Source organism: Vitis vinifera, chromosome 13, assembly GCF_030704535.1.
Source record: "Vitis vinifera cultivar Pinot Noir 40024 chromosome 13, ASM3070453v1".
Taxonomy (NCBI): Eukaryota; Viridiplantae; Streptophyta; class Magnoliopsida; order Vitales; family Vitaceae; genus Vitis; species Vitis vinifera.
The window spans coordinates 22,791,952-22,864,040 of record NC_081817.1 but is presented as its reverse complement, the minus strand read 5'-3'; the positions used below and the strand labels follow the sequence as shown (position 1 = coordinate 22,864,040).

Below are 72,089 nucleotides of genomic sequence, written 5' to 3'. Positions count from 1 at the left end.
AAGCATGTTCTACATTGGTAAAGCATGAATTTATATTAAAGCCTCAAATTTTTAATAAGCTTGTAATCCTTTTGTGCAGTTTTACCTAGCATATCTGATATTCGTTGTGAGGTTCCCGAACTTAGAGGAGATAACTTTAAGATATGGAAGGAGAGAATTCTTCTTCAATTAGGGTGCATGGACATAGATTATGCTATAAGGAAAGATGAACCGCATAAGATCACTGATACCAGCACACCTGAACAAATTTTATTGTACGAACGCTGGGAGAAATCTAATCGCCTTAGCGTGATGTACATAAAGACAAAAATTAGTGCTGGTATACGTGGTTCGATCGAGCAACATGAGAACGTTCGTGAATTGCTAAAGGCTATTGACGAGCAATTCGTCACTTTAGATAAAGCCTTGGCAAGCACCCTAATTATGAAGTTCACATCCTTGAAGCTCACCGCTATAAGAGGTGTGCGTGAACATATCATGGAGATGAGGGACATTGTGGCTCAATTGAAGAAACTCGAGGTAGAAATGTCTGAATCTTTCTTGGTGCACTTTATCCTTAACATTCTTCCACCTCAGTATGGACCTTTCAAAATCTCTTACAACACACATAAGGATAAGTGGTCTATCAATGAATTGATGACCATGTGTGTTCAAGAGGAAGGAAGGTTATTGATGGAACAAGGAGAAAGTGTCATGCTGGTGACGCAAAGGAAAGGAAAGAAAGGAAAATCTCAAGCTAGTCAGAAAGGAAAGCAACAAATTCCTCCCAAATCTGACATTAAGAAAGACGAAAAGTGTTTTTTCTGTAAAAAGAAAAGACACGTGAAGAAGAAATGTTTGAAATTTCAGAATTGGCTTGAGAAGAAAGGTAACCCTACCTCATTTGTTTGCTATGAATCTAATATGGTTAATGTAAACACCAACACATGGTGGATTGATTCTGGATCTACAATCCACATTTCAAATTCCTTGCAGGGTATGCAAAACCTAAGGAAACCAGTGACAAGTGAGCAATTCATCTTATCCGGAAACAAGATGGGCTCGCATGTGGAAGCAATAGGGACATGTTATTTAACTTTATATGGTGGTTTTATTTTGGAATTGCAAAGGACCTTTTATGTACCAAGTTTCTCACGAAACTTGATTTCAGTTTCTAGACTTGTACCGTTTGGATATTCCTTTCATTTTTTAGAAACATCTTTCAGTTTGATTTATAAATCTGAATGTGTTGGGAATGGTATCTTGTCCGATGGTCTTTATTGTATATTCTTACAAAATGATACCGCTCATAATTCATTACATGTCCAAACTGGCATTAAGAGATGTGTTGTAAAATAGGATTCCTCTACATTGTGGCACCGGAGATTAGGTCATATCTCCATAGATAGAATCAAAAGATTGGTGAATGATGGGGTACTTAGTAATCTAGATTTTACTGACTTTGAGACTTGTGTGGACTGCATTAAGGGTAAGCAGACCAATAAGTCAAAAAGAGGTGCTACTAGGAGTTCCACCATACTAGAGATCATACATACTGATATATGTAGTCTTGACATGGACTCTCATGGTCAGAAATACTTCATCTCTTTCATAGATGATTTCTCATGATACATGTATCTCTACATACTTCATAATAAAAATGAAGCTTTAGATGCCTTTAAAGTCTTCAAGGCAGAAGTAGAGAAACAATATGGTAAACAAATTAAGATTGTGAGATCAGATAGAGGTGGAGAATATTATGGTAGATACTTGGAAGATGGACAATCACCTGGGCCATTTGCGAAGTTTCTTCAAGAGCATGGGATTGTTGGCTAATACACCATGTCTGGTTCTTTAGACCAAAATGGTGTAGCAGAAAGAAGAAACTGAACTTTATTGGACATGGTGAGGAGTATGCTTAGCAGCTCAAAACTTCCTAAATTCTTGTGGACTGAAGCACTTAAGACAGTTGTGTATATATTAAACCGAGTTCCAACCAAGGCTGTCCCAAAGACGCCATTTGAGTTATTGAAAGGTTGGAAACCGAGTTTGCGACATATGCACGTTTGGGGATGCTTGTCTGAAGTGAGAATTTATAATCCACAGGAGAAGAAACTGGACCTAAGGACTATTAGTGGGTATTTCATTGGATATGCTGAAAATTCTAAGGGGTACAGATTTTACTGTCCATCTCACAGCATTAGGATTGTGGAATCAAGAAATGCTAAATTTCTTGAATATGACATGGTCAGTGGGAGCGATCAATTTAGAAACATAGTTTCTGATATTGATCATACAGAGTCTCAACCTTCCACTTCAAGCGATAGATTGTTTATTGTTCATAACACCCCTCAAGTACAAACGGGTGTTGAACGAACAATCGATGAAGTTCAACCAGTCATTGAAGTTCCACAAGTTGTTGACAACATTCCAGTAGACCAAGTTGATTAGGAGTTGCCTAACACTTCTGAACAACAAGTTGAACCTCATACTTCCTCGGAAGATATTGGTGCAACCTTAAGAAGGTCTGCTCGAACTAAGAGGTCAGCAATTCCTAGTGATTATGTAGTGTATCTACAAGAATCTGACTATAATATAGGAGCCGAAAATGATCCCGAATCATTTTCACAAGCCATGAGTTGTAAAGAATCAGAATTATGGTACAATGCCATGAAGGATGAGATGAGTTCCATGAAGTGCAACGATGTTTGGGACCTTGTTGAGTTGCCTAATGGTGTAAAAACCATTGGTTGTAAATGGGTTTTTAAGACAAAGAAAGACTCATTAGGCAACATTGAGAGATACAAGGCCAAACTTGTTGCAAAGGGGTTCACTCAGAAAGAAGGAATCGATTACACGGAAACCTTTTCTCATGTATCTAAGAAAGATTCCTTGCGCATTATATTGGCATTAGTAGCCCACTTTGATTTAGAATTGCAACAAATGGATGTGAAAACAACATTTCTTAATGGAGAGCTAGAGGAGGAGGTTTACATGAAACAACCTGAAGGATTCCCCTCTAGTGATGGTGAGCTATTGGTTTGTAAGCTTAAGAAATCCATATACGGTTTGAAGCAAGCATCCCGCCAATGGTATTTAAAATTCCATAACATAATTTCTTCATTTGGTTTTGTTGAAAATGTTATGGATCAATGCATATACCTTAAGGTCAGTGGGAGTAAAGTTTGTTTTCTTGTTTTATACGTGGATGACATCTTACTTGCAACCAATGATAAGGGTTTACTTCATGAGGTAAAACAATTCCTCTCTAAAAATTTTGACATGAAGGATATGGGTGAGGCATCTTATGTCATTGGCATTAAGATCCATAGAGACAGATTTAAAGGTATCTTAGGTTTGTCTCAAGAAACCTATATCAATAAAGTTTTAGAGAGATTTTGGATGAAGAATTGTTCACCTAGTGTTTCTCCTATAGTGAAGGGTGATAGGTTCAATCTGAACCAATGCCCGAAAAACGATCTTGAGAGGGAACAAATGAAAAACATTCCATATGCTTCTGCAGTCGGAAGTTTGATGTATGCTCAGGTCTGCACAAGGCCTGACATTGCATTTGCTGTTGGAATGTTAGGACGATATCAGAGTAACCCAGGTATAGACCACTGGAAAGCTGCAAAGAAAGTGATGAGATATTTTCAAGGAACCAAAGATTACAAGCTTATGTACAGACGAACAAGCAATTTAGAGGTAGTTGGCTACTCAGATTCAGACTTTGCTAGCTGTGTTGATTCACGTAAATCAACATCTGGATACATTTTTATATTGGCCGGTGGAGATATATCTTGGAGGAGCGTTAAGCAGACCATGACTGCTACTTCTACTATGGAAGCTGAGTTCATATCTTGTTTTGAGGCTACTTCACATGGTGTATGGCTTAAGAGTTTCATTTCCGGGCTTAGAGTTATGGATTCAATATCTAGGCCATTGAGTATGTATTGCAACAATTCAGCTGCAGTCTTTATGGCAAAGAACAATAAAAGTGGAAGTCGAAGCAAGCACATCGACATTAAGTATCTAGCCATAAGAGAACGTGTTAAAGAAAAGAAAGTGGTTATTGAGCACATTAGCACTGAATTGATGATTGTTGATCCTTTGACTAAGGGCATGCCACCGTTGAAATTCAAGGATCATGTAATGAACATGGGACTTAGTTCCCTTATGTAGTTTTATTGTACAAACTCTTATTATGATGTTTTCTCATATTGATGTGCACCTTTATTTAATTTTGAGAAAATTCAACTTCATTGGACCAAGAATGAACATAGGGTTTATTCATTAAGTAATATTGTCACATAAAGTTAAATGTTAAGAAATGAATACAATGTAATACATGGAAAATAACACTCATTATATAGAGGACTTATCGCCATGATTCATGTATTTGTTACTTAATGTGGAAAAATGATGATCTAAGATAGGACATGAGGTTAAAAGTGTGGACCAAGTGGGAGAATGTTATCAAATAACCGACGTTCACCACCCACGTTCCGCTGCCCTGAAGTGGTCCAACACTTGGCCACGTCCTTCATCATGTAGCTGCTGTTAAGGAGCACGTTTCTATCAACTGCTCATCGTGTGGCATATAAGAGAAACGTGGCTTTGATGGGAAGCCACGTTTTCTTTGTATTATATATCGGTCTTGGTCCCGAGCTCCTCTCTCATGCTGTTGAAAATCTTCAGAAACTACACCATCCATAAGGAGAGATAGAGTTTTGGAAACCAAAGACTTGCAACCTAACAATGGCTGGAGGTAAGTATGGCATAAGTTACATATGAATGGATTGTTTATATGCATTATGAATTGCTTACACTTTGTACCCAAAGCCCAATATATTAGGATTCTAATTATACCAATTTAAAGTAAACACTTAATAAGCAAATTATATGATTATTAACTATGAAGAATATAACAGATAAATAAGTAACAATATAACCATAAAGAACATTTGCATATAAATAAAGAGAATAGGGAAGAGAGAAATACGAACTCTAATTATAATGATTCAACCAAATCCGACCTACATTCTTTATCTTTTAGCTTCAATCTCAAGTTTGAGGTTCCATTATACTAAAGCTTTTAAACCAAGCCTTCAAGCTTTACACTTAGATTAACTGGCTCCGATGGACATTTATAATTTTTCTCAAGAGATGCCTCACTCTTGAAGTTCCCAAGTGATACCTCTCACTTGGCAAACCCTAACTGATACACCTTACTTAGATTTTAAACATTCAAGTTTAAGAACTCTAAGGAATATATTAAGGGTGTCCAAAAATAATATAATCAACAAAAACAACTTAATGAACAATTAGCAATTGATAGGATATCAATAATAAACAAGATGCATACATGTATAATCATTTAATTACAATGCATCAATATGTAAGATTGCTAAAACAAATATAAGCAACTTAATAAGCAATTAGCAATTGATAAGATACCTTACATGAGAATATACAAGATGAAATCATTTTTCCTCTTTTCCTCCTTTCTTATTTGAAAACATATTCCAAATAAAAATTTGTTCAATCTTACAACATTTTTCAATTTAAAGCATGATTTGATAAAAAATTTAAGGAAATGAAAGATTCTTCTTTTAAAGCATATCACTATTTTCCAACAATATAACATTATTAAAACCTACAAGCACATGATTATTTTATTTCACCTAAGTTTTTCATAAATGGCGATTTCTTCTTAATCCAAACCTTGGATTAATAATTATTTCAATTTTATCAAAATCATTTCCTTTGTATGACCATAATTAAAAACATTTTCAATTTTGCTTTATGAAATATTTCAAATCAATAGGATAAAATAACAAGAATAATTGAAGCATTTCTTAGATAAAACCAAAAGTTTATACATTTCTTATACTGATTTGATCATTTGATGATGATTGACATTACCTTTATTCCTTCAGAAGATTATTTGTTTGCTTGCTCTCTTTGTTGTGGAGTTTTCTTTAACTTCATTTGACTTTTAATACTCCTCCCTTACCTTGTCGTTAAGCTAAATTCCATCAATGTGCTTCTTTCAATTTTTAGCTCATCTGCATTTTTCACATATTCTCAATCAAGAGACTTAAATTGATAAAATATCACAAATATCTCTAGATATTGTTCAAGTCATTTGAAACCAAGAGATGCTTCTTCAAATTTTTTGAAAACTTTCCTTTTTTATAAAGCATTTGTTTTAACCACTGATTTTTTTATAACAATCAATAAGTCGCTTAAATGATCTATAAAAATTTGAAAATTTTTTATGATGCAGCTACATGATGATTCAAAAATTGCTTTAAGAACTTTATGAATTAGACTCACAATTAAGAGACTATTTCTCTTAATGAAGATATGTTTTTACCAAAGTTACCAATGCTAATGATCTACCTTTTCTTTTACATTGTCTCCCCATTGAATGCATTTTTCTTTCATCTTGGTTGGATTCATTGATCGTGATTCTATGTTGTCCAAAATACTAAGTCTTTTAATGTAACAACTTTGTCTAAGAAAAACTAGAGAATGAGTCAATATGACTTTTGTAGTACTCTGGTTATCGTCCTCAATGACTAACCTAGGTGATTGTCCACATTACTAAGTGATCGTCGAGGTGACCGTCCACATCCCTTCCAATAGCCAAAAATGATAATATAATGCAAGTGATCATCCACATCCCTTCCACTAGCCAAAAACCCACATCATAGGGCAAGTGGTTGTCTACATGGACATCCACATGTGCTCTACTTGAAATAAATGCAAGTTTGAGTGAGTTTTGGGCTACAACCATTCACCAACAAATTCTTTAAAACCTAAGAACATGTTTTCAAAGTTTAAGTGCATCTTGGTTAAGTCGAGAATTCCTTTTAAGAAAACTTCAAAGATTTTCATGAAAAAAACCTGATATTCAAGGTAGTCTCTTAAGCTAGGTAGGTCCAGGTAGGTCTTTTCATCTTTAAAAAGATTTTCATCCAAATTATAAAAGTGAAAAACTAATTAAAAAATTATGGATGAATGTTTTGATGCTTTAAAAAATATATAATCCTAACTTACTACACTCATTATCTTACATAAAATATTCTAATGATAAACTTGATAAACTTTCTTTTATTCTTCTTGAATTCTTTGTTTGCTTCATGCATCTTCTTCTTAATGATTCCTAAGAGACCTTTTTGTGTTTCACACTTAAATATAATCATTAGATTCAAATCTTTTTTTTTTTTTATCATTAAAATTGAGATTAATCAAGCTTTGGTCTAACACATGCAATACATCTATTGCCTATTTCTACGCTCTTCTTATGACTTTAACATTTTTTATAGTTGCCTTTCTGAACTCTCACTTTAAATTTTATCTAAAGCTATATATTTACAAAATTTCATGGGCTAACCCTAAAAAATAATTTTCTTAATCCTAGTCAAACTCAAAAACAATAATTTACCCAAATATAAACTATAAAAATATTGATTTTTCGTAAAAATATTATTCAATTTCTTTCTCATGTTAATCATATCCTTGACATAAAAAATCGTTAAAGATATAAGATACACATATATCTTATGGTCATAAATTTCTTCTTCTTCTTTTTTTTTTTTTTCAAATTTCTTTTATGTTAATCACTTTGTGAAGCAAATAATAATTAAAATAATGATAATTTTTTTGGTTCAAAAAAGGAAAAAATTTTAAAAGTTATACCCATAATATACTCAAAATAAATATCAACATATAGTATAATTTTGGCAACATGCCTTAGATATATAACTTATATACATTATTTAACACTATTTTTAATATTTTTAATTATTAATAATTCGAAATGAAAATAATGTATGAAAAAATCAGTTTTAAAAAGATTTTCAAATAATATTAATGTAAGAGATATTTCATTTTTTAATACTAAATATTAGAATGTAATATATTTTTATTTTAAAAAAAAATATATCTAACATTAAGATGAGATATAATTTCTACAGCTAGAGTAGTCTTAACACTTAGACCCAAAGCCTCTTCCAAAAGTTCTACTGCACTTTAAAGTCTCAACATGCTAAATGCTTTAAAAATGAATTTTATTTCTCTTATATGATTTTCCATTTACTTAAATAATAAATTCTTAAACTAAAGCTTAAATCATTTAAGGAATATTTCAACTCTTCGCAATATTAGAATCATTTATTTGAGAAACGATATAGGATTAATCAAACAAAAAAATCCAAATTATATTATGATTTTGTGTGATTTGGAAGTTGATCATGTTTCTTTAATCGTATTTGATTACCTATTGATATGCATATAATTCTTTAAATTCAATGTTATTGTATTTTATAAATTAAATATCGCCCTTGGAAGAAGTACTATGCTTGCTAAACCAGGTACGCCTTCTTTCCTTACCTTTTTGTGTGCATTAGCATGTATGCTTATTTCCTGTTATTGGTTAGCTTTGTTTTGTTTGATCTCTATGTTGATGTCCTTGCCTATTGATCTTGGGTAGAATGCATATTGTGTATGTTATGATGTTATTACTTATGAACTAATTTTTTTTTTGTTCTATGGAAGCACTTAACAAGCTATAAAGGTAGGTTCTTCACTTTCTATGATTATTGCTTATTGGGTGTGCATGTTTTGATATATACTTTGACCCATGATATCCATTGCTTTACTAGTTAACCTCCACAAATACCTCAACTTACTTAGTAAATACCAAGCTTTTAGGGCTTAGAAGGCTGCTACGGTTCTTTGTCGTACATTCCCAATAAGTAACCTGACTCTTGAACCCAACTTAGTTTTCACAGACCTATATTTTCTTTCAAGAGTCATATTTAGGGTTTTCTTTTATTTATTTTATTTTCCCTTAAAAAATAAAACAAAAAATTAAGTGACAACTCCAATATTTATAAAATTAATTTTTAACAAAACAAAAGCGAGTCTCGCCATCGAGTGGAACGCATGTGAAAATGCGGGATCACAATCATTCTCTTAAAAATAAAATTCAAGAACTTGAAATGCAAGAAAAAATTTTAAATATTGAAAATGCTAAAATTTCTCTTGAAAAAGAAGAATGAAGTTTTGGAAAAGAAGAATGATTGGTTGATGTCCTTTCTTTCTATTTTTTTCTTGTGAACAAAAATCTTTTGAAATGATACTAGCTAGTAAAAAATGCATTTTTGACAAGAATCCACAAATGCAAACTCTTCCAATGCTTGCAATTTTCATGGAAGATGAGACATTAATAGTACTTGTCCACTTAGAGATGGTCCTCAAAAGGTTTTAATTTCAAAAACCAAAAATATTTGGATTGAAAAGTCTAAGGTCACTAACCCTTAAGGGTCTAAAAAGATATGGATACCTAAATCTACTTAAGTTGTGCTTGTAGGATTCAAAGAAAGACAAGTGATTTTTGAATAGTGGATGTTGAAGACACATGATTGGAGATGAATTTAGGTTTACATTCCTCACAAGGAAGAAATGAGATATGTGACTTTTGGAGATAATGCCAAAGGAAGGATCATTGGACAAGGAAATATTGGTAATAGCACCCCTTCTTTTATTGAAAATATGTTACTAGTTGATGGTTTAAAATATAATCTTTTGAGTATTAGTCAACTATGTGACAAGGATTTTAAAGTGATTTTGTAAGCATCTTATTACATCATTAAAGATATTCAAAATGATAAAATCATTTTTACAGGCCATAGAAATGATAATATTTACATAATTAATATTTCAAAATATGATGGTCATGATAAATGTTTTTCAAGCATACATGATCAAAGTTAGTTGTGGCATAAGAGGTTGAGACATTATAACATGGACCTCATTTCAGAACTCAACAAATATGAACTTGTTAAAGGTCTTCTCAAAATAAATTTTTAAAAATATAAAGTTTGTAAAATATGTCATGTGGAAAAACAAATAAAAAAACTATTTTAAAAACAAAAATTTCATTTCCACAACTAAACCACTTGAATTATTGCACATAAATTTATTTGGTCTCTCTAGTACACCAAGTCTTAGAGGAAAATCTTATGTTTATGTCATTGTGGATGACTTCTCTAGATACACATGAGTCTTATTTTGAAGTAAAAAAGTAATAATAAACTTTTCCAGAATTTTTAAAGTTTTGCAAAAAGGTTTAAAATGAAAATTTTTTGTAATCACTTCTATAAGAAGTGACCATGGGAGAGAATTTGAAAACATTGATTTTGAAACTCATTGCAATGAGCATGAAATTGACCAAATTTTTTAGCTTCTAGAACTCCTCAACAAAATAAGGTAGTTGAAAGGAAAAATGAACTTTACATGGTTAGTTCACTAATATGTTAAAATCAAGATAAATTTTAAGCGTTGATGCAAAATTCAATTGGACAATCAAGTTATTCATCAAAGGATCAAAAGAGTGCAAAATCAAGTGTGCATGAAGTCGTTTTAAGCTTAAGAACCCTATGTAAGGTGAATACTTGGATGTGCTGAGGTCTTTTAATCTTTTCATTCATATTTCATTTATACTCGTTTTGAGCCTTAAAAGATCATATTTTCTAAATTTGAGTTTTTATCCAAAACTTTAGACAAAAACCTCTCAAACTTGATTTTTAAAAGTACATAAAGATGTTGTCTAAGTATTAGAAAGAATTATGTTTTAAAAAGAAAGATTTTTAAACCAAAATTGTCCAACCAATTAAGAGTAGGCTTAATCGGTTGGGAACCAATTGAATCGGTTCCTCTTTCTTAGTTAAAGACCAGTTAAGTGTGCACAAAACTATTCTCTCTTATCTAGTAGGGGAGTCTTCTTGGATAAGGACAACCTTCTCCTGATCAAAGGTGCCCATTTCCTGGTCAAGGTCTAAATATTTCACTTGCATATTCATTTAGTGCACCCTTGTTGTTCATCCTAACTTCATGTATTTGCTCATTAGTTGTGCTAAAATTGAATCATCTTGAACTCTCATTTATTAAAGTAAGATTGAGTGTTAACTTTCAAGTTTAAAGATAAAACTTGAAAGATTGCTTATAATGTCCATTGAAGCCAAAGAATCCAATTGTAAGTACTTGGGAGCTTGGTTAAAGCTTCAAATTATTGGAACCCTCACTCGAGAGAAGCTTCAACAAAGTGGATGTAGGTGGAATTAGCTAAACCACTATAAATCAACATTTTCAATCTCTCTATCCCTTATCTCTTTATTTTTATTATTGTTTCATTGTTGCTTGAGAATAGTTTTCCAAAAAGTTTTTAAAACTCAATTCACCCCCTTTTGGGTGTTTTTATTAAATTAATTAGTCTTGTTTCATAGGTTAATTACATGTGAATCTTCTTAGGCTTTTCTAAATATTATGCACAACGGAATATATGCATTTTAAAACAATACTAGGATTCAAATTTTCATATTAGTGTGCTTAACTTAGATTTGGACATTCCTAAATCTATTCCATTCAAAGAAGATAAACTTGAAGAAGAAGATAAACTTGAAGTATATGAAGGTTTCATACACCCAAGATTTTCTACCTAATGGCTCTAACTTGATCTTGACACACAAATGGTGGAGAGGATTTGGATGGTGGAGGCTATGACTCTTTCTACTCTCTAGATGGTGTAAGAAAACTAACTTGAAACCTTAACTTTTAAAAGGGTACTTATAAGGTTTCTTAATTGGGCTTAAGTGACTTGATCCCACCAAAGGGCTTGGGTCACTTAGTCTAGCTTAAAATGAGTTTTAATTTATTAATTAACCCCACATGATCATCTAATTAATCAATTAGCCCAATCTAGAGACTTTGTTCACTAACTTAAGTGTAATCTTACGTAATTACCCAAAATACCTTGAAGAGATTGTTGATCTGAACATGAAGGCAGTTGATGACGAAGGAGAGATAATTGGTTGACTAAGTATCGGAAGTGCAAGTCTGGATGTTTATACAATGTGTTTGGCCATATTATCCTCCATATTCATCTAATCATGATTACTTGTAACTTAACCAATTGAGAAAATAGAATTAAAGTTACCAAAAACAGGTTATGATAAGGGGAATGATGACAAAGAGGCAATGACAGTAGATGAATTGAATGAGAACATGGATGCTAATGAGGCACTAGTAGAGGAACCAAAAACCATAGGTGCGCTATTGCTACTAGCAACCAAAGCTAAGGATCCTCCAAAAGAAAACCTAGTTGATTTTGAACCAAATATAGGAGATTTAGTGGTTTGCCAATTGGAACTAAATAAGTTAGAATTGTTGGCAAGAGCATTAAAGAAGAAAATGCTTGTAGTTGATGTTGAGGCTGATACAACAGATGAAGATGCAATTTCTAGTTTTTTCAATTAATTTCCAACCTTCTGTATGTTGTTAGTATCACCTTGAGATGATTTTGTTATTTTTAGGATAGTTTTTGTTGCACTAGTAGAAACCAAGGCAAAACTGCAAAAGTACATGGAAGAAAAGTTAAAATTAGTTCTCATAACAAAAAAAAAAAAAAAAGAAGTTAAATTAGTAAAATTCAAAGTTAAAATTAGTCAAATTTCTCTCATTACATCATACTAAATACGTCTACAAAAATTAGATTACATTAGTATTGAAACCATTTTGGAATATTTGATCCATTTATCAAATTTGAAAAGATTAATTGTAAATAAAAAATGGACATAATAACAATTGTAAGTTTTTACGACAATCAAAGAGTATTCACTTCCCTAAGGTGAATATGTTCACAACCGTAGGATCATTAAGCAGACTAGATTGCAATGTCCTACCAGGGAAGATAGTCATACTCCTTTCATCTGGACTTCGACGAATAAGAAGAATTACAAAGAGTTGAAGAAGACCCTATGTCATACTACAATGTCTTAGTCACAACCTTTTTATCACTTTCACATTTCTGATTTTGAAATTTTATTTCCCTTTCTTTGCTTGTATCAAATGATGACTTCAAGCCTATGCAAAGCAATGAAGGAATGTTTAATGAATTAGAGAAAGCCGTAGGAACTCAAATTAAAGCCTTAGTGCTATACTTGGTTCCCAGAAAATACTAAGGAAAAAAATGTTAAGGAAAATGGTTTTCTCATGATTGGTTTTACTATGAAAATATATGAAAGAAAATCAAGTATAATTAAAATTAATTATAAATTTATTCATTTTTAAATTATTTAATCTTTATAGAATGAAGGAAAATAAGTAAAATGAACTTGAAGAAATATAGAAAAAATAATTTATTAACTTTAAATCTATTTTTTATTTTCCTTCATTTTTTATTTCCTTCTAGTTTTCCTCTCTATTTTTTTTCCTTGTATTTTTTCTCAAATTTTCCAACAACCAAATACAGCTTAAATAATGCACAATGCATAGTGTTGTTAGTCTAAAGATTAAAAACCAATTTATGCATATTGATGGCAAATTTCCAATTAATAAGAATAAATGACTATACATGCGAAATTCCACACAAAAAGATACAAAAATGAAAACAAATCAAAGACCCATTTATTGTAATTTGAAAAATCTCCAAATTGCAAGATCAGATGATCCCACAAATCCCTAATTGGCACAAATTCAACCCTAGGTGAACAAATGTGAAGAATAGAAGCAAATTCCAATGGCCAGATTTCTCGTATGAAATAAGGGGAAAATGTGTCTTTAGATGGCTAGTGGTAATTAGGAATAATGTTTGTTTTGGATACATTATTAGTGTATTCAGCACTGTTTTCAGAACTAGATTAGTTATTGAATGAGAAGTTATAAGTTGCGGTTTAATGGTTGAACCCGTTGTTGACTTGTAAACATTAATATGACATCATAAATATATAATTTATATATTATTCAAATTAAAGATAATTATAAAAATTTAAAATTATATATAAATATTTTTTTTTTTGAAAACTTAAAATATTTCCTTATTTTATCTTTAATATTGTTACATTAAATTATGATAAGAATATATTAATATATTTGTTTTATTAGACAATATAATTATATTATTTAATTGTTAATAAGATGTATGAAATTTAAAAAAATGAAATAAAATTTTATTATTTGTTGTAAAATAAAATATAAGAAAAGATGAAAGAATAACAGTAATGCTCAAAAAGAAAACTCAATGAATATTTCATCAGAGGTCTCCCCACTTGGAAGGAGTCACAAAAGAGATTTCCACCAATCTAGATTATCATCTACAAATTCACATAATCTCATAAGCTCTCATGTTTTATAATATTATTTAATTTATTTATATTTTATATTTTTTTATTAGTATTTTATGGACCCGCGTTTTTCATGTGCGTCCTCACTCAAATGACGAGACTTATTTTTTATTTATTTGTGAAGAATTGATTTTTTTAAAAGACTTGGAGTCACCACTTATTTTTGTTTTATTTAAAAAAAACAAAAAAAGAAAGAAAAATCTTTGTGACTCCTTATTTGAAAAAAACATGTCTGCAGAAAACTGAATCTGGATCCAGAGGTCAGGTTACCTACTCCTTTAAACTCGAATGGTCTCTACCAAACGAATTAAGGGAATTATGGCAATTACTTAATTAATCATAAATACCAAAATTAAAGGAACAAAACAATATACACAAAGATGATGACAAAATAAAATTATAAGAATATACAAAATATATGACAATAGAATTATGTAAATTGATTTATTGAACTAATTAAAAAAAATTTGAAAAAAATAGTTTTTCGAAAATTTCAAAGGATTTTATTAAAAACAATTTTGAATGAGTGATTTCAGTTTATTTATTTACAAAATATTTTCCTCAAGTGATTTGATTCAATTTCATTTGTATTTAATTTTCAAAAAAAGTTATTAACACTTATTGTATCAAAAAAATTTATTACAAAATTTCAATTTGGCAATAAAAATTATTTTTACTTGTTTTTACAAAAAATGAATGAATTTTTACAATTTTATTTACAAAAATATTTCAATTTGTTGTCATTTAAAAAAAATGACTTATACATTTATTAAAAAAAAATATAACTTTATTTGGAAAAGAATTTTTAATTAAAAATTAATTTTTGGGACAACTTTATTTACAAAACAATTTTTCGACAATTATTATTAAACAAAGAAATTTTTGGACAATTATTATTAAAAACAATTTTTCAAATTCTATTAAAAACAATTTTTTCGGATTTTTCGAAAAGTATTTTTCTGAAGTTTTATTAATAAAAAAACTTTCTTTTATTAAGAATAATATTTTAAAATTATTATTTTATTAAAACATATTTATTGAATTATTCCTTTAATTTAAATAAAAATTTTAATTTATTCAATGTTCAATTCTGTACACAACAAGTAAATATATACAAATAAATATTTACAGAAACCAATGAAAATAAAACGTGTACTCAAATAAGCTTACAACAAATTCAATGACTTCTTACGGCTTTTTCGAGTCTCACTTTATTTCATAAAATTTCGTACTCTACGTGTTATAAATTTATACTTAACAAAATTGCATAGGACCCATGCAAAAACAAATATAACTCAAAGTGTAAATATCCAAAGATGTATAAAATTTCAAACAAATATTCAAACCCAAATTCAAATTTCAAATCAGTCCAATAAATTTCGCCAATTAAAATGAGCTCAAATTACTATAGGTCTTAGCCCAAAATATCCAAATTAACAACCAAAATACAAACACAATCAACCAAACTTAAAATTGGATAAATTAAAATAAATTCTACTAGGCCTAAATTTAATATCCCATAATCTAAGGCTAATTTAATATACACTACAATTGTCTCATGTCCAAATTAAATAGTTCAAATAGGTCAAGTTCATATCAAATATTCAAGTCATCCAACAAATTTCACTCACATTATGGGCCCAAAATTCATATCAATTAACAAGTCCACATTAATAATACACATGGCCAAATGAAAAAATGTCTCAAGCCTAATCCAATAAACCCAAATAAATAATCAATAAGTAATAGACCCAAGTCCAAATAAAATAAACAATATGTAATTGACATAATCCAAATATTCCAAATTAATCACCAAATGTAATATAACCACAAACCCAAATTCTATATAATTCACCAAAGTCTCAAATTTCATATTAATTCATCAATCCAAATCTCATAAACAATTATTATTGAAATTAAAGAAAATTAGATTACATTAAATTTTTAAAAAAAAACACACAAAATAAACTTACACATTTTTCGGATACCTTGGAAGGAGGGGCAGTGTGTTTTGGGAAGATGTGTGTTGAGATGAAAAAATAAATAAAAATAAAAATAAAAGAAATAAAATAAAAATATATCATAACAAGTAGGAGAGAGTGGTAAGGTGAGAGATAGGTGGAAGTGGGGTGGTCATCAGAAATGGTGCCGGCGTCACATCGCCGACAATGGTGACAGTCACGATCGAAGAAGGGGAGTCGTGTGAGTGTAGAGGATGTCTCTGGAAGTGGCAGTGTGTGGGCAAGAAGAAGGGAAATGGAAGAAGAATGAAGAAAGAAGCTAAAATGGGGGCCAGTTGTGTGTGGGTGTTGGGAGTGGAGTATGTGGGAAGGAAGTGCCAACAGAGAAGGAGCAAAAAAATAATAGAGAAAAATGGGGGTTGACCACCTTGGAACGAGGAGAGAAGAAATAAAAATAATAATAATAAAGAAATAAAGGAGGTGGGGGTATGGGTAGAGATACAGGGCTAGGTGAAGGTAAGCGGAGGAGAGAGGAAAGAGAATATATATAATATAATAATAAAAATAAAATTAAGACAAATTTTAAAATTTATACCTTTATTTTGAACAAATGCTAAACATTTAAGATATTATAAGTGATTAATATAACCAAATATCAAACTATGCTTAACATTTTGAACACCTAGAGAAAATTATGTTTTGGGGTTTTCTAAATCAAATAATTGGCAAAATAATATAAAGATGTGATATTTCACCTTCAAATCCTCTTTTTCTTTTTTTTTTCTTTCTTTTCTCCTATTTTTTATTTATTATTATTTTCTAAATCAAATAATTGGCAATATAAAAATAGTTCACCTTCAAACCCTCTTTTCCTTTTTTTCTTTTTTTTCTCCTATTTTTTATTTATTTTATTATTATTATTCACTTTATTATTTATAATTTTAAAATTAAGATATTCAAATAAATATAATTTATTTAATAATAAGTAATTATTTATGAGAATATATCAAATAATAATACTAATCTTAAATAATATTAAAAATACTAATATTTACAACACCAATAGTATGATTGTGACCTAAAAAGTTCAAAATAATAATAATAATAATAATAGTAATAATAATAAAGAAAAAAAAGGAAAAAGATAAAAAATAAAAAGATAGTATTTTTATTATTTTACTTATTATAGACTTTCATCTGATTTATTTATTTCTAAATCGAAACCTACTATTATTTGCTACTTATTGACCATACTTCTCAATATTTATCCTGGCCAATTGGCAACCACGTATAGACTTTCTGATATATGAACAAATCCTCATGTTAATTATACTGCTTTCCACACCTTACTATTGGGGCTGGCGACTTAATTTTTAGGGAAAAAGAACCAAAAAAAAAAACAAAAATGTGGACCCACAGGTTTGATAACAAAATCACACCTAGGGTAGCCGACAGATTGTCGTTTAAAGGGAGAATTGTGTTTTGGGCCCAGCTGGGCCCAAAAATTAACAAATGGTCCATCTATGTAACAAAATTAAGCCCAACACCCAGTCAAAGTCTCAAAATTGATAAGAAGGCTATACAATTTATAATATGCCGAAAATGCCCTTTGGCTGGCTAATGAAAAAAAAAAAAAACAAAATCCACGTTGGATAGGCGTTTTCACATTCCTGAGTGTTTGCCTGGTTCCCGCCCAAAGAATGCCCTAATCCTCTCTTCATCTGGAGTTTGCCGACCATCCGATTAAAAACAAAATCGACGTTGGATTTCCAGTTCGTTTTCCCCAAAATTGAGAGGCGTTTTCACATTCCTGAGTGTTCCCTCGTTTCCGCCCAAAGAATGCCCTAATCCTATCTTCATGTGGAGTTTCCCGGCCATCCGATTTTAGGTGTAGACGGTGGAGTTTTTCACCTCTGTGAATCCATTGTTGTCGACGATCACCACTGGATTTGGGTTCCGTGGCGAAGTAGTTGAGAGTTGAGGTTAGTAGGTTCAACAATTTCAGTTTATGCTTCATTTCGGCTATCCCGACCAATTCATTTCAGCCCAAATACATTGCCCAAATTTATCTGGCGATTTCAGTGTGCCATTAATCCCCACCGTGGGTGTCGTCCCGTGCTGAGCATTGAGGAGGGAGCTTCTCTGACCATCAGGTAAAGTAGTATTTTATTTTAAGCTTAAAGCTTAAACCCCGTAACTGGCTCTAAGACATGGCGTGGGTTATGGTCTTTTTAAGACATGGCTCACAGTTTGAAATAGTGAGGATCCGCATGGGCTAATTGCATATGCATGTTGTGGTATGAAAAAAGTTATTATTTAGATAATTATGTTTGTGTTCGATTTACATGATTGATAGCCTTGACATGGAAAAATCACTTCTTTTTATTAAACTGTGATGTCACCATGATTCACTTGTTTGTCCATGAATATGAGAACCCTCGATTGCCATTCATGATAATTGTGATGCTGAAGATGACATAAAAATATATTTTGATTTTCCATGCATTTTACTTGGTTCAGTTATGTTTGTTTGGTTTAGCATTGCATATTGAATTGAAAAGTTAGTTTGATAGGTGCAATTTTATTCTAATATATCATAAGTAAATGCAAATAGATTCTCTTTTGCAAACATATTTTTTGTCCTTTCGTTCAAATTATATCATTGAGCATTATATTTACTTCCTCATGCGGCAATCTAGTTGAGTTCGCTAGTTCGCCTGTTACCTATTTTCGAAAAAAACCCAAGTTCTTTGAACCCTCTAGTATGAGATATTGTGGGATACCTAGTATGTGTAGATAGATTATCATTTCGAACTTCATGAAATCTGTAGCTAACATGAATATAAATGCGAAATAAAGAAACAGATCAGTTCAAAGGCAGTTTAATGAGTCTTAATTCTATTTTTGAAATCCAATATTAAGGGAGTCAATACATAAGAAACCAATTAAGGGATTTCTCGTTGAAATCCAGAATGGTTTCCAACAATCATTGTAGTGGCCAAATACCTCTTTCCATGTTTACTATTCACAATTGCTAAATATCAAATGCAGCAAATGCAATATTATTTTCAGCATACAATTGAAGCAAATTGAAATTAAGTTAAATTTGAAGTTGTCTATTGAGTATGAGCCAAAACACTAATGACATTGGCATGATGTGTCCATTTATAAGTCTGAAAAGTAATTGTGATGTTCCTATTGGGATCTAGAGGGTCATAGCAATCTGCAAAAAACAGAGGAAGAGTCGACCAACCAGTGAAAAATAGAATAAGTGAAGTAACATTTGGAAAAGTATATGCATAAATGATGCGTGATAATCTGGACATGGCGACTAGTAATAGTCTGAACTTGAAAGCAAAAGGCCAAATGAGAGAAAATATGAAGGCCATTTTCTATAATATGCATAATTGTTTGATCTATAATATGATATTTGTGCTATGTTTGTATAGGTTAATGGACGCAACTAATAGGATATATTGTTACATTTTTGTGGGTGGCAAACTTGTCCAAAAAAATGATGGGCAATGGGAATACTTGGGTGGAAGAAGCAAAGGTATTCACATATATAAAGGAATGGCATTTGAAGATTTCACCAAAAAAATCATGGAGAAATTTGACATTTCCCTTGACGTGATGAAGATGCACTACACGTTGAAGTTCAATCCCAGAGTCATCCAAGATTTAGAAGATGAGGATGATTTGGATAACGTGGTTTCCCATAGTGATGACTTTGCAAATGTATACCTAGTAGACTTACCCTCTGTGGAAGGCATTGAAGCAAATATCCCGAATTCACAGTTGGCATTTCGGTAATGGACTTTAACATCAATGTTTATTTAAAAAATTGTGAATATCAATTTTACACATCACGTAGTCTAATTATGTTAATATATGTCAATGCAGAGATCCACCTATCACGTTCCCGTCCTCTAATGCATCATGCGATCCAATTCGTAACACTATGATGCTATCAAGAGGTTTTGCGTCGTTTGCTGCAGATACTGAGTACATCCCTTTGGAATCGATTCGTTTTCGTGAGGCAATATTAGGGTCGGGACATACATTTAAAAATGCCGAGGAGTTTCGCAATGCAATTTACCAGATGTCATTAGGTGGAAGGTTTGAATACAAGTACACGAAAAATTCCCCTACGCATATGTCTGTCAAGTGTTCGGTTGATGGTTGTCCTTGGAAGATAACAGCTCACGCTGTCGAGGGAAATGTCATCTTGCGAGTTCATACTTACCAAGTGAATCATAATCATATAGCTCAGGATGAGTGTTCATCTAAGGTGAAGGTTTCTTCAAAGAGAGGTGCGGTTGTTGTTGAAGATGTGTTTAGAACCACTCCAGACTATCTTCCTCGTCAAATCTGTAAGGATTTTGAACGTGATCATGGGGTTCAATTGACATATAACCAAGCATGGCACCTTAAAGAGAAGGCAAAAGAGCGCATATATGGAGTACCACGCGACTCTTACACGTTTCTCCCTTGGTTATGCCATAGGCTAAGAGAAATAAACCCGGGCACAATTGCGGAGTACACTTCCCAAGAAGGTCACTTCATGCAATTGTTCATTGCCCATGCATTTTCAATTCAAGGGTTCATCATGGGGTGTCGACCTGTATTGGCTATTGATTCGTGCCACCTAAGTGGTCCATATAAGGGAGCTCTTTTGTCTGCCATTGCATATGATGCAGATGATGGAATGTTCCCTCTGGCCCTTGGTGTGGTAAGTTCAGAAAATTATGAGGACTGGTATTGGTTTTTGGATAAATTAAAGGGGGTATTAGATGGTAAAGAAGTTGTTATTATATCAGATAGACATCAGGGAATCTTGCGTAGTGTTTCCGAGTTGTTTGGGACAGGAAATCATGCGTATTGTTATCGACATGTGAAGGAAAACTTTTCTAGCTTCTTCAATAAGCAAACGATTCGAGGAAAGAAAGGAAAAGAAGATGCTTTGCTACTTTTGGACAACATTGCGTATGCTAGGTTGGAAATAGACTACAATGAGGCATTTGAAAAACTTGTGCGCTTCAATGAGAACCTAGCAAAATGGGTTGCGGAAAACAATCCCGAACATTGGGCAATGTCAAAGTTTCTTAAAAAGCGCTGGGACAAAATGACAACTAACATTGCAGAGGCGTTCAATGCGTGGTTAAGAGAAGAGCGTCACCAAACAATTTATACTTTATTGTTAATGCACATGGATAAACTTGTAGCCATGTTGGACAGCCATATGCGTGATACACAAAAGTGGAAGAGCGTGGTTGGACCGAAAACTGAAGAGAAGTTAATGTCAAATATCATGAGGTCTGGTCCGATTAGTGTGCTACCCTATTTGGGAGGGACGTTTAAGGTGTTTACTGGAGAAGTTTATTTGGTTGTCGATATGAATCAACGGACGTGTATTTGCATGACATGGCAAATGTCCGGTTTGCCATGTGCACACGTATGTGCTGTCATCCGCACACTGAGACACGACGTGTATGACTATATTGACCCATGTTTTCATGTCTCCATGCAAGATTTGATTTACTCGGGTCAGTTTCAACCATTACCAACACACAATATGCCGAAACTTTGTGACGATCGAGGATATGTTATAGATTGCGCGGGCAACTCCTTTCCTGCTTGCCAACCCCCTCATGTGAGACGCCCTCCAGGAAGACCCCGACGATTGCGCATTGAATCACAGTTTTTTCATAAGAGAGCAATTCATTGCTCTCGATGCAATGGAATAGGTCACAACCGCTCTAAATGTAATAATCCATTGCCGTGACATTTGCATTTTATTTGGTTGTACAATTTCCTCATTTTGTATCATTCCATACATGCTGTTGTATGGTATATGGTATGGGGTTGTTGACTCTCGTTGTTCTGTATTGCCCTATTTATAGGCACGATGCACTATTTTGGAATTTTTCTTATTTAGAGTTGCTTTCAATAACCAACTTAATTGAAAGTGCACTTTGAATGTGGTTTCTTTTTAGTTGTTATTTAATTCCATCTCTGTCTCTACATTATCGAGCATTTATTATTTGGAGCCTCATTAAGGATGACAATTTCTGTTACATTATTTTACGTATTGGAGTGACAAAATTTATTTTTTCAATAAAGCGAGACTACCCCTTTATTTATTTCCAAGTTGTGAATTAGTCCTCTTATCACATTATCTTCTGCTTGCACCTATTTTAATGTGCCATCAATTTCTAAGACGTCATAAAAATTGTCTTTCAATTTGTCCTCAATTAGATATACTTGTTACACACGTTGTCCATATGGTTATTATCTAGTAATTTATCTGGTTGCTGGTTGGATAATCGATCATACACGTGTTTCCTTCCAAACTCTACGCGTTTTCGTAAAATGTCATATTGTTATGTATTTCATTTATTTTTCCCTTACAACTATGATTATGGAACACCATTACCAAATTAATCAAAAAGATTAATTGTCCAAATAGTCAATTGACCTTTCCCTTTATTATTAGTTCCTCCACGTCATCATTAACTGCTATAACATGCATTTCCAGGTGCCCGTTCTTCCAAGGTTGAATCTTACAACAATCATTTCATTCTTCTATGGCCACTACGGAGGTGATGCATTCTTTCTTCTTTTTAAATATTGATAAGTTATTTCGGATACTTCATATTTTTCCCAACTTACGACCTATAGTTGTTTTTGATGTTAAAGATTGAATAACATAAACATCCAATCGTAAATTATGATCCCACATGAATATGTTTGTTTGTTCATTCAATTTTATTGCTTTATTCACAACGCTTACGTATTCCTATTGATGTTAATTTTTTCATATATAAAATTCATTTGTAAACTACTAATGACCTCCAACCATTTCAATGCAGTCCACCAGATTATACACACGTTGTTCATCTTCTCGGTTTCTAAAACTATGCAACAGGCTCCCTCCTGAGAAATTGGACGTGGTTCGAGACCTTCAATTTGGAGGTCTTCTTCACTTAAATTGCAAGGAGATCCGGCATAATCTCTGTACATGGCTGATTGCCCATTTTAATGTTGGGTACAAACGCATTGAGATTACATCCCACATAAGGTATGATCTGACAGCTGCTGATGTCGGCCTTGTCTTTGGCCTCCCGACGACTGGCCGGATTCTAGATATTGCTACTACCCCGTCTGATCATCCATTCGGTACCCTCAACACATGTGAGGAGAGACTCCTCAACTTACCAATTGGGGAGGAGTTCCGTAGATGCTTCATTTACTACGCTTGTGCGACGCTATTAGCCCCCACCTCAAGGATTGATGGATGCCGAAACTTGTGGCATACCATCCATGAAGATGGTTTCAGAAATGATGTTAATTGGGGCCAATTTGTTGTTGACCAGCTTGTGGAGGGTATAAGACGATTTAAGCAAGGGAACAGCGTCTGGGTTCATGGTTGCATTATTTTCCTCCAGGTATTGGCCTGCTTTAACATTCATTAATTGGTAACTTTGACTTTTTTAACATCAGTACCAACAAGTAAGAATTATACATATCTTTATTTCCATTGTGCAGCTCCATTACGTAATGAAATTCAAAATTCCTTCCGTTCATGTTCCGATGACAGCGCCCCTACTCTCAGCATGGTCAGATGAGTTGATAAAGGAGCGCTTATCTACTGAGATAAGTGAGTTTGGGAGTTTTGGACATGGCGAGGTAGTCATTGATTCGGCATGAAGTTTGTTATATATTGATTTACATGCAATGTGAATACCTCCAATGTTTCTATGTTCTTAACATGCCTGATGTTCTCATAATGCAGGCGTTTGCTGAATCGTCACCGCCCCGTACACATGTCGAGGATGACAGTGGACCGACAAGTAGTAATGTATGCTAAAACTACTTGTTACTTTATGCATTGAGTCCATCTGAATCACATAACAATTTGGTTATCATCGCTATATTGTTAATAACTTCTAACCAATTTTCTTTTAAGTAGTTTGAAATTAAATTTGCCTATGCCAATTCGTTCTCATGTGACAGGAAATCTTGGATAAGTACTACGCAGCTGAACGCCAAATAAATTCTTATCAAAAAGGCATTCAGCACCAGCTTGGCATCATGCGTGGTCTGATCCAAAGATTGGATGGTCGAAGAAAAAGAAGTGTACATTCACCTACTGCTGCTCACTCGGGCTATGCAGCGGATGAGTTTCCTGATGCCGAGCCTGATTCATCCGCTGCCCGATATGACATGCCAACCCATTCCACCGAACAAGTACCGGACACTCCTATTCGCCATCCACCTATTATTGGTAACATTTTGGCCACATTCATTACTGCATTAGTGGTAGAAAATATGTCAAATTGTATTGGGGTTCAGTTAACTAATCTGTTGATACTCCAAACAAACAGCTGATGACGAAGTTGTCGTCCTTGACCCCTTACCTTTGCGTTCTATGACTGTGGCCCGATCCCATAGCATTGGGAGGCAACGGAGAGTCCGTCGGATGGCTCCCAGTGTATTGTCACCATTCATAGCGCAGGCACAAACGCGACATTCTGCCATAAAGATGGACCTAAAAGCGGCAGCTGCAACTGTATTTGATGGGGAGTTGGACCCCAGGCATGTTATATCATATACTACTCCAATTTCAAGTGTTTCCACATGCAACAAATCGTATTACTCTAACATATATGGTTTTGTTGGCAGCGAAGAGTTTGTTTCCATGCACGACACAAGTTTAACCAGAGGCAACCTCGCGTCTTTCCAGGGAGACTCTTGGATTGGCAATGATGTTAATATTTCAATTTTTCCACTAGTTTGCATTATTTTTAATTTTAATGTGATGTAACATCTCATTAGTCAATCTGAATATCGATTACATTTTAATCATTTCTTCTTTTAGGTCGTGGATGCATTTTGCCGAATGTTGCAATTCGATGATGAATCAAGGACAAAACTATTTCTCTCCCCATACATAGCTGTAACGAATGCTTTTAATGGCCCCTACATCTGAATTTCCCTTGTTATGATAACATGTCCACACGTTTGCACATGTTTCCATGCATTAACTACGTTCATTTGATATACAGGACATGGTGATTCGTTCCAATGCAAAATATTTGACGCACGATGCAATTGTTGCGCGTTTTGATCCATATATGTATGCCTTTGATGGTTCGTATCAGCATGTTACTCAGGTCAGACTTGCATTCCAATGTTTTATGTGGCATCATCTGATCTCCTTGACCCATTATATTTGCTAATCCATTGTATGTGGCATCATGAAGGTCTACTTACCGGTCCTTTTTAAAAACCATTGGACACTTTATGTCTATGACTTGCATAATAAGCGAATCCAGCTCCTGGATTCTCGGCCTGGACGAAAAAGGAGTTGTATGACTGGAATACAACAAAAATTGGTAAGGTTCCTTCCACTCCCCTAATATTAGTTGCATTGTACAACATACTGTAAGTTTGAATGTCAATTACTTTGCTTCTTTAAGGCCAAAGTTGTTCTAATGCTTGTTGCCGACAAGAAAGAAATGGTTGCTGTAGACTTGAACATGTACAGTTTTGTCATGCCAGACGTACCATGCCAACCAAATGAGTTAGTGTTTACCACAATTAAGTTTAATTTGATTTCATAGCATTTTCCAAATTTTATACTCCCCATTTCACGCTTTTTAAGTTCTTACACATTACTCTTTCTGTTAGCAATGACTGCGGCGTTTTTATTATGAAATTCATGGACAACTGGTCCAATGGGGGACTCTCCAAATCGATCGATGTGGTATGTACATATAGGCTTTCACTATGCCATCATTGATATAAAAATTGCATAGCATAGGCAACTTATTTAACCTTTCCTTATATGTCTTTTAAACATGAATGAGTGCAGGCCAAGATGAAGAAGTATAGATTGAAGCTACTGGGCAGATTATTGCTTTCATCACATAATGCGCATCGGCATCGATTCATGGCAGTTTGAGATACACTTTTCAATAGGATGTGACGAGGATTTTTAAAGCTGATTGTACATTATACAGGAAAAAGTACATACACATGACAATGTATTGCGAATATTATGGCTTATCTATTTGACAAATAAAAAACAAATTATCCATCTATCTTACATAAGTATTTTCACTTTGATAACTTGCATTTGGAGGACACACTGTATGAGGGGTACTACGTCAGCAAGAAAAATTTCATACAAAACATTTTGAAAAAAAAAAAGATAACAGTTGTCGCGGTCGGGTATCGACTGGGTTTACGACCGGGGAAACAAATCCGGTCGACCGGTTACTAAACCCTCGACAAGTATTCGACCGGGTAACGACCGGTCAATGGTGTACACACGACCGGGAAGCCACCATCCTCAACCGGTCACATACAGCCACTGGGAGAGAGAGAATGTAAAAAATAGTTCCGACCAGTATTCGACCGGATATCGACCGGTTGACCACCGGTACCAACCAGCCACTGGGAGAGAGAGAGTGTCGAAACTGCACTCGACCGGTACCTCGACCTATGATCGACCTCCAATCGACCGGACGATATGATTACTCAACCGGTCACACACAGCTACTGGGAGAGAGAGAAAATGAAATGCTGTCTTGCGACTGGGGGTCGACCGGTTGAAGATGGCCGGTCGACCGGTCGTTTCACATAGCGCGCATGTCTTCGACCGGTCGAACATATGTTGACATTGTTTTTGCTATGAAAAAATTGATGTTTTGTCTGTAATTATTGATAAAACATATAATAGCTAGAGAAAAAAGGTTAGCTATTTTTAAAAATAAAACATTAAACATACAAATTATTTTTAAATCATATTTAAAAATATTAAAAATATTTTTGGTTCTTAAATTGACCTTGTTTTACAAAACATCTTAGATTAGTTTTCAAAAGTCATTTCTCGTAATTGTTTTTGAAAATAGTTACCAAATAGACTTTATATATTTAGCAAAATTTATGAAACACTTTTATTTTATTTCATGTATATTTTTTAAAATAATAAAATCTATTCAATTATATTTGGATTTAAACCTTTAAGTTTTACTTTAACAATATCAATAATTTACCATCTCCAAATGTCAAAATATGTCATTTTATCCCGAAATTTCATGAAAAAAAAAAGGGTATGTAGATAAATTGTACACAAAATATATATATATATATATATATATATATATATATATATATATATATATATATATATATATATATATCATATTTTGTAATTGATTAAAAACTAAATATTAAGTTAGTCTAAGATCCTAAAATGGTTATTTACAATTTAGTTTGTAACATGTTAATTACTTTTAAAAATTTAGGAGTCATAAATGTTATTTTTTAAGAATAAAAACAAAATATCCATTAAATCAATATTATTATATTCAATAATAAGATTTAAAATAGAAAATAAACATTAAGCCAACCCCAAAAGAATAAAAAAATAAAAACAAATTTCCAATAATTTTTTATTTTATCTAGTTTAATTTACAAAATGTAATTATCTTCTACTATTCCAACAATTTAAGAAAACTTTATATCTCAATATGAAATTTCCTTAAATTATTTAATTATTTATTTATAAATTTAAATTATCACTTATATATATATATATATATATGTTTGCAGTCATAGGTATTCAATTTAAATCAATTATAAATGAAAATTCAATTTCATATCATTGTTATAGAGTCTCGGAATTGTAAGAGTCAAAGCAACTCTAACACTTTCCAAGCCAAAGCGACTGTTCGGCTTCTTACTTACAGAGGGGGTCAACCGCGAGTGGAGCGAGCGAGGCATTCGTGGGGTTGTCTTTTGAAATACCCCCCGTGCGGCATTTTGACATTGTCAGCCTTCAAGGGTTTTGGGTATTCAGCTTGGTGGGAAACCTACTTTGAACGGCATTGCAGCTATTTCATGGCTTCGGAGTGGGTTTTGAAGGGTGTGGAATGATATTTGGGAGGTCGGCCGTGTGTATTGGAAGGGGTCCTTGATCAGCGCGCGTCAAAGGCGGTTTCTCACCTGTTCCAGCGCGCCAATCTCCTTTGCTTCGGTTTGTTATCACTTTGAGCTGCTCCTCTATTTCTCTACCACCGTCGTCCCATTCAGTTTCACTCTCTCATGCCGCCTAGGAGAGATACGGCTGCCTCTAGGGCACAGGGCAAGCGCCCTGCTGAGCCATCTCAGCCCGGTGAGGCGGAGGCCCGCCGAAAGGCAAGGTTTGACACCGGTCTTTTCACTTCAATGGAGGAATATCAAAGGTACAAGCAGAAGTTTTCCCACAGGAAGGTTGTTCCAGGGAGAAATATTAATTTCTCCCAACTACAGCATTTCGACTTTGAGGGACTATTCGCACGTATGGGGTGGCTGCCATTAGTCACTATTTCCGAGCCGATATTTCCGACATTAGTGAGGGCATTCTATTCACGAGTGACATATGGACACGGAGGGCCGATTGTTTCGACCGTTAGAGGTGTGCAGATCAAGCTTGACCCGGAGAGCATATGCCGCATTTTAGACATCGCTCCAGTCGGACTCAGGGTATATGAGTCTAAGGGTTGGCCCACTGTGGCGGGTTTCGAGCCTACAGAGGCGATACAGAGGATGTGCGGCCTTGCTGATGCGCGGGGGATGGGCAAACCATCAGCACATAGCCTGACAGTTAGATCTCGCATCCTTCACCACATGATCCTATACATTCTCTTGCCACGAGGCGGCCACCGAGATGAGGTATCATATCTGGAGGCATTTATCATTGATTCGATTATGAGGGGGAGACGGATTGACGTTGGATATGTGATGATGATGCACATGCTTGCATGCTGCGAGAGCTCCACACGTGTTCTCCCCTATGGCCGTTTTCTGACACGAGTATTCAAGGATGCGGGGGTTGATTTGAGCAAGGAGCAGGACTTTGAGGCCCCAAGTAGTTATGACACATATGATGAGCAATCGTTGGCCCGTATGAAGTTTGAGAAGGGGCCTGAAGGAGCATGGATTAGGAAAGTGGAGCGACCAGTACCACAGCCTGCCGTTGAGGAGGAGGCGGAGATTGGGGAGATGGAGGGTGGGGTTGCCCCTCAGAGAGATTATGAGCATACACAGACTGAGGTTGAAATACCTGCACAGCAGTCCGAGGGCTGCCAGTTGCGGCCGACGGTATCAGGGGGGATGACGTTTGAGGCAATGCACACAGCCGGAACATCTTCGCAGCCATCATTCACTGATCCACCTCAGGCGCAAACATCACCTCATAAAGCTCCATACGGACCTAGTCAGGCTTGGATTGATTTAGGTGCTCAGATCAGCTCACTGGGCGCTCGGATTGAGGAGCTAGCAATTGTCAAGGATATGCGATTCCACTCTATGGAGGATCGCATGGATCATTATCAGACAGGCTTCACCGAGCAATTCCAGTCTATGCAGCAGAGATTTCAGAGTATTGAGGATCGCATGGATCAGCAGCAGGCTACCTTTGCGCATATCCTCCAGAGGCTTGATCGCCAGGACAGTCAGCATGAGGACATGATGGCTTACATCCGATCCGTGTTTCCACCACCACCTCCTAAGTCGTGATAGCAGCGATAGCTATATAGGATTAGCATAAGTACATGCAAATCATTGCCATCTTTGTGTCTGTTGTCTATGTTTACTCTATATTTCACTTGACTATATATATATATGTCTATGTTTATGTATATATATGTCTATGTTTCCTCTATATTTCAGCTGACTATATATATATATGATTTCTTTTGTCTTATGTGAATTATACGTTTACTTTTAATGATTATCATTTTAATGGGCCCAAGTGCAATTTTTTTAACTATTTGTTTCCAAAATCAAAACATTAAGTATGTCAAAAAATTATGTGGGTGCAAAAAATTTTTGTATGATATAGTACAACCTCCATCTTTCGCCTGATCCATCTGATCGGCTGTTACAGGCGAGGGTGTGTGCGACAGGGCGTCCAGGTAGGTCACCGGTCGACCGGTTACACTTTCCCGGTCGTGTACCGATCGTGTACCGGTCGAGGTGGCCGACTCATTATCTCTCAAGTAGGTCCTTGCCTCTTGGGGAGTCAACAGTGTATGACTGTGGTTTTGCATTAAATGGGGTTAAATTATAAACTAGAAATCATGCATATTGAAATGACATCGCTTTGTAAGTTTTCAATTTGATTTGCCTTCAATCCATGTCCGAAGGGCCTGAGACAGGGCTGGTGAAGGGGATAATGGAAGGCACCATTCGAAAGTTATCACTGCCCTCACATAAAGGCTAGGGCTAGGGGTTACTTCAATTATGCAACCATATATGGAAGGGGTCCTTCCAATTATATCCAGTTATATAATGCATTCGGATAAAATTTCAAGATTCTAAATACAATAACTAATAGATCAACATGTCCATTATGTCAAGACTTAAGTAATGGTAATAATTCAAAAAACATTATGCACACATACAACACTTACATAAATCAAGGCATTTAGAAGATACTATGTCACTCGAAAGTAAGGAGGATGAATATAGGAAGGAGGGAGGTTTGAAAGAATATTGAAAAAATAAATGAGCAAAGAATTTTTCGAAATTCGTTTGAAAACCCTTAAGTTAGGTAGCCTTGTACACCCTTGTACAGTTAGCACATTGGCCTTGTACACTTAGTGTAAATGCCTTGTACAGTTGGAGAAATCCATAATAGGGACGACCAAACAAGTGCATATGGGTGGGAAAACAATGCTTCCACTCTCATGGATAAGGGAAAAGGATGAAAAAGCTAATCCTCGTTTTGCTTCATATGCATCATTAGTATGGGAGCTAATAAAATTAATTAACATGGTAGCCATCACATAAAATACGTGCAATGAGGCACCATTCAAGTAATATGTGTGAGGAATGTCCCTGAATATTGGAAAAAGTAAATGAGTAAGTTCTTCAAAATCAGCAAGTAAAGAAATTCTTCAGCAAACTTGGAGAACGACATGAAATGAGAATGAGACATTATTTGTCCAACAACCAATATAAACGGAGGGAAAACAAAATTTAAAAACAAGAAACATGTGCTGATAAACTGCAAAATAACCAAAATTTAAGTTCAATACATTGGAATTTTAATTGGAATGAAATGCATAATTACATGTCCCGAAACGTATATGATACTATTTGATGAAAATAGTTACAATGTAAAAACTTAAAAGAAGGTTGGTATCTTATTATCCAACTCTTAACATAGATTGGCTTCCTATAAAATAAACTATCTTGATCATCTACACTTCTCTGTTTGTTCTCTTCTCATCTTTCATATGATGTTAAGCCTCTTATTTTGAAGTATTTGTATTAATCGTGACAAAGCTCCCACTTCAAGAATCTACCCACCTGCACACATAAAGGGAAAAACAATTAGTTCAAGGATAAAAGATCATTTATTTGCTTCATCTAAAAACGAACATGAAAAGATGCAATTTGACACGGTCATGTACTCGTTTAAGTTCTCCTATTATCCGTCACTCAATACTGTGCACATAATTTTCCATTGATGCAGAGTCATAAATCTGTCTTACAAACAAAAGAAGTCAACATACTAATAATTTAAGAATATTGGAAGGATGAAAATTATGAGAAAATAAACCTCTAAAGCCATAAAATGTGAATTAACTATCTGATTTTGCATGAAGCTGTTGAATTAGAAACCTCAAAGAAATTTGTCCTCACATCAACATCAAATGAGAGTTTTTCATAAAGGCAACAAATTGGCTTATTGAAATTATGTGTTGTTACCCAAGATAACAAGGCGAATAAAAGGAGACGGAAATTGTTTGTCATAACACTTACCAACAATAAGTAAACACCACCATCAACAATTTTTTTCAAAAAAAGTTGAAATCCTTCAATGTAGGTAGGGTTGTACACACTTGTACAGTTAGCACATTTGGGTTGTACAGTTAGTGTAAATGGCTTGTACAGTTATGCAATCCACCGAAGGGACGACCGAACAAGTGCATATGGGTGGGGAAACAATGTTTCCATTCTCGTGGATGAGGGAAAAGGTGGAAAACCTTAACCCTCGTTTCGGTTCCTACGCATAAGTAATGTGGGGGAGCTAAAACAATGAACTAACATGGTAGATATCAAATAATATACGTGGAAGGAGTGTGTTGTCAACCGATATGTGTTAGGAATGTGCACGACGAGTGGAAAATGTTGATGACTAAGTTCTTCAAAATCACTTGAATTACCTTAAGGTACACACCCTTGTACACCCTTGTACATTTAGTACATTGGCCTTGTACACTTGGTGTAAAGGCCTTGTACACTTGGAGCAATTGCACATAAATGCAACTAAAGGAGCGCATATGGGCGGGTTAACCACATTCCAAAGATATGGGTGAGTGAAAAGGGTGAAAATGAAACCCAATTTAGGTTCCTATGCAACATAAGTGGGCTACCACAAGGCATTTGAATGTGTACGAAGGGAAATGAGGAATGAATGTGAGGGATGTCCCCCTAGTAAAAAGAAGAAGGAAATGAGCAACGATTGTTTTCAAAAAAAGTTGAAATCCTTCAATATAGGTAAGGTTGTACACACTTGTACAGTTAGCACATTTGGGTTGTACAGTTAGTGTAAATGGCTTGTACAGTTATGCAATCCACCGAAGGGACGACCGAACAAGTGCATATGGGTGGGGAAACAATGTTTCCATTCTCGTGGATGAGGGAAAAGGTGGAAAACCTTAACCCTCGTTTCGGTTCCTACGCATAAGTAATGTGGGGGAGCTAAAACAATGAACTAACATGGTAAATATCAAATAATATACGTGGAAGGAGTGTGTTGTCAACCGATATGTGTTAGGAATGTGCACGACGAGTGGAAAATGTTGATGACTAAGTTCTTCAAAATCACTTGAATTACCTTAAGGTACACACCCTTGTACACCCTTGTACATTTAGTACATTGGCCTTGTACACTTGGTGTAAAGGCCTTGTACACTTGGAGCAATTGCACATAAATGCAACTAAAGGAGCGCATATGGGCGGGTTAACCACATTCCAAAGATATGGGTGAGTGAAAAGGGTGAAAATGAAACCCAATTTAGGTTCCTATGCAACATAAGTGGGCTACCGCAAGGCATTTGAATGTGTACGAAGGGAAATGAGGAATGAATGTGAGGGATGTCCCCCTAGTAAAAAGAAGAAGGAAATGAGCAACGATTGTTTTCAAAAAAAGTTGAAATCCTTCAATATAGGTAAGGTTGTACACACTTGTACAGTTAGCACATTTGGGTTGTACAGTTAGTGTAAATGGCTTGTACAGTTATGCAATCCACCGAAGGGACGACCGAACAAGTGCATATGGGTGGGGAAACAATGTTTCCATTCTCGTGGATGAGGGAAAAGGTGGAAAACCTTAACCCTCGTTTCGGTTCCTACGCATAAGTAATGTGGGGGAGCTAAAACAATGAACTAACATGGTAGATATCAAATAATATACGTGGAAGGAGTGTGTTGTCAACCGATATGTGTTAGGAATGTGCACGACGAGTGGAAAATGTTGATGACTAAGTTCTTCAAAATCACTTGAATTACCTTAAGGTACACACCCTTGTACACCCTTGTACATTTAGTACATTGGCCTTGTACACTTGGTGTAAAGGCCTTGTACACTTGGAGTAATTGCACATAAATGCAACTAAAGGAGTGCATATGGGCGGGTTAACCACATTCCAAAGATATGGCTGAGTGAAAAGGGTGCAAATGAAACCTAATTTAGGTTCCTATGCAACATAAGTGGGCTACCACAAGGCATTTGAATGTGTACGAAGGGAAATGAGGAATGAATGTGAGGGATGTCCCTCTAGTAAAAAGAAGAAGGAAATGAATTGTGAGAACAGAAACTTTTACAGATAAGAAGACAAACCGTGTCCAAAGTTTCAAAACCCTTCTTGGAGCTTGCCATTACCAAAGGATGTAAAGATGTAAAAGGTGAGAATATATCCTCTTCTGCTTCTTTGGGGGAGTTCCTATAAGCGGTTTCAAACTTATGCAGAGTGCTGAATGCTCTCTGCAAATCCCCCAATGCTGCATCGGCATATATTTTTGCAAGATAAGATTCTAGTTGAGGTGCCTTCTTTTGACGCAATGATCTCGTAGGATCGCCCATGATGCATCTACAAGAGTAGAACTGTAAGTCCTACCAGCAGTTCCAAGTGTTGATACAACAAGCCCCTCATCCACAGAGAGTAGAACATGACCCCTTGCATTCTCACCCCGAGCAATCCATCTGGCCATGAATTACAGGGCATAAAAAGCTAACTTGCTATTATCCTATTGCATCACAATATTTGCAATGAAGATGCACATGTTCCAGGAGGGAGAAAGAGCTTTATTTTGATCCATTGTCTGGTACACACTCCAGAGAAGCGAGGTAAGAAACAGAAACATAACCAGAAAGTGTTCCTCCTAACACAGATGATCTAGAAAAAAATTCTAATTAGTCATGTACCTTGCACCTCTCTATAATAGACACCAAAGCATCCAGCCTGCCTTTGTTAACACAACTTCTCACACACTCAGCAAAAACCCTCATTGACAACATATAACCAGATTTCAAAGTCAAATCAACATATCTCAAGGCAGCATCAATCTGGTCTGTCAAAAACAGCATACCAACAACCAATTCATATGACTCATCATCAGCCATAGATTCTTTTCCTGTCTGCAGCATCCTGATATAAATAAAGTAAAGATCCATCCATAAAAAATACTTGTAGAGCGGGCTCCCTGAGGCGGGGTTGGGAGGAAGTGGAGTGGGAGATGGCGGGGGAAGGCTGGGCTCGGCGAGTTGGGCTTCCAGGGAGAGGAATGTGAAGGTGGAAATGGAAGCTTTAAAGGGATTGTTGTGGTGGTTTAGGGTTTTGAGGAGGGTTTTACGGGCTCTGGAGAGGATCGCCATTTGGGACGCCATTGATAAGCTCCGCTCAGTTCAGAGGTTTCATCGAGAGTACTGACAGAAGGGAAGGTGACATGGCATTTTAAATTTAACACAATTCTCCCTTTTAATTTACAGCAATCTGACTTGGAAATTAGAAGGGTATATAGGTCACTCAAAATCTCATAGCCTTTCTATTAATTTTGTTACATAGATGGACCATTTGTTAATTTTTGGGCCCAGCTGGGCCCAAAACACAATTCTCCCTAAATTAAATGAGAAGTATATGGGCCCACCATTAAAACAAAACTATTATTTAAAAAAATAAATAAAATAACCTAAAGAAAGAAACCCGCAAGCAGCTGGTCCCATCAGCTGGTTTACCGGTCCGACCGGTGGGTTCTCAAAACAATCCAAAACGTGAACCAAATCAAGCCCACATTCTAATTGGCCCAATTCCATTTCAGAAACACTTCTATTTGGGTATATCGCAATTGTGAAGAATGCTACTTGGAAAGGAAAAGCAAGGTTCATGTCAATAATAATAAAATTGACATCTCCTGATCCAGACAACTCAGACGAGGGTAATTGTGCTTATTACTGCACTGATTTGAACAGTTCTGACAACCCAATTTGAGTTTCGTGCTTAAGGAAGAAAACAATGATTAATGAAAGTTTCCTCTTGCCCCCTTCTTCCATTTTCGCCTCAACTTACTTGACAAATTCTCGTGGCATCATAATCTAATATATTGCAGATCTTTTGAGGATAATTAGAATAATTTTTTGTCTAAAATAATTAATTTAAAACACTTGTATTTCATGATTTTTCAAATTTTCAATAATTTTTATATTATTTATATATTTTATTGTTTATTTTTTAAAAAAATAAAACACCATGAATACAATAGCAATAATAAGGAAAAATAAATAATCCCAAGAAAAAAAATAGAGGTAAAAAAAAACCAGGAAGATAAATAAGATCTTCTGGTGAGACTGAAAGTAAAAGTTGATGTCTCAATTCCAAGGTAAAATGTTAATGTTACAGACAATTTAAAGATGAATTCTCCTACATCATAACCCGATGTGAACAGGATAATCAAAACATGGCATGGTTTAAAGCACAAAAGCCTATTGGTTCGTTTACTTACCTTGAAGCCGCCTAGTAAATGCTTGCAAGGATAGAATAACCTCCTTTATCCTCTCTTTGGCGTCTTCATCGATCAAGTTGCCTTCACCATCGAACTTTGCTGGAGGTTGGAATGCGTTCAAGAAGAACTCGGGCTTATTGATGAAATGGAGATCAAGATAAACACCGATCTGGCGGAGATGATATTGCGATCGTCCCCCTCCAAAACCCCCTCCTGTGCTAATGATTGCAGCAGGCTTGTCAGCCCATACATTTGGTGGTCTAGAGGCCCAATCAATTGCATTCTTCAGAGGAGCTGATATAATATAATGCAGAATAGGAAAATTAGTCTGCGATTATAAGCACAAGATACATGTTGAATTTCGATAGAGCACATACATGAATTCTAGGGACATTCATTACCCTGAAAAATATAAGTTACATAATGAACTAAGTTCTGTTTAAGAATGTAAACAAGTTGTCATCAGGGAAGCTCCTCGTTCTAATCCTTGATTGTAAATTTATTCCCTATTTCAGGTCTTATATTATTAGGTAGGGATACAGAGCACCTGTTAGAGGAATGACCCTATTTACAATCCAAAGTTTTTTTAATTTTTCCTGCTCTCGATTCAAATACCAACTATTATTATTATTATTATTTTTGTCCATTTAAGGGTGGATCTCTGCAGAACTGCCCTCATTGGGTTTTTTGTTAATCATCCCTAATTCTTATAAAATATGTACCGTAGAAAACTATTAGCAAATCATTTAGAAAGAACATATCGTCGGACTTGAAATTGATAGAAAAAGCACAATAGAGATGATACAGTTAAAACTTCAAAATTCTTATGAGCTTTTTATCACAGACTTAAGCTTTTCCTAAGCTCACGTGCGGTACTTAGACATCTCAAACCATTTGATATTGCTAAGTTAGTCTTTCCCAAGCACTTAACTTGCTAGGCTAAACAGGAAGTTAGGATGAGAACTGAAGACAACACTTAAAAAAGGAAGTTTTGTATCGCACAAGGAAGTTTTACACTACTAGAAGCTCTTCAATTGTTTGATGCCTTGGCCAAATGAGGCATCCTCATATTTATAGGCAACCAAGCAACCCTCTCCACTCTACCCTATAATTCTCTAGAATTCTTTATACAAGTCTTATGTATAAGCTCTATACAAGATGACTCTCAGAACACTCTAAAATGCCCCACATCTTCATTTGTCTTCCACTTTAGTGTACAAACGTGTGGACATTTCTACGCTTCTCTAAAACCATCTACATTCCTCCACTAATATAAATGCTTCGAAGAGGCTTTAGAAGCTTCCTACTCTCTTATATAAACTTAAGAAAGGAGGGTTATTTGAGAAGATTATGACATTTTGCTCCAAAATGATTTATTCAACAATGAAAGACATACATGTGGTCTTGTGACAAAAATTAATTTTCAAGGTGCTATAGTTTTTTGAGCTTCACTAAAGCAAAAGATAGATAATCAATTTTAATAACACGAATTAAATAAATCAAAAAACTCAAAATTTTTAAATCTTGGACGTAAATTGTGGTGTGATATATAGAGGAACTAGCCAGTGATCCCAAGACACTGACACAACCAAGTAAAGTAAGATTCTTCATTAATTCAATAAGATAATTTACAGAAAAATACTCACTCCATTTGATGCCTTTGACATGCTGATCATTAGGTTTAAGTTACTATAAAAATTCAAACTTTATCACCCCTATTATTTATACCAATGCTCCAGATAACTTTACAACCATGCGAAGATGGAACTCCTGTATCATCCTGAAATTCCTTAGACCAATGACCAATCAATGGTGAATGCATTATTAATATGCAAACCGAGCGTGCAAAGATTTTTGAGTTCTCCAATATTGTATTCAAAATATTCAATTTTACCTGAGTGCATAATTTTGTGCTCTCCCACATATATTTTCTTGGTATTCGTAGCAACAACTTTCTTTTCTTTTTCATTTTTCAATTATGTTGTTGAAAAAACAATGAAAATATACCATGTGAATTCGTTTATAATTGTTTTCAAAAATAAAATTTTATTTTCAATTTAATATGAAAAATAGATATCCTAGAAAAAAATGTTATACGGCTATATATATATAAAAAAAAAATTAAAGTAATCTTGAAAAAGTTTTATATATATATAAAGAATGGAAGATGATTAAAAAATATCCCATGAGAACAAATTTTGAGAAAACTTCCGCTATCCATTTACTGAGCTAAGATCATGGAGATATGGCACCGGAAAAGCTATGGAAATTTTTTACAAAGTTATTAAAAAAAATGTGAAAATATGGAAATTTAGCATTTCTCTGCCAGCCCAATCCGACGTGCAGTGATTAAAGAAAGATTCTGTTGGCAGTTCCAAAAGAATAGTTTGCTAAAAACTTGTAAATTTTGTGTAGGTTATAAGGGGAAAGCATATTCTGTCAAATATTAAATCACTTATTTTTCTTGGAAAAATATCAGCTGACTCACAAATCATTTTATAGTTAGAAATGACTGTGATATTAAAAAAAAAAAAAAAAAACATCAATTTCAGTTACAAATGCATATTATTTCTAAAATTTAGTATTTTATTCTATAAATGGTTCTAAATTTTCTAATATTTGATTTTAGTATTTTATTCTATAAAATGCTTCTAAGCTTTCTAATCTTTGAAAATTTTTATCTTTTTAAGTCTTAAAAATATTAAAAATAATTCTTAAAATCATTATGAAATGACTCTTAGAACCTATTTGGCAATGATTCTAGAAAATGTTTTTAATATTTTTAATACTTGAATTTTTTTTATTGCTTAAGTGTTAGAAATATTAGGAAAGTTTTCTAAAACCATTCTCAAATGCATATTTAGAGTATGTTGTTTTTCCTTGAAAGTGTTCTTTAAAAGTGTTTTTAAAATAATTATCTATAAAATGTTTTACTATTGGAGTTGGGTGGGTGCACAAGTTGGGTTAACCCAACCCGATTTTCCTATTAGAGTTGGATAACTATTGGAGTTGGGTGGGTGTCCAAGTCAAGCTAATCCAATCAAATAAGAGATCAAGGGAATAGTTTTTGGGAGTTGGATCTGTTAGAAACAACATGAAAACCATCAAAAATAAATAAATAAATAAAATTAAAAGAGATATTGATTTCTCAATTTTAATATGGTTTCATTCACAACTTGAGACCAAAAAATTGAATGGTGAACAATTTTCTTTTTTTTTTTTTATCTTGACATTTTAAAAAGAAGTTTTCCCACCGTTACCCCAAAAAAATATTATAACTGAATTTTCAACATCATAATGTGAAATTTTACTATATTTACCAAAAAATATATTATTATTGAATTTTTTAGATTTTTAAAAATATTTTATAAATTTTATTAAATATTTTTTTTTTTTTTTTTAGAAAAACATTTTCTTGGTAAAAAAAACGTTTGGTGGAATCACCACCTAACGAGAAGTCTCGATAAAAATGACCTTAGATCTATTTGGATTTATTATATCCATTTAATTTGTCCTTGGGCATGCAGTGGAGGCAGGGTTTGACTCATTTTTCAGTTATAAATTGATTTATATATTGATTATCTTAAAATTAATTTTAAATTATTAGGTTGTTGGTTTCCTTTCATAATCAATTTTTTTTTTACTTGAAAACGTTGTAAATTCAAATTTTCTTTTATTATATTGTCAATATTAACATTTTTAACTTTTTATAGAATGGTTATATATGAAAAGCTTTTCCTCATATTTTCAAATAAAAATAAAAATTTCAAACCGACAAGTTTAATGTAAAGAAAATTTAATTTAAAAACGGTAACAATTTTCTTCCCGTTTCCAACCATTTCTGAGTGACCAAACAGAGCACAAAGCTAGAAAAAAAAAAAAAAGTAAAAAGAGGAGCTAGCAGAAGAGGCCGTACCAGTAACAGAGTAATTGTACTCCGGCGAAGCAAAGAGAATACTGTCGGCTTCGAGAATCTTCCGGCGAAAAGCTTCCACCGCAGGCGGATACGTTCCGTCGACCTCGAGATCCGTGTTGAGCATCGGCAGCGGCGCGATGTCCACATACTCTATCTCCATACCATTGATCGCTTCCTTGGAAATCTTGATCGCTGAGGCCAAAAACACCGAATCAAAACCCTGCTCAAAGACGTAATACACAGAGTGAAAAGAATAGGGAAAGAGAGAAAACCAGAACGGATGAGGCCGCGATTGAAGGAAGCTTTGCGAAGGGAACCGCACAAAGCCGCGACTTTGATAACTGGCTTGACTGCTATGGCTGCCTCCATTTTCTCTCTCTACCTTCTCGCCTTCGTCTTCCTCTTCTCTTGCAGTGAAAACCAGGAGCAGATGAATGATGCCCGTGGATTTAACCTCAACCTCTTTCTTTTTATTAAACTATGACAAGTGGATGTTTTTTAATTGGCTGGGGAGGAGGGAGAATCTTAAAATACCTTCAGCCTGATGGACGGTGTGGATTGAATTCCAAGACACGCATCTGCGCGCCCGACGAAGAAGGAAAGAACTAATTAGTAATTTTACTTTATGCTTTCTCCCAGAAATTTGGGTGGTCCACTGGATTTTGTCACTTTTTATTTTTTAACCTTATCTTTTTTATAAATAAAAGAAAAAAAATTCAAAAATAGTTACGAAGAATAATAGTTTTTTAAAAATTATTTTTTAATATTTTATACAACAAAAATAATTTTTAACTTATTTTTAATATTTTTAAAATAATTTTTATTTTTAATAATTTTATATCGTTGTATAATTATTTTTTTAAATATTTAAAATAATTAAAAATAATTATTCTTTAAAAACACCTTATTCTCTATTTTTTATAATAAAACAGATTTTTAAAACAGTTTTAAAAAATAGTTTTTAATAAAAGTTTTTGAAAACATAAAATAATTTTTTTTTTGACAATCTGAAATGTTTTTAATATATTTTAATATTTTTAAATATGAATAAGTTTTATGTCTAAAACTTTATTTTTAATCATTTATATAATTATTTTTTAAAATAATTTTTAAAAAATAAGTGAAAACAACTAAGATGAAAATACTATATTTTTTGTTATCCATAAATAATATAATTATATATAAAAGTTTGGATGGAAGAAATAATAAGATTATTATTTTTAAATTCAAGTCACGTGAGAGTCATGAGAATCACGAGTAGTTATCATGGTATCTAATTTTTATGTGTCTAGATAAATTGTAAGAGACATTTACTTCAAAAAAATTTATAGGCTAAGTTTTGTAAGTAGAAATAAGAACGAAAATAGAATGGCAATGAAGTATAATACAATAGTGTAGACCCTCGTTTAGGCATGGGTCACCTTTTTCTCTATTTGTTTTTGCAGATCACATTTTTAGTCAGGTGTCACTATTCCAGCGGGCCATGTGTCACATCCTTAGTGGTCATAAGGAATCAACCTCGCTTTTTGAAGTTGAAGTAGGACTTTGACACATGGAGGAACTTTCTGGAAGGGGGTCCTGCAGGCAGAAGGAGTGGGGCAGAAAAGGTGGCGGAAAAGGTGGCTGCAGCAGAGATCGTTGGGAAGGCAAATCCGAGAAAAGGAAAGGAGGAAAGGAAAAAAAGGCAGAAAATACAGAAGGAAAAAAAAGGAGGAAATACAGAAAGAAAAGAAAGAGAAAAAGAGAGAAGAGATACGAAAAGAAAGAAGAAAAAATGAGCAAAGGAAGGAAAAAGAGGGAGGAGTTTTTCTGAGAGTTTTGAGAGAAAGAGTAGGGGTTGAACTGCAGTAGGAAGCTAAGAACAGAGGAGCGTAGAGTTGCTGGGAAGAGTCCAGGACACGGAGCTAAAAAGGGAGATTTCCAAGTATGACCATTTGTTTTTTTTTTTTTTTTTTGTATATTTTCCATTTTTTTTCATACTATCCAGGTCTGATTGTCAGTGATTTTTCATGTCCACTTGTTGGGTTGTTCTGTTTTGGGTGATTATTGATTAAATATTGGAGGAGTTTGCTGTGTTTTATGCCCTATTCTGACGAGTATTTTTCATCGTAACTCACTGGATGTTGGACCCATGGATGAAACGGTGAAATGGGTCCGATATGCTGGTTAAAGTCTTCATGTTCTTCCTCTTGTTGCTATCCTGATATCTCTATTCTCATGCAAGCGTGTCATCATCTCATCCCCATGTTTTTTTCCTTTATCCACCATACCCATCGTTCATCTATACACCTCTCTCTCTAGGTCGTCATACCCATTTCCTCACTCAAGCTTATAGGAATCAGACATCCTCCACCGCACCCATTTTCCCCTCATTCATTCTCCATCCCACTCCCCCACTTACATGGAGTCTCACGGTTGCATGCTATCCTTCACTCCTTCGCATACCCATTAAAACCACTCACCTAAGCCTCCATATCCATACAACTCACCAAACCCGTTTCTCTCTCTAAACTTTCACCCATGTATATGTGGGATCCTCCCTAAAAATCACCGCGTGGCTCCCTCTCCCTTGGACACGCAAAAGGTCTCCCTTGCGACGCGCGGCATAGCTCATTCCACCCGGAGAATAATTCTATCCAGCCGACGTTTCCCATTCCACCTAGATGTCTCACATCCGGAATTCTTCCCCGCCGACATTCCACCCGGATGTCTCACATCCGGAATTCTTCTCCGCCGCCATTCCACCTGGATATCTCGCATCCAGAATTCTTCTCCGCTGCCATTCCACCCGGATATCTCACATCCGAAATTCTTCTCCGCCGCCATTCCACCTGGATGTCTCACATCCGGAACTCTATCCAACCGACGTTCCACCTTCTCCGGATGTCTCACATCCAGAATTCTATCCAATCGACGTTCCACCTTTTTCTTTATCCTTAGAGCATTTTCTTGAGGTTCCCAAGGTCCCATTTTCAATAAATTTGGTCGCCATTTTCTTTTCGGCGAGCAACTTCCGAATTTTTCATGATTTTAAAATGATTTAAAATAAACATGAATTTAAATTCTGTAATTCCAAGTGATGGAATTTACGGAATTAATTCATGCAAAAATAAAATGGGCTTTGGTGGGGGCCCCACATACGTGACTTCATGATTGATCGACTAATTGATTGACGTATTTGCCATACGTGATTGATTTTACTTTGTTTCTTGATACGCATATAATTATTCTGTGTTAATTCACTAACCCTGTTCTATGATAGCGCGTTGCTGTTTGCTACCCAGGTACGCATTCGCTCATATTCTGGTTATTTTCTATACATATTCTGATACTCATATGTGCATGATTGAATCGAGTATTCATTGATTTTCTCATCAATTATCATGTCAGCTTCATTTTATTTGTAGAGACCCGTTTCTAGGGACTTAGAGGGGTGCTACGGTCTCCACCGTACCTTCCCGATAAGTAACCTAATCCCCGAACCTGATCCAATTTTTCGTAGACCAATCTTTTCCAAAATAAGGAGTCACACTTAGGGTTTTTCTTTCTTATTTTGTTTACCCTTTAAAAAATAAAACAAAAATAAGTGGCGACTCCAAATCATTCTTTTAATAAATAAAATCATTTTTCAAAATAAAAATCGAGCTCGCCATCGAGTGGGAAACGCATGAGTCCGAAATGCGGGGTCCACAAATAGGAATGGAATTTGGTTTTCTAGGTACAAATCAAATTTTTGTAAATTTTTCACTTTTTTTGCCCTTTATAATTACTAAAGCATCTTTATTAATATTTATAATACTAGGGGTGCAACTGGGCGTGGGTTAACCTAACCAATCCAAACCTAACTTAACGTTTAGGTGGTTTTGGGCAATAATTTTAAATATCCAGGTTGGGCTTGGGTTAGATTTTTGCAATCTAAGCTCAATTTGAGTTGGACTTGGGCTAAGGTTTGAACAACCCAAGCCTAACTCGAACTCAATTTTAATATTTTTATAATATATATAATATATATTATCTTATATAATAATATTCATTTTCTTTTTTATTCTTAAGAAAAAATATCAAATTATATTATATCATATAGTTTTCATTTTTTTTTGGAAAATATACAAATTTTATATTTATTCTTTTGTTGTTATTTTGAAGTTTTGTCTCATTTACTATTTAAATTTTCATATAAATGCATTAAAAAAGTTTGTTTTTTCTTTTAATATTATAGATGGATTTTGAATTATGTAACCCAATCAATTTAGTCTAACATAACCAATCCGATTAACTCAAGTTTAACTTGAATATGGATGACAATGAGACATATTTTTTCGGGTACTCGCTCCGTCCTTAATGGATGAGTTTGAATTTTAATTAAACGGGTTTGAGACTCATTTGAAAATAACTAAATGGGTTTAGGTATTGCTTCATCCTACCCCAATTATATATATAATTAATTTTTTTAATTAATTTAATTTAATTTTTATTTTACTATTTTTAATAAATGTAATCATTTAATTATTTATAAAATATATTTATTTAAATATAATTAAAATTTTCAAAAGTAATTTAAAAAAAAATTAAAAAAAAAAAGTTAAATTCCCATACCCGCCTCCCTCCATCCCGTTTAATTTTTTAAATGGGATAAGGATGTGAATTATTTTGAATAAATGGGACGGGGTTGAGATGGAAGAGATCGTCTCAAACCCGCCTTGTTGCCATCCTTAAACTTGAACGACCCGAACTCAACCTGAACTTAGAAAAATGAGGTAGAATTGGGCTTGGGTTAAGTACCTTAGGTTAGAGTTCGGGTTGGGTTGAGCTCGGGTTAATTATTTTTTAATTTGGGTTGGGATTGGGTTAGTCATCAACCCACCCCCAATTGCAACCCTACATAATACTATCATTTGCAAAATAAAATAAAATAAAATAAAAGGAAAATAAATCATAAATTAGAGTATCCAAAGCCTTTAAAGAAATTAAACTTCTCCTCAATTTAGGAATATACTTATCATTAGTTAATATGCTTACCATACTATCCAATATCTTCATCCTCATGATACCAATTTTAAGGGCTTTAAAATTAGAATCATTAGGTATTAAAATAAATATTGATGTCAGATTCCTTATGTGTGTTAAAACACTCCTTATATGGGCATATATGAAATGAATATTCGGAATCTAAAATCTAAAAGTGACAAAATTTTGGATCAGTTATAATAAAAAAAAAAATATTATCATCATTATCAAAATTTTGATTCACAACATTAGCAAAACTTGGAATCTCATAGGTTTCAAGTTTTGTCTTTGTTTTTGGGTACTTTGTTTGCATTTCATGACATCTTTTCATCAACAACATTAGGAGAATACGAAGTCTCTTGGGATTCAAGTTTTTTTTTTCATCTCAGTGCATTGTTAGTATCTCTTGACATGTCCCTTTTTGTAATAGTGGTAATACTTCACATCCTTCAAAGAGTGTGATCAGGAATAATCATCTCTCCCATAGTAATATCTCCATCACAATTTACTCTTAATATAATATGATTTAGACTTCACTAAAAGAACTTGTATAGGGTATGAGATGAACTACTACTCTTCTAAATATTTTGGCTCTGAAAGAGTAGTTGACACCTCATTCATAGTTGAAATCATCTTTCCAATTAAAATTATAATCATCAATGTCTCATATGATTTCAATAGAGTTGCCAATAAAATAACATCTTGAACTTCCCCATCAATCTTGACCTCAATACTTAATAATTGAACTGTGTACTTATCAAATTTATTTGTGTAATCCCCAACATCAATTCCTTCATTCATCCTTAGTTTATATAAGTTTTTTCTCTAGATATAATTTATTTGTTAAGGATTTTGGCATATAAATTTTTGTTAACTTTTCCTACAAATGAGAAGAAGATTTTTTAATCAAAATATTATATTTTAATTAGGGAGAGAAACTTAAATAAATAGTGTTTACTATTTTTGTTCCTAATTCTTCTTAATCTTATATTCCTTAGTTTCTTGCCTTATAATTTGAAAAGTCTTTATTGCACCTAGCAAGGTAAATAAGGTTGGTTCAATCGGTTTTTGGGTAAAAAAAGAATCAAACCAATATCATCTGTTTTATATGCGATAAAAATCAAATCAACTAGATTTTTAGTGAAAAACTGAACCAAACCAAGCCTTTGAGATTGTTTGGTTTGGTTTTCATAGATCAGTTTCAACCCAACTTAATGGCCTTTTTTAGTCCTCAACTCAGTTATAAATTTGTGTTTATTTTGAATCTAAAACCCATTAATTTGAATTTATATTAAACTCTAAGTCTAATTTGTTTTTAAAATTAATTGAAACCAACTTGGATTTGATGTTAAAAATATATTGAATGCATTTAAAATTATTTTGACTACAATATAAAAACAATGAATTACTTTAATAGATTTAATATAAAAGAAACTTTGTTTTAGAATATCGGTTTTATTTAATTTTTATTGGTTGCGAGATAAGAAAATTGAAAAATGAACTGACAAAGTCAGTTTTCAAAATTCTCAAATCAAATTGACATTTTTTTATTATTGAAAACCAAACCAATATGATTGGATTTTTGGTTGGTGTGAATTAATTTGTCAATTTTTTCGGTTTTGGTTACACTCCTAATTGCACCAAAATATCTTTAACAATAATTTGTTATGTATTGAAATTATTCTTTTCCATTGAAGTGCTTAATATCAAATTTTGTGCAAAAAATCTTCAAAAATATTTCTCACAATCTTCACATGATGGCTTTGATACCACTTGTTGGGAATATCACAACACCTAAAAAAAAGTTAAATAAAAAAGGTAAATTGGTAAAATATAACAAATATCTCTAGATATTGTTTAAGTCATTTGAAACCAAGATATGCTTCTTCAAATTTTTTTGAAAACTTTCCTTTTTTATAAAGCATTTGTCTTAACCATTGATTTTTTTATAACAATCAATAATTCGCTTAAATGATCCATAAAAATTTGAAATTTTTTTATGATGCAGCTACATGATGATTCAAAAATTGCTTTAAGAACTTTATGAATTAGACTCACAATTAAGAGAATATTTACCTTAATGAAGATATACTTTTACCAAAGTTACCAATGCTAATGATCTACCTTTTCTTTTACATTGTCTCCCCACTAAACACATTTTTCTTTCATATTAGTTGGATCCATTGATCGCAATTCTTCGTCGTCCAAAATACTAAGTCTTTTTATGTAACAACTTTGTCTAAGAAAAACTAGAGAATGAGTTAATATGACTTTTGTAGTACTCTGGGTATCATTCTTAAAAACTAACCTAGGTGGTTATCCACATTACTAAGTGATCGTCAAGGTGAACCTCCACATCCCTTCCAATAGCCAATAATCATAACACAATGCAAGTGATCATCCACATCCCTTCCACTAGCCAAAAACCCACATCATAGGGCAAGCGGTCGTCTACATTGATATCCACATGTGCTCTAACTTGAAATAAATGCAAGTTTGAGTGAGTTTTGGGCTACAATCATTCTCCAACAAATTCTTTTAAAACTTAAGAATATGTTTTCAAAGTTTAAGTGCATCTTGGTTAAGTTGAGAATTACTTTTAAGAAAACTTCAAAGACTTTTTATGAAAAACTTGATATTCAAGGTAGTCTCCTAAGCTAGGTAGGTCCAAGTAGGCCTTTTCATCTTTAAAAATATTTTCATCCAAATTATAAAAGTGCAAAACTAATTAAAAAATTATGGATGAATGTTTTGATGCTTTCAAAAATATATAATCCTAACTTTCTACACTCATTATCTTACATAAAATATTCTAATGATAAACTTGATAAACTTTCTTTTATTCTTCTTGAATTCTTTGTTTGCTTCATGCATATTCTTCTTCATGATTCCTAAGAGACCTTTTTGTGTTTCACACTTAAATATAATCATTAGATTCAAATCTTATTATTATTTTTTTTATCATTAAAATTGAGATTAATCAAGCTTTGATTTAACACATGCAATACATCTATTGCCTATTTTTAGGCTCTTCTTATGACTTTGACATTTTTTATAGTTGCCTTTTTGAACTCTCACTTTAAATTTTATCTAAAGCTATATATTTACAAAATCCCACGGGCTAACCCTAAAGAATGAATTTCTGAATCCTAGTCAAACTCAAAAACAATAATTTACCCAAATATAAACTATAAAAATATTGATTTTCATAAAAATAAAAATAAATAGTTTGAGTCATAATTACTAACACTTTGAAAATATTCTTGAAATATTTTCTAACAAAAAAAATAGTATCCAAAGGAAAATTGTTGTTTACCAAATAGATCATATCATACAAAACAATTAGAGAAAAAACAATTGGAACTCATCTTACACCTTATATATTCGTACAAAACAGAGCATTTCCAAAGGAATGCTTTGGAAATGCCATCTTAATTGTTGTTGAACTTCGAAGGCGGGTCTAGATGTTCAACAAATTTGAGGTTGAAGTTGGAATTCAATATTAGTCATCTTGCATTCGATAATGGTTACAATAAATATAGAATGACTATTTACTATTAGAATTTTACAAAACCAAGTCACAAAATCATAAAATTAAAATATTAATGAAATGTAAAATATATATATATATAAAGTTAATGAAATGTGAATAAAATAAATAATAAAATTTTGTTTCACTAATTGATATATGATTTACCTTCTTAATAATTAAATTTTATAAATTTTTATTTAATAAAATAAAAAATATTAATACATTTATATTTTTAATATGATAGTACTAAAGATATAAAGATGAAATATTTTAAGTTTTTGCCAAAAAAAAAAAAAAATTGATTAAACCAAAATTAAATTCATATAAAAATGGTATAAAATATATGTATTATTTAATATATACAATTTCTTTATATATTTAACATCATATTTTCATTCCTTAAAAAAAAATTACTTCTTAGGTATAATATCTTTTTTATTGGATATATTTTCTAAAAATATTATATTTCATTAAAAATGGTAAGATATCCTAAAATATATATATCATATCCTATTTAAGCAACTAAATATCCCTTAATTAATATTTTGAAATTAAAAATTATGTCCAACTACAGATGATCTCCCACAAGTGTCCTACCATGTTTTTTACTAATTCCAACCTAGTAATAACTAATATACCCTTTGAGCCTATGAATAGTTAACATTTATATCAATTTAACCTTAAAAACAATATTTTTACAATCTAATAAATTATTTATTTTTTCAACATCAATATCTCTTTACTTAAACATAAACAAAATCATTATTTATCTTATATATTTTCAAAATAATTATAATCGATGTATTTTTTGAAATTATTTATTTATTTGATTAAAAATACAATATTTTCTATTATTAGATAATGTAATAAATATAAACTACATATATATTTTATAGGAAAAACATCAAGAATTATTTTATAAGCATTTATTTATTAAAAAAACCCATATATTAGATTTTATTTAGTTGAAAGAATATTTATAAATTATTATTTTATTTTTAATTATAAATCATACAAACACTTAAATAAAAATAAGAGTGCATTTGCTAATAATTTTAGAAAATGTTTTTAATTTTTTTAATACTTGAAAATTTTTATTTTTTAAATATTAGAAAAATTAGCAATACTTTCTAGAATCATTGTTAAATGTAATATAAGGGCATGGTTGATAATTGTTTTCAAAAATAATTTTTAAAAATAGTTTCTAATTTTTATAAAAGAGAAGTCTGTTTGAAAACCTAAAATATTTTTAACCTTTTAATAATTTTTAAATATATTTTAAAAATAATTTTTATATCTAGTATTTTATTTTAATTATTTTACATGCTTATATAATTATTTTTTTAAATAACCTTCAAAAAATAAGTGAAAATAACAAAAAAACAACAACTAAACGACGTTTTTTTAAAAACACTATGCCTTCCATTTTTAAGAATAAAAAATATAAATAATTTTTTATTATCAAAAATGTTTTCTGTGGTTTTTATTGTAAAGAACAAAAAACTGTTCTTAAAAACAGTTCCAAATAGACCATAATAGTCTTCTCTTAACTTGCTTACCATAAAAAATTGGAATAGTCCTATTACATTTACTTTTCTCATTCCTCCTATTTCACAAACCAAACAGGGCCTAAAATTTCAGCCTAATCGAAAGCCCAAAAAGTTTTGGATTGGGGCCTTGGTCATGTATATTATTCTTGCCCTTTTTACAATCAATTATTTATCAAACAGTTTTGACTTGATTATTGTTTTATTCGTTATCGTTACTAATGATGAGCTTCTTATCCTTAGTGGCCATCCACCATGTTCCGACATTTGGCATATGCTAAAGTCAAATTAGAAAAAAAAAAAAAAAAAATTTTTGATTTTAATAAGGAAGTTTTTATTTTTATTTTTTTAATTAAAAATAAATGTAAAAGGCATTGGAATGTTCAGAATTCTGATTTCAGATAAAAATAAAAGAAATATAAAAATTTAATTAATGAAAATTTAAAATAAAAGAAAATGTAAAATATTTCTGTAAAGGGAAAAGGGACAGGGACGACTTTAGAAAGCTTCAAGCAGAAGACCTACTTTTCAAATATGAATTCCGGATCCAAAAAACACTCTCCTCTCTCTTTTTCTCTCTTTTCCTGCTGTGTTCAGACACCTTCAGGTTGTGCCTCTGCCTCTCTCTCTCCCTGTCCCTCTGATCTCAATAACTATATTTCCAAATTTATTTTTCTGCCCTGTTTCTTTAACTCCTTCACTTAATTCGCTGACAACTCTCATACATTTGTTTCTCTCTCGTCTTCACTCCTTCTTTAATCACTGCGTCAACCCCATGTTTATTTAGGCTCTAGTTGCTCCAGTTTTTGTTGTTCTAGCTCTTTTTTCTATTTTTCTTGGTGCCCATTTGGTCTGTTCAGGTAGACTTCTAAACCCAAGTTCTCAAGTTTGGATTTTTGAGGAAATATTGACCTCACTTCTCTGTTTGACCCAGAATTCATCAATCCTTCATGGTTCTTCTTCTTCTTCGTATTGCTATAATTGTAATGATTGGTGGCTTGTTCTTTTGAGTTTTGTTTGATCTGATCAATCACAATTATCTCGTAGTGTTAGTTCTGTGAATTTCATTTTTTGTTGATCCATTTTGGATTGTAGCACATTGATATTTTGGTTTTTATTTTTAATGCATTTTCATTGTTCAAGGTTGCACCTTTTGGGTATCTGCTTAAAAATTGTTTAGTCTTTGTATGATAGGAAGACATTGTTTGATAGTGCTTCAGGTTATGTTCTGGGTGAGAGAATTGGAAAAGGTTTTATGGGTTTGAATCCTTTGACGAGTTCCGTCAATTATTCTGGATAACTTTGCTCTTCAATATGAAACAATTTTTTCATCATTCTAGTTTTAGTTTTCTTGCATGTATAATGAACTTTGTTCACCTCAACTTGACCTTAGTCCTTCATCACATAGAAAATTTTCCCTTATCTTTGTGTAGGTTTTTCTCAGAGCTTATGTTTTTCTGTGTTATCTCCTGGAAATTTTCTTTCTAAAGTTGTTCATATAGAACTAGTATTCTTATAATTGCTTCCATGTTATGCTGTATACTGGGGAATTGCTATTAATTTTGTAGGTTTAATGAGCATTTTGAACAGATATGGTCTGAAATTTCCTTTCATGTTCTTTTCTGTGAATCTTGTGTACCTTAAATTAATCTGCATCACATGGATATCTTGTCCCTATGTGATACCAGAATGATGGAGAAAACAGAGGATAAGATTACAATGAACTCCCCAGGGATATGGAAATCACCACCCTTTGAGTCCATTGAAAATCTGGAACCCACCAGTCAATAGAATCCACCTAAGAGATACAGAGTTCTTTGAGAAAAGTACTCTCTGTTGAACTGAAGATATCTTCTTTTCAAGCAGCAAAAAACTCCCTCCCATACAATTCAAAAGACTTATTTAGCTTACACTTGGAACAACCCTCCAAGCATAGGCTTCCAAAGCAGCTAACTTACATTCTCAACACCAAACTAACTAACTAGGTGAATTCCAAGAAGCTTTCTAACTGAAAAATAGATCACATCTTAAGGACTTACTGATGGACTGCAATTTCACCTAGGAAATTAATGAAAGTAAGAAAAGGAGAGGTAAAAATAGGAATTCCCAGTTGACTTGAATGAAGTAGAACCATTTTACCAAAAATCTGCCAGATCAACACCAGCTTTACTCCAAAAGATTTCTCAAAATCTGGTTCTAATTTGGTTGAAGCTTAGGAAATTAATGTGAGAATCTGAAGCCCCTTTGACTCAGATTCTTGGACCATGTAGAAGTACACTCCTGTGTCACTATGATTATGAAAAGTATTTGTTAGAGCTTGAATTTTTGCAGCCATCTTTTAAAAAATTGGTTTTTAGGCATATGCATAAAATTCTGTTAATAAATACTGTTGCATTGGAATGAGTTTTGGGTTAATGACTTCATTTTGAACATCTTATATATGAATTATGAGAATTTTGAATCATTGTAGTTTGAAAAATTCTGCCTTTATTGACATACACCTTGCATATCTTAATTTGATCTTCTTCCTTATTATTGATACCCATCCTTATTATTTTCTTTTGCAGATAGCTTGTTAAAGCTTTCTTTTTTGTTCATTTATCTTGAAAAAGTGCTTGGAAGTTCTCCCATATAAATCAGATTTTAAAACTGTGGCTCCATGATATCATGGACTGGTGAACTGGAGGAGTGTCATCAAGCTAATGGTTTTCTTCATTAGTTGTTTCAAGTAGGAGAATTGGTTTGTTTGGCTCTGAGGATTAGAATTCTGTTTCCTTTATGATAAAAAAATGATTGTGAGGAAGGCCATGGCACGTATCTCACCACTGTTTCTGGTTGTTTTGTCTCTTGGGTTTTTCTTTGCGACATACAACTTGTTAACAATGACAATTCATAATAGAGCTACGGGGACATTGGTTGTTGATGAATCAGACCATCGCTTATTATCTGATCCAATTATAGAGATGCCTGAGAATGTGAGAAAACCAAAAAATGCCAAGTTGCCCTTCCACATTGCCCTAACAGCAACTGATGCTCCTTACAGCAAATGGCAGTGTCGCATAATGTACTACTGGTACAAGAAGAAAAAGGACTTGCCTGGATCAGAGATGGGAGGATTTACAAGGATTCTGCATTCAGGAAGTCCTGATAACCTGATGGAAGAGATTCCTACTTTTGTGGTTGATCCTCTTCCTGCAGGTTTGGATCGGGTGAGAAATCTTCTTCTGTTATTATACATCTTTGCTTCTTATATTCTTTGTTGTATAACGGCATTCTTTTAGGTTGTTGGAAAATTGCAAGCAAGCTCCATGTAACTAGGAACACATTATTCTATATGTTTTTCTTTACCTGGTTACTGTTATTTTCTCATGCAAAAGCTCAATTCCTAGCTTTAGATTTGTGATTGAAGAATTGTTAGGCACATAGAATAATATGTAGAATTCAGGAATAAATTTGTAAAAGAAGTTAGAAGTTGTTTGGGTGGGGTTTGTGCTTGAGAGATGAGAGTTGGAATTAGTGCAACTAGGAGCTCTTTGTGGTCAAATGTGCAAGGTAGAGGTGGACAAGACTTACTGGACCCTTTCCTGTGTCACCATCTTATTATACTAACTTCCCAGGGAAGCACCAAAATATTGTGTTGGGTTCTTGGTTAGAGGAGGTCAACCATGTTAGGCAATGATCTGTCAAAGTTTGAGAGGAGAAAGGAGAGGACTGAGGAGTGTATAGTGAGGGTGCTCCATTTTGAGAAACTCACAATCATCAGCAGATTAAAAGATAATATTGATATCTAGGATAGCAAGGTTGAGTTCTGTTACTCATTTGCCATAAAACATTAAGCCTTTTTATAGTGCTTGTAAACAGTGACTCCCATGAATCCCCGTGTGATGACATGGACATTTCTGATGGTAGCATGTCTTGTAGATATTGGTGGATTATTTCTCCTACTTATGCAGGCTGGAATAGGCTTGATTCATGTTAATCGCTTCTTGATGGATCTCTAACTCTAGTCATTAAAGCAAGATCCCTAGGCTACTTCTAAAATGCTCTCCCATGCCTAAGCTACTCAAGGTTCATAGGAATGAAACAGTATTTCCTTCTAAATCCATGGACTCCTTACCATCCACTTTGAGTGGGCCTCCATATCTCATGGATATTTGAAATATTCAGGCATCCATTCATAGGTAGAAATTTGTACCTAAATGGTTAGCATTGTGACTCAAGAGGCGATAGGGAGGTGATAAACACAAGAAGAAATATGGAGTTGGCCACTTAGTGCATCCAGCAGGAGGGAAAGGACACTTGGTGCCATTCTAGTGGAGAACTGTCTTATCTACCTAGCACTTAGGTTGCAGAATATAGCATGGATGATGGTCTGGTCATAATGATGTGTAGACATTGCAAACTGGATGGGTGGTATGCACTGACTAGGTTATGTGGAGTTTGTCAAATAAAATCCCAACATGACAATCTAAATGGGGAAATCAATGTCATCAGGGAGCAGATGTTGTCATTCCGACATTTGTATTCTTGAATGGTTTGGTAAGTATTGGATAATACACCAGAACACAAGGTACTGGATAAGACTTGGTTGAGTTGAGTTGACTGTGTACCACACATTGTGGAAAAAGTTCTTACATTTCAGGATTTCTTTAAAATATTTCCACAGTGCCTGCTCCTGATAGTTCATTTTACATAAGACAGATAATTGCAGGAATTCTATATACTTTCAGCCTTTTGATTTGTCTCTCAATGAATGTTATTTATGGTGGCATTCCTTATGACCATGGCTTTAACATCAACTCATTATGTTTCACTCTAAAGCGGCCAAACTTCAATTGAGATTTCTTTAATTGAGATTTCATGGCTAAAACCTTGAATCTTTACAATTTTTTTAAGATGTTGTAAACTCCAATTTAAGTAATTTCCATGAAGTATCTGGAGTTCAAACAGAAGTTGAGTGTTAATCCTCTGCTTCTAAGTTAGCCAATAAGAGCCAGAATATGTCCAGGTTACCTCTAGGCTGGCAAATTATTAGATGTTCTTTCTGCTGTTCTTATTCTCCTTTAATCAGATGTACGCTAATGATAATTGTTAGTCTGTCTCTTAAATTATTAAGATATTAGATTTACTGTTTCTTTCGTGACATGGTTTACAAATGCTGTATCCAGGGATACATTGTCCTAAACAGACCATGGGCCTTTGTGCAATGGCTGGAAAAGGCTACAATTGAGGAAGAGTGAGTTTCTATATATTTGTTGACCTGGAACTCGGTTGCATTTGACTCTGAACAGATACTAAAGCTTATTTACTCTTACTGCTGCAGATACATACTGATGGCAGAGCCTGATCACATATTTATAAAGCCCCTGCCTAATTTGGCACATGGAGACTATCCAGCTGCCTATCCCTTTTTCTACATTAAGCCTGTTCAAAATGAAAAAATAATAAGGAAGTTCTATCCTGAGGAACATGGCCCTGTGACAAATGTTGATCCAATTGGCAACTCTCCTGTAATTATCAAGAGGGTAAAGTTTCTTGTTGCTAGGTTACCTACTGATACCTGATTTTATCTTCAATGGTGGGCCATTTAATTATTGAAACATTTATATCCCTTTTATGCTAGTTATTTAAAATTATGATCAGATGATGATGATGCTAGCCTTCTACTTTGTTCTTACTTTTAGTGGTGGCACAGGTGATACTTGCATGTTCCAACTATAAACTAGCCATTGGTGGGTTGGAGAGGAATATTTAAGTTGTGGTGCTAGAGTGATGTGGTTTGGCCAATTTGAAATAAGTAATATAATATTGAAATTTTCACTGACTATATTACCCTTTTAATTTAAATTGATATAAGTTAGGTTTAATGGAATAAAAGGGAGAAAGATGTGTTTTGGGCCCTCAACTAGGAACCAATCGACTTCTACTCTCACTATTTATTATTATCATTTTAATTTATAATTATTATTACAGTGTCTCTACATCCAAAAGCCGCACTTTCTTTCTTTATTTTTTTGCTCCCTCATTTTTTTTTCTGTAAAAATGTGAATTACATTTTGGTTTACTTAATTGTCCCGTGCAGGAGTTGTTGGAGAAGATTGCGCCTACATGGATGAATGTTTCTTTGAGAATGAAAGATGACCCAGAAACTGATAAAGTATTTGGATGGGTGCTAGAAATGTGAGACAAAATTCCACATGGAAACAGCCTTTTTTTTCCCTGGTATTCCAGCTAATTCTAGCACATTTTGGTGTTAGTAACAACCTTTTTTTTTTTTTTTTCCTTTCTTGAACAAAGGTATGCATATGCAGTAGCATCTGCCTTGCATGGCGTGCAGCATATTCTTCAGAAGGACTTTATGTTGCAGGTTTGGCATCTAATATTTTAAATTTTGATGATATAGTCTATGTTCCAAGTATTTTGCATTATCCAGCAGAGACAACATTAGTACATGTATATAGAAGATGATATTGAAGAGTCCTTGTAATTTTAAATTTTCAGCCACCATGGGATTTAGAAACTGCAAAGAAGTTTATTATTCACTACACTTATGGATGTGACTACAACTTAAAGGTAAAGTACCTTCTTCCATCCCATTTCCTCATATTATGAGAAGCTCATAGCCAACTACAACTGTGTATCTCATCTTATTTGTTGTTCTTCTCGATTCTTCAAGCATGCTTTTTCTTTTCCTGGGCTTGGACATTATTCCTTCTAATATTCTCACTATTTTATCTATTACTGGCTCTTATCATCGTTATGTTTGGGTATCCCTAAGTTCGCATTTTGTGGTATTGGTTCTGTGGTTATCTGTTCAAAGTTTCTTGATATTCAGGGTGAGCTGACATATGGGAAAATTGGAGAGTGGCGATTTGACAAGAGATCATACCTACGTGGACCTCCTCCTAGAAACCTTTCCTTGCCGCCTCCAGGGGTTCCTGAAAGTGTGGTATGTTCATGGTGACTCCTTCACATTTCATATACATTGTTCCCATGTATGCTGTCTACTTACAATTGAAGTCAGATTCCACTGGCAATTGTTTATACTGCTGGTATTTGATTTTTATCTTCATAGTATGGTTGTTTGCTGTTAACCATCTAATGAAAATTTCATCTTCTAATACTAATTTTTCTTCTCATGTTTTATTTTGGCTATGTTTTTTTCCCTTTCCTCTAGCATCCCTGTTAGTGGGAGCCTAACAAGTGTGTTTTAACTTTTTGATTTCTATCTTCATAGTATAGTTGTTTTGGGTTAACCATCAAATGAAAATTTCATTTTCTAATACTAATTTTTCTTGTCTTGTTTTCTTTTAGCTATGTTTTTTCTCCCTTTCCTCTATCATCCCTGTTAATGGGAGCCTAACAAGGGTGTTTTAACTTTATTTTATGTTCATTATTATCGGCTGGAGAACAAAGAAATTTTCTTTTTTGGTATTACTATTTATATTTCCTTGTTCTTATGGAGCTTTTCTCATGGAATGCTCATTTGTACATGTGAAATCCCTCCCATCATGGTACTTCGGCAGATTTGTTCAGTGATGTGATGCACATTGAGGCAAAGTAGGCTCCTAAGATGTCATAAGTAGTTTTTGATAGAAGAAGAAAATTAGGAAGGAGAAAGATGGAAAGCAGGAAAATAGATTGCATCTTGTTGCCTAACAATGTTTTGGTTGATATCTTACCAACCTTAAACACAATGCAATGTAGCCATATGGTCCATACATTGTATGAGAAATTCTCATGTCATTAATCATCTTCAGCAAAGACTTTATGATGGGTATCAATGAGGTTAGTATCAAGTAGTACCAAGTTGCCAACCATTACCTTATCTAAGCCTTGTTTGGATTAGTTTTTGTAAGCTTAATAAGAGCTCCTACCCTTTTTAGTTAGTTAATTTTGTTGAAAGAGCTTACGACTTGAAAAGAGTTTGATAAGGAAATTAGAAAAACTGGGTACTTTTTTTTTTTTTTTTTTAAAAAAAAAAAACTCTATTGGCTTATGCAGGAAGCTATTTCAGTGTTACCTTTTTGAAGTTTTGATTTTGGCTTTAACTTAAGTGTTAAGCTAAATTCAAAAATAGGAAAGCTATCTAAATGGGCCTTTAGTTAGTTGTTCAAGGACTAAGACAATGCTAGGGAAATAGAGAAAAACATCTTGCTCACTACATGTAAGAATAAGGATATCTAGGGTTGCAAAGTATCGTTATCAACCTTATGAGCAAAATTTGAGAGAGATTTTAGTATGACCATGTTGGATTTTTTGGGCCCAATTTTTTGAGGCCCAAATTCTTTTACTATTGGTGCTTGGGTTGATTAGCCTTTCATATCCTCCTTTTCACTATGTCATTGGGAAGGGTGTGGCAGGATTTTATTCCACAACTTTGGGTTTTCTGAAGCACATTAATCTTGTTGTGCATTGTTCTTTTTTCTTTATTGTCTTCAGTAGGCTTTAATGTTGTTTTAGATTGTCATTTTAGTGCTTCGATTTTTATAGACATGTAAGATACTAATGTTTTTCATTTTTAAGAAATTTTATGAAATGAAGTGCATGGGATCATTGCCATGCTCACAACGCAAGAAATCTCAAAAACCATATGAAAAGGGTAACCTGTTTGTTTTTGCATTTATTTATTGGTTACGCCACATTAAAGAAAAAAATTTTGATCAACCTATGGATTTGGGAAATCATCCTAAGGTGATCACTTGCCTATTACTAAATCAAAAGCTTTGTTGTTCTAGAGGACTTTTTAGTAGTTGAGGCTTCTGATCTTTGGGCCAGACTTAGAAACTGATTTGATTGCTTCCCTTGCACGTCAGCTAGATTTTGTTAATTTCCCAAGAAAGTAAAGGTTAGAGGAGGAAAGCTCTTCATAAGTATGAGAAGTGAGAATCTATTGCTTATTGGGTAAGAAATGAAGGCATTTGCACCCCTTTTCCGTCATGTACAAATATCACATCCTCTTGCCTAGTTTGTGGTAGCTTGTTTATAAATGGTGTGCTAGTGAGTTGCAGTGCTGCCATGTGCTTTTCCTGCTAAGGATAATTCATGAAACAAGTTTTATTTGGCGGTTGTATGAAGAGTTCGGGAATATGTCTGTCTTATTCCTCTGTATATCAGATGGGTTCAAACTTCAAACTAGATGAAGAGAGCTTTAATTGAAACAAAGAGCTACAGAAGAAATTAGAGCTAAGAACAAGAAAGGCTTTAAGGTCTCCATGGATTCTGTGCATGGAGCACGCTGCTGCACACTGCTGCATGCTGCTGCACACTCAGCTCTCTGTTCTTTTATTAACAAGCTTGATTCTTGGAGCTACAACAGCTTGACACCTTATAGAGCTCAGGACAAGCTGAGAAAGGTGAGCTTGAGACCTCATGGAGAAATAACAAGTTGAGAGTCCCAAACTCTTCATACCAATAGCAAACAAAACTTCATCTGGGGAGCCGCTCTTATCATTGAGACCACATGGCATCTCTAGAGTTCACTAGCACATCATTTACATGCAAGCTACCACATAATTCACTGGCAGGGAGTGTCATTTGTATATCATGCAATAAGAGGTATATGCACCTCTTATTCCTTACCCAATAGGTAGCATATTCTCACTTCTCATACTAGAGGGAGAATTCTCACCTCTCACTTCTCAAGGAATGAACAAAAGCATAGAATCTTTGTCAGGCTGGCACCATACTGATGTCAAGCACACATGTAGGAGAAGTAACGTATAGTTCTTAGGGTGTGGTTTCTGTATCTGTGCATTTCCCTGGTCTTGCAAGCAGGACTGGTGGATTTTTGAGTTATTAAAAAAGCCATATCATGAATAACTTAATTGGACAAGAAGGCTGGTGGAAATATGTTGTGAAAACAATGAGCCATTTGATAGTTTTAAGCAATGCTAATTTTGTGGAATAAGAGGACTGATTTGCCTGAGAAGATCCATCACTGGATCAGTTAAACTGCCTACTACTTAGTGTTCCTTTTTGGAGCATGTTTTGTTCAAAAGATGAATCTGAGCTAGAAAATTCAAGGGAACAATAATCTTTGAATTTTTCTGTATTAAAAAAAAAATTAATAGATAAATTGGTTTGGAGGATGGATTCCTTGAAGAACAGTTGACTTTGACAAAATTTTCCCTTTCTGCAAAGATATCATCCATTTAGACCGTGTTTGGTTTAGCCACATTGCCACAAGTGCATGGCTATAGAAGTCGAGCAACTTGATGAAATATGAATGGTGCTATTGGAAGGTATCACAATAAAGTGAAAGGAGTTTATTTAGAACCCTGTTCGTATTAGGATGAGCATCGGGACAAAGTACAAAAAATATGATTCCTCCATTTAGAGTTTGTGTAAGAGGAGGATCAAGGGGGTTATTTAAACTCAGGCATATTATTATGCTCATCTTTACTGTGTTTTGGGATCTTTACTCGCACTGTCCAATTATGAATTCATTCTATGCACATTATGATGGAAATCATGATAAGACTCTATTTGTTTTCACATTTGCAGGTGACTCTTGTGAAGATGGTGAACGAAGCAACTGCGAACCTTCCCCGGTGGGACACACAATAGATAGGCTATGGTTGAAAAGGATAAAGGCCATGAAACCTCAATTTTGACAACAAAGAAAATTCAGATCACAGCATAGCCTCTCAGAAAAGATCGATGTATACAGACCTCAGGTGAAATATTTTAAGGTATCAAAAAGAACAGTGTAGACTGAATAAGAATATTTCAATTTCAAAAGTAGGGATTCTGATTTATTTGCCTCGGATTCATATAGAAAGTGCAAACAGAACTGTTTCTTGGAGATCAAAAATGAAAGCAACATGTTTGACTGAAAAAACCACTCCAAAATTTTGATCAAATCTAGCTTATTGTCTTCCACAAACATCACTTATATTCTCATATAGAATGATCTTAAGTAGACAGTAAATGAATGCAGTGTAGCCTCTTCCCTTATTTGGAGCTTCTTACTTCAGAAATGAGTTGGTGCAATTTTTCTTTCAAAACCAAATCCTGATAATAAATTTGGTCATAGTATGGGGTTGGAAAACTGACGACACTTCCATTATTCATAGTAGGATAATGTGGATTAAACTTGTTATTCATATGTCCTGATCTTTATATTATTGATAATTAGACCTCTAAATCGGGTTTTTTGTTTTAATTGTGTTTAAAGATTGTGAAAGACTTCTTAGAATTTGTATGGTAGGGAGTAGTATAAGATTAGAGGGGATCGGGATACGACACTTGGGCTTCCTTGTGGTGAAATAGAAGCCCTGTTGGGGCTGTTCTAATGCCATTTGCACCACAAGGAAGCTCAAAGTGTTGTGTTGTGTTGTGTGGTGAAGTTGTGTCACTTCTGATTGCATTTGAATCAAATGAATGCCAAGGGTTTGGAAAAGTTGGTTGAATTTTTCTTGATTTGTGTTGTGTTTATCAAATTGAAAATATCCAAGGGGGGGCGGCGGCGGCGGCGGTGGTGGCTGTGAATCTGCAATATTTTAGTTTTCAAGTCTTAATTTGGTTGGACACTTAAAAGTGATGTTTGTTTATTTATTTATTTATTGTTTAAATCTAAATAAAACTTAATTTAACTTTAAAAATAACTTAATAGTATCAAGTATTGAGTTGTTTGTTTTTTCATTATTTTATTTCTATTAAGTATTAAGTATTAATAAGACCAAGGCAATGTTGAGATTGTGTTTTTAAAAAGTTATTTTTAGTATTGGGCAAAAAATCCCTTGACTTTTTCTATTGAGTTAAAAAAAATTAAAAAATAAGTAATAAGTTGAAAAAATAAAAACAAACCGTCTAAAAGCAAATTACATTCAATATTAATTTTAAAAAACAAATATCACCTTAACTTCATATAATTTAACGAGGAAGATGATGTTGAATGATTGCAACTCTGTCAAAAATAAATAAATAAATAAATAAATAAATGTAAATTTGTAATTCACTTTCAACTCTACAAGGCCTTTTTAATTTGTGAGACTTATCATTTAGGCTTAGGGGAATGGAGCTTTGCAGATGAAGAGCAAATTTTAACTCTACAAGGCCTTTTTAATTTGTGAGAATTATCATTTAAGCTTCAGGGAATGGAGCTTTGCAGATGAAGAGAAATGGCCTTTGCATTCCTATTCCAAATTATTTGAATCATAACACTACAGCTAGGCCTTTTGTAATTTTCACTCAAATTATTTATTTTTATTTTTGAATGGTTAAATTACTATTTTTGAGTCTAATTAAAATTAGGAAACTCATTGTTTGGGATTAACTTCTAGAACTATGAACAAAAAGAGTGAAAGAGATAATATATTGGGCTTTAGGTAGAGAAATTTTCTATGATTAAACGTAAGATTTTATAAATAATATTTATAAATTTGAACATTGTGTACATAAGAAGTTTTCATGGCCATTGTTTTCTTTACTTAATGATAATAAATATATTTTGTTGTAGGATTGTATTGTTGCAATTGATGACACCTATATTAGCACAAGACTCCCAATTGATGGATAAACTAAGTGTGGACCCCGCATTTCGGCTCATGCGTTTCCCACTCGATGGCGAAACTCGATTTTGATTTCGAAAAATTGATCTTTATTGTTTGAAAAATGACTTGGAGTCGCCACTTATTTTTGTTTTATTTTTAAAAGGGTAAACAAAATAAGAAAGAAAAACCCTAAGTGTGGCTCCTTGTTTTGGAAAAGGTGGTCTGTGAAAAACCGGATCGGGTTCGGGGGTCAGGTTACTCATCGGGAAGGTACGGTAAAGACCGTAGCACCCCTCTAAGCCCCTAAAGTCGGGTCTCTACTAATACAATGAGACTGACGTGGCAATCAACGAGAAAGTCAATGGATATCCACCTAAATCATGCACAATATGAGAATCAAAACACGCAATAGAGATTGACTAGAAAGGGAGTGGATGTGTACCTCGGCCACGAGCCACAATGCGCTATAAAAAAAAACGGGATTAGTGCACAATTAATGAATACAAAACATAGCTCATACATATCGGAGTGCAAAACGGAGCTCAAGCAAAATACGGTAAGCACGATAATTGCCAGTCAAAGATGGTTAAACATAGGGCCCCAACAAAGCCCGATTTATTGCTCATGAGCTAATCTCACAAATCCCGTGTTTAAGAATTATGAAGGAATCACTATTGCTTATGTAAAATCAAGAAGATCAGAAGATTATTTAGGAACTGAAATGTGATTAAAAATTATTCGAGTGAAAACTGAATTATTGGAGCTTATTTGAAAATTGGAGTATTTGGAATTACATTTTGAAGATTAGAGCTCCGGTGATTAAATCAAAATTTGTTAAAGAAAATGAGAAACGGACTTTAGGAAATTGAACTACGAGACCATAGACTTTTGAAAGTTGAATTTATAATAATGATAGTAATGGGATCTTGAGAGGTTGAATTAATAATAATAATTATTATAAGATTTCGAAAGTCTGAATTAATGACAATAATAACAATAATAAGATTTTTGAAAATGTGAATTAATAATAATAATAATAATAAGATTTTGAGAATTTGGATTAATGATAATAATAATAATAATAAATAGATTTTGAAAGTTGAGTTAACAATAATGATAATAATAAGATTTTGAGAGTTTGGATTAATGATGATAATAATAATAATAAATAGATGTTGAAAGTTGAATTAATGATAATGATAATAATGAGATTTTTGGAAGTTTGGATTAATGATAATAATAATAATAAATAGATTTTGAAAGTTGAGGTAATAATAATAATAACAATAATGAGATTTTTGAAAGTTGGGTTAGTAATAATAATAATAGGATTTTGAAAGCTTGGATTAATGATAATAATAATAATAATAAATAGATTTTGAAAGTTGAGGTAATAATGATAATAATAATGAGATTTTTGAAAGTTTGGATTAATGATGACAATAATAATAATAAATAGATTTTGAAAGTTGAGGTAATAAAAATAATAATAATGAGATTCTTGAGAGTTTGGATTAATGATGATGATAATAATAATAAATAGATATTGAAAGTGTGAATGAGAATTGAACTTTAAGAAACTAAACTGCGGGAACATAGATTTTTAATAATAATAATAATAATAATAATAATAATTATATAATAATAATAATAATAATAAGAAACGAACTTCAAGAAAATTAAACTACGAGAATATAGATTTTGAATTAATAATAATAATAATAATAATAAGAGATGAACCTTAGGAAATTAAACTACGGGAATATAAATTTTAATAATAATAATAATAATAGTAATAATAAGAAATGAATAGATTTTGAAAGTTGAGTTAATAATAATAATAATACTAAGTAATAATAAAAAATTGAATTTGAAGATTTAAGTAATAACAATAATAATAAATGAACTTTAGGAAATTAGACTATAGATTTTAAAAGTTGAGTTATTAATAATGATAATACTAATAATAATAATAATAATAATAATAATAATAATAAAAAATTGAATTTGAAGATTTAAGTAATAACAATAATAATAAATGAACTTTAGGAAATTAGACTATAGATTTTAAAAGTTGAGTTAATAATAATAATAATACTAATAATAATAACAATAATAATAATAATAATAAATTGAATTTGAAGATTTAAGTGATAACAATAATAATAAATGAACTTTAGGAAATTAGACTATAGATTTTAAAAGTTGAGTTAATAATAATAATAGTAATAATAATAATAAAAATTGAATTTGAAGATTCAAGTAATAATAATAATAATAATAAATGGACTTAGACAATGGCTGCTCAAATTGAGCCCTTTAATGGGCCTAGGGTGGGAAGAATATTTTATTTTATTTAAGAAAACCCATGGGCCTTGAATGCCCAGAATGTGTAATGGGAAGCCCAAACATAATCCCACATAGTTGCAATTTTGGCTTCCCATTGCATTTCTCGCCTGAAGAAACACGTCCCAGCCCAAATCACTTCAGGCCAACTTCTGATGCCCGACTAGGAACGGTGGCAGGCGGGCTGGATGCCCCACATGCACACGCCCGAATGCCCTTCCAGCCAAAGGTCGCCAAGAACCTCTCTACGCACCAACCAGTCGTGACCGCGGCGGAGCCGGTACCATCGATTGTACCAATCTGCACAGGATTTAGGGGCGGCATACCGAGAGCTACAGCTGGCGCCGACATTGCCAAGGAAACCAGTGAATCGAACACGTCCTTGAACGGGGGCGCGCGGGTCATCCTCTTTGCAAACTTCTTCCCAGGATTACGGGCACACATTGCCAGGGTAGTAAAGCTTCAGAAAACCTCCTCCCGCGATGGCAAAACGCGAAGCGGATAGCAGCTTAGGTGGTGACACTAGTGGCGGTTTGGATGATGGTGCAGGTGGTGGGTTCGGTGTTGGAAAGAAATAATGAGAAATAAAGGTGGAGAGGGAGAAGGCCATGCATGTAAAGCTCCATGCATGCAGGTGGGAAATGAGGGTGATGGTTTAGAGAAGAAAACTGGTGTTGGTGGGGGGTAGAAGTGTTTGAGCAGGTGAGTGGCTTTCCATGGAGACGGAGAGAGAAGGAAAGAAAAAGAAAGAAAAAAAAAGAAAAAAAGAAGAGAACCACGGGAAAGGATGTTTGGGCAGAGAGAAAAGGAGAGAAAAATGAGAGAAAGGTGAGACTGTGAAGATTTATTTAAAAAAAAAAACAAGAGCAGCAATGGATCTTTATTTGAAGCGTTCCAGAACAGAGAAATGCATGTAGTCTTCAAGCATCATGAACCATGAACAATGAGAAACAGAAAAGAACAGTTCATAACGAGAAGCGCAAAGCGGATTGAAGTCATACCTGGAATCAGAAAAAAAAATGGTGAAATGGACTTCCCGCTTCTCCTCCGCCACCCCCCTCTTTGGAACGCCCTCTCCTTTCTTTTTCCCCAGATCCGAAAATCAAGCACCTGCTCCCCTGTTCCTGCTCCCTACAGCCGCCTAAGGATAGCTCTTTCTCCCCCCTCTCACTTCCAGCCGCCCTCGGGTGGATCAAGAAAGCCGAAAAGAAGAAGAAAAAAAATGAATAAAAATAAAAACCCGCCCATGCCCCTAGCTGAGGGGGTCTACACTAAGTTTAAGCGTAAAAAAACAGTTATAATACAAAATGTTATGTGTACATGTGGTTTTGGCATGATGTTCATATTTGTTTATACCACTTATGAAGAAACAACGAATAATGCATGTATTTTTTTGGATGCATTGACTAGACTAGAAGTCCATTTTCCTTCGCCAAGTGAAGGAAAATATTATTTAGTTGATTTTGGTTATTCTTGTACATCTGAATTTTTACCACCATATTGAGGTGAGTAATATTATTTACAAGAATATTGGGGTAAACATAACAAACCTAATATAAAGAACTTTTTAATTATAGAGATTCATTCATTCAGAATATTATTGAAAGGTGTATTGATGTTTTAAAGACACAATTTTCGATATTAAGGATTATGTCTCATTATAAGCCAATTATACAAGCCACTCAATTGATTTATTAGATGAGAGTGTCGTAGCTATAGCATGTAGAGATCAAATTGCTAAGTGATATAGGCAAATTATATCAATGTTAATCCATGACTTGCATTATTTTTAATTCTAAATATTTGTTTATACTTCAATTATATATTAAAATTTATATATATTTGTTAACTAGTTGTCATTATTGTTATGTGATGTATATTATAATTTCTAATGATCAAATTGCTTATAAATTTGATTTATAATTATAAAAGTAGGATGAACAAAATGATTCATGTGTTACTATGAGTGTGGACGTATGCGCATTTTTATGTCAAAAACACAAAAGAACAATGGTGATTGGTTTTATTGTTGTCCATTATATCATATAAGTATATTTAACTAACTAGAAAATAAATTGATATCAATGAAATACATACATTACATTTCATTCTTTTTAACAATTTTTATATTGTAGGGATATTTGCATTGCTTTATATGAGTTGACGGGTATGATTCTCAACATCTAGTTGTCAACTTATGAGTTATGACATTCAATGTTTATAATAAATCCTTAAAGTCGTCTTCTATTTATTAGTTGTTGTGGGTGTAACATCGTTACTTGTTCTTCATTATTCATCGTCTTTCTTCTTATTTTATTTATTAAGTGAATGTATATATTATCTAAAAAACTATCATCTATAAATTCAGGGACTTTAATATATTATATTAAAATATGATGTTGGTATCTAAATGCTTATAGTCTTTATTTGTATTAATATTGATTGCATTAATATGCATATAATTTAGATGAGTTTTTTTTTTTTTTAATGAAAACATGTCTAAATATGATGCATTTATAATTTAAAAAAAAAAAGTTTCAAAATAATTAAGGAGTTTACCATATGTATGAATAAAAGTATTATCGAAATCAAATATTGTTAGACATGTTTACAAATTAATTATTCGTTTAATAAAAATTAACACGGATACAAATAATTTTCAAAATGGAATAATTTTTTTATTTTAATGAAGTGTAAATCTAAAAATTATTTATATATCTACAATATCAAGTTATTGAAGAAAACACTCTTTTTTTTTTAATGCAATTTCCAAACAAGTTTTTTTATTTTACTTATTTTAAAAAATTGTTTTTATTAACTTAACCAAGCATATATTTTTTTTAAAAAAAATTTATTTTTTAAAATTTAGTTCTCAAATACAATTTTATTTCTAAAAATAGAAAAGACTATTCCTAAACTATTTTCGATAACACCAACTAAATAGACCCTTAAATTCCATTTACCTAATAACAAAATTCAAGGCAACTAAGAGAAGTTGATTAGAACTTAGGCATGAGTAAACCTACGTTCACTCATGAAAGTACTACCCTTGTTTAAGCATGGACTAAAGATTTATAGTTTCCACAATGGGTTTTTAAACTCTCTTGAATTTCTCATTAGGCAAACTAAAATGATACTTAATACATTTGATTCATTAACGAGTTTGGTAATTTTTAAATATAAGTTTGAACTAAAAATCAAGTGAATTAATACCCAAATTTCTTGAATTAAAATTGGCACAAAATGACAATGTCCAGTTTTTTTTTCTATACACAACTATAGATTTTTTTTAAATTTTCTCAATTGACAAACAAATTCCAAATCAAGCAAAAAAAATGTGTTGAATTGACTAATGAGCCTAATTATTTTTAAAAATAAATTGGAATATAAAAATTATGCTAAACAACACTAGAATTTTCTAGACCAAAACTAGACCGAAGTGACTATGTCAATTTCTCCTCCATAGCTAATTATATATATATATATATATATATATATATATATATATATATATATATATATATATATATATTTGAATATTTTCACCAAGAAAACATACTCCAAATCAAGTGAAACTTGATGTATTTGATTCTTTAACAAGCCTAATCATTTTTAAAAATAATTTAGGACTCAAAATTTTCTAGTAATTTTTAAAAATAATTTGGAAATCAAAATTTCTTAGATTGAACTTTTACCTTCTAGCATGAAAATCATAGGTCAAATCTTTATGGCATTTGACATTACAATCATTTAAGTGACCTATCCCTTAGCTTAAGAATGATATTATTGTACCCTAATGTGATGTATCATGAACTTGGTTCTAATATCAATTTTTGGATCAGGTTTTGATCATTACATTGAAAAACCAATTGGTATTTAGTGATGATAAGCCAAGATTTTTATGGCATTCAACATCACCATCATTTGGGTAACCTATCATGAGGTTCAAGAACGACATTGTTACACTTTAACAAAATTGAGTCAAGTAATATCATAAATTATTAGATTAAAGAGATTTAGGATATGTTTTCAATTATTAAGAAGTAAATGCATACCTACCATTAGAAAGACTTGATTTATTTACATATTAAAAAAAAAAAAAAGAATCGTACTCATTTTTATAGTTTATTTTAGATCAAATATATATTTAACTATTGTCATCTTATAAAATATTATTATTTATTTCCAAAAATTAAAATTTATAAATTTATTAAAATATTAATAGTCATATTTTATCATTTCTAGTAAAATATTATTATTCTTTTTTTAAATATATGATTTGTGTTTTTATTATTAATATTACTATTTACAAAATATATTACTATATTATTGATTTAAAAATTATTATCTATTTGCATTCTATTTATTTCTCATAATTTAATATTTATTTTAAATTAAATTAAAATTTGTGTAATTCTTTTAAATATTATAATGTATTGTTAATTTTTTTTTCTAAAATGTTATTATTTATATTTTGAATAAATAATATGATTTTAATATTCATTTAAAATTTTGAAAATTTTATAATTTGTTATTGGTTAAAAATAAAAATATAAAAATGTGTATATTTAGCAAAGTAAATGGTCTATAAATGACAAAATAGGTGAAAATAGTTGTTTTGGTAAGTTAATTATTTAAGGGTTGTGAGATCAATTTTTAAAAAATAGAGGATATCATAGGAAAATGTGAAAAATGAAGGATGCTTTTGTTGAATACTTTTAAAAGGATGATAGCAATTTGCACAATTTATTTATGAAAAATTATTTAAATTTTTGAAAATGGTACTAAATAGAACTATTCTAAAAAGATACTTTTTATTTTTATTTTTTATTTCTTTGGTGTGTGTGCCTAAAAGAGTACTTGAACTTGAAACTTACTATTTTTTTTTTTTTAAGGAAACTTGTTGAGAGTAACATGGAATCCAAGGTTGTGATATCACATGAAAGACAATACTTGTGAGATGGAAAATTGGAATCCAAAGTTGAGATATCACGTGATGTATGTGAAAATATTTGTGAGATGGAAAATTGGAATCCAAAGTTGAGATATCACATGATGATATTTGTCTTATCACTTTTTTTTTAATGCATACTTTTTTTTTTTTACTAAGTGAGTCATAAGCATCCACTACTAGTTAACATACTAAATTGAAATGATGGCCTTCCAAAAAATTATGTGGCTTGTAATTCTATTTGGTTCTAGTAAAAGTTTCAAATATGAATATTTAATAATACAATGGTTTACAAAAGCAAAAGTTTCAAATATAAGATATTTCGACTTGAATTCTAAAGTTACAACCTATTTGAGAATGATTTTGAAAAAGATTAGAAATGCATTTTAATGTTTGAAAATATTTTCTCTTAAAAATTAGGTATTTGAAAATTTTAAAAAATTATTTTAAAAGATATAAAACATCATTGGAAATTGATTTTCAGACAATCACTTAATAAGAAGTGGAAAAAAATGTGTTTTCATACATCCATATAAAAATAATCACAAAATAGAAACTTTTAAAAATAATTCAAGTTTCATATATTTATCAGTATTCAAAAATAGTACATGTATTATTAAAAGACATAACTTGAATGATCAAAGGTACTAAGTGCATGAAATGCCAATTATTTTTAAATGGTTGCTTGAAATTTGTATTTTATAAATTAAGGTTTCTATTTTGTGATTTTTTTTTTCATTTGGACGTATGAAAACCCGCTTTCCCTATAAGAAATTCTTCCAAAAAAATCATTTTTTTTTTTATAATACAATACCAGAAATAGTATTAAAATATTTTTTTTTTCTTTTGTTTATATCCAAACATTAAATGATTTTATTTATCACTACAAACTAAATATGATTTACTCATAATCACTCCCAAACATGTCCCGGTTCCCATAATTATATGAAAGCCTAAAATTAACAAAAAAAAAAATGTTAATTTTATTTACCTCCTTTGAAGTTTTAGCTAAATATAACTAACTTTCATCGGTTTGAAAATTTGTCAAATACCTTTTTTATTTTGAATTAGATAAGAGATAAACAAAAATATCATATGAAAATGATAGGGGAGGTATTTGATAAAATTTTAAACCGACAAGAGTTAAGTATATTTAACCAAAATTTAAAGGGAGATAAATGAAATTAACCCTAACAAAAATTAAGCCAGCATCTTGGTGGGATGTAGTTACTGGAATGTAATCCATGATAGCCCAATGGAGCAACAGTCAAAAAGCACTGGCAAAATGACATCTCTCACCAAAAAAAATCATCTCTCCCTCAGTTCCACATGGTAGTCCTTTTTGTGGCAGTCAGTTTAAATTCCACATGGTACTGGCAAGTAAGGGGACCTCAGATTAAATTCAACCAAACGTGACCCAAATTTCACCTTAAGTCTCTTTCATGAAAAAGAGTTTCATTTTCCCATGGGTCTCCTTCAATTCATTTAATGTCATGGTTGATGGCCATCCACACCATTTTCCTCCACTTTCCCTTGGAATTGTATTGTTTTTTCATTATTGATAGGTGATGTAAAATAAAGCTTTCAGGTTTTCTTCTAAAATGTTAGAACATTTTGATTGTTTCAGTAATTAATTTTATTTTTTCAAGTTGTAAATGGAACCACAAATACGAGAATTATTTTTTTTCACAGCACAAGAGTTTTGACTTTTATTTTTTATGGAGAAAAAATAAATTCAAGAGAATTTTTTTGTTTCTTCGTAAAGAAGAATTGTATTCTTTCTTTTATTTTGTAATTTAAAGGAGAAAATGTATTCTTTTTTTCTAATTAAAAAAATTCTTAATACCGACGGTTTCTGATAAAAAGCTCCCTTATTTTCTTGTTTATTGGGTCGGGTTGGGTCAACCCACTTAAACATCCAAACCCAACTCCAATAACAGGAAAAAGAGAAAGGGAGATTTTCCCAAATTATGCTAAATTCTGCTATCTTTTCAATAAAAGAAAATTTCATTTTACATGACAACATTATTCATATAAATGATCATTTGGGGAGCATCAATTTTAAATCAACATGGGCCTATATGAGTTTCACAAAAA

The 72,089-nt window shown here is 32.8% G+C and overlaps 4 protein-coding genes across 5 annotated transcripts; 2 read left to right on the top strand and 2 right to left on the bottom strand.

Annotated features, from left to right (window-relative positions):
- Positions 1-24,820: 24,820 nt before the first annotated feature.
- On the top strand, positions 24,821-26,198 carry LOC132254978 (uncharacterized). Its single transcript, XM_059742190.1, has 7 exons — positions 24,821-24,902; positions 25,014-25,091; positions 25,201-25,308; positions 25,399-25,530; positions 25,615-25,718; positions 25,826-25,901; positions 26,010-26,198. The coding sequence occupies exons 1-7, from the start codon at positions 24,834-24,836 to the stop codon at positions 26,097-26,099; spliced, it is 657 nt and encodes a 218-aa protein (XP_059598173.1). The 5' UTR covers positions 24,821-24,833; the 3' UTR covers positions 26,100-26,198.
- A 7,717-nt stretch (positions 26,199-33,915) lies between these two features.
- LOC132254948 (pentatricopeptide repeat-containing protein At1g26460, mitochondrial-like) lies at positions 33,916-35,166 on the bottom strand. The gene is made up of 2 exons (XM_059742065.1): positions 34,623-35,166; positions 33,916-34,519 (listed from the first exon to the last, which is right to left on the bottom strand). The coding sequence occupies exons 1-2, from the start codon at positions 35,082-35,084 to the stop codon at positions 34,445-34,447; spliced, it is 537 nt and encodes a 178-aa protein (XP_059598048.1). The 5' UTR covers positions 35,085-35,166; the 3' UTR covers positions 33,916-34,444.
- An 834-nt stretch (positions 35,167-36,000) lies between these two features.
- On the bottom strand, positions 36,001-40,739 carry LOC100261719 (NADPH:quinone oxidoreductase). The gene is made up of 3 exons (XM_002264823.4): positions 40,385-40,739; positions 40,113-40,304; positions 36,001-36,490 (listed from the first exon to the last, which is right to left on the bottom strand). Exons 1-3 carry the CDS (start codon positions 40,479-40,481, stop codon positions 36,189-36,191), a joined length of 591 nt encoding a protein of 196 aa, XP_002264859.1. The 5' UTR covers positions 40,482-40,739; the 3' UTR covers positions 36,001-36,188.
- A 9,942-nt stretch (positions 40,740-50,681) lies between these two features.
- On the top strand, positions 50,682-60,958 carry LOC100244671 (hydroxyproline O-arabinosyltransferase RDN2). Of its 2 annotated transcripts, none has more exons than XM_010660822.3 (9): positions 50,682-50,805; positions 52,766-53,407; positions 55,367-55,434; positions 55,522-55,723; positions 56,281-56,378; positions 56,496-56,565; positions 56,700-56,771; positions 57,034-57,147; positions 60,705-60,958. In XM_010660822.3, exons 2-9 carry the CDS (start codon positions 52,988-52,990, stop codon positions 60,765-60,767), a joined length of 1,107 nt encoding a protein of 368 aa, XP_010659124.1. In that variant the 5' UTR covers positions 50,682-50,805; positions 52,766-52,987; the 3' UTR covers positions 60,768-60,958. The 2 variants fall into 2 exon arrangements, with proteins under 2 accessions (XP_010659124.1, XP_002264860.2); XM_002264824.5 differs by having other exon boundaries at positions 50,692-51,058.
- Positions 60,959-72,089: the final 11,131 nt, after the last annotated feature.

What these genes read in the sequence shown, in the direction of transcription:
- LOC100244671 (XM_010660822.3), top strand. Translation starts at nt 52,988, where the DNA reads ATGATTGTGAGGAAGGCCATGGCACGTATCTCACCACTGTTTCTGGTT. An exon ending in TTTGGATGGGTGCTAGAAAT is followed by an intron (nt 56,379 to 56,495) that starts GTGAGACAAAAT and finishes TCTTGAACAAAG; the next exon opens with GTATGCATATGCAGTAGCAT. An exon ending in GATGTGACTACAACTTAAAG is followed by an intron (nt 56,772 to 57,033) that starts GTAAAGTACCTT and finishes CTTGATATTCAG; the next exon opens with GGTGAGCTGACATATGGGAA.
- LOC100261719 (XM_002264823.4), bottom strand. Translation starts at nt 40,481, where the DNA reads ATGGAGGCAGCCATAGCAGTCAAGCCAGTTATCAAAGTCGCGGCTTTG. An exon ending in TCGCGGCCTCATCCGTTCTG is followed by an intron (nt 40,305 to 40,384) that starts GTTTTCTCTCTT and finishes TTTTGGCCTCAG; the next exon opens with CGATCAAGATTTCCAAGGAA. An exon ending in GTACAATTACTCTGTTACTG is followed by an intron (nt 36,491 to 40,112) that starts GTACGGCCTCTT and finishes ATATTATATCAG; the next exon opens with CTCCTCTGAAGAATGCAATT.
- LOC132254978 (XM_059742190.1), top strand. Translation starts at nt 24,834, where the DNA reads ATGCACGACACAAGTTTAACCAGAGGCAACCTCGCGTCTTTCCAGGGA. An exon ending in TTCTCTCCCCATACATAGCT is followed by an intron (nt 25,092 to 25,200) that starts GTAACGAATGCT and finishes TTTGATATACAG; the next exon opens with GACATGGTGATTCGTTCCAA. An exon ending in CGTATCAGCATGTTACTCAG is followed by an intron (nt 25,309 to 25,398) that starts GTCAGACTTGCA and finishes GGCATCATGAAG; the next exon opens with GTCTACTTACCGGTCCTTTT.
- LOC132254948 (XM_059742065.1), bottom strand. Translation starts at nt 35,084, where the DNA reads ATGGCGTCCCAAATGGCGATCCTCTCCAGAGCCCGTAAAACCCTCCTC. An exon ending in CTATTATAGAGAGGTGCAAG is followed by an intron (nt 34,520 to 34,622) that starts GTACATGACTAA and finishes AGTGTGTACCAG; the next exon opens with ACAATGGATCAAAATAAAGC.